Genomic DNA, 72089 nt, shown 5'->3' on the forward strand with positions numbered 1-72089 from the left:
TGTACGGTGTGTGCACGTGTGTATATATGTCTCTGTGTGTGTATGGTGTGAGTGTGCATGTACACATGTGTGTGTGCATGTGTTTGTGTGTGTAGTGTGTGTGTGCATGTGTGGGTAAGTGTGCATGTGTGCATGCACGGTGTGTGTGCATGTGTCTGCATGCACATATGTGTGTGTATGTGTGTGTATGAACGTGTGTATGCATGTGTGCATGCATGTTCATCTATATATGTGTGTTTTGACATGCATGTGTGTTAACGTGTGTGTGCATGTGTGTGTGTGAGCATGTGCATGTATGTGTGTGGGTGTAAGTGTGTGTGTGTATGTGTATGAATAGTTATGTGTGTGTGTGTATGAGTGTATGTATGTGTGTGTGTGCATACATGTGCACATATGTATGTGTGTTTGGACATGTATGTGTGTAAGCATGGCTGTGTATCGGTGTGTGTGCATGTGTGCATGTGAGTAAGTGCACGTGTGTGTATGATGTTTTGCATGTGCCTGTGTGTATGTGTGCATGTGTCTATGTTCAGAACAGTTCCACTTTTTCTTAAACATGCAAAAAATGTGGAAATTCGAGCGCATAGTCTCAGAATAAGGGGCCGCCCATTTAAAACTGAGATGAGGAGGAATTTCTTCTCTCAGAGGGTTGACAATCTATGGAATTCTCTGTCCCAGAGAGCTGTGGAGACTGGGTCATGAATATATTTCAGGCGGAGATAGATAGATTTTTGTGCAATAAGGGAATAAAGCATTATGGGGAGTGGGCAGGAAAGTGGAGCTGAGTCCATGATCAGATCAGCCATGATCTTATGAAATGGCGGAGCTGGCTCAAAGGGCCAAATGGCCTACTCCTGCTCCTGTTTCTTATGTTCTTATGTGTGTGTGTAGGTGTGAATGTGTGTATGGTGTGTGTGTGTGTGTGTGTGTGTGTGTGTGTGAACGTATGTGTGTGAATGTATGTGTGTGTGTATGTGTGCATGTATGTGTGTGTGTATGTGTGTGTATGTGCATGCATGTGCACATGTATGAGTGTGTGTGTGCATGTGACTGTGTGTATATATGCATGTGTGTATGTTTATGTGTATTGAGTGAGCATGTTTGTGGTGCTTGTGAATGTGAGCGTGTAAGGTGTGTGTGCATGTGTGTGTGTGTATGTATGTGTGTATGAGTGTGGGTGTGTGAATGTGTTTGTGTGTGTGTATGTATGTGTTTGTGAGTGTGTGTGTGCGCATGTATTGTGTGTGTGTTTGTTGTGTGTGCCTGCGTGTGTATGGCGTGTGTGCATGTGTATAATGTGTGTGCATCTGTGTGTGTGCATGTGTATGTGTGTGTATGTATGCGTGTATGTGTGTGTTCATGGTGTATGTGTGTGCGCGCATGTGTATGTGGGTGCATGTCTGTATATGCAAGGTGTGTGTGTGTGTATGTGTGTGTGTATATAAGCAGCAAATCCCAGCAACAATGATTATTCATTTGTCAAGAAAGTAAGGTTTGGGTCTATAATTCTTTACTTTATTCCCTGTCCTGTGCTATTTTCTGCTTCTATATTGCCGTCTCTCTCTGCCCTTTTTTTAGCTTTTTCATTTTCTGTTCTATCATTTATTCCTGCATTTATTCTCTTATCTGGCATCCTCCCTGCTTCCAGGAGCTTTACATCATTCTCAAGGCTGATTGCTTGTTACATTTTTTATGTACCCATCTGGTCTTTGTTTGTTTTATCTACCAACTTTGAGCCATTAGCCTGGTGTTCCTCTTGACAACTGTCCTCTTTCACGTGCTTCATATCCTTCTCACAGTTCAAGGTTCTGCACCTCATTTTTTTTTAAATTCTGTACATCACATTACTACCACCTGCTGTAGGGCAAAATTGGGTCAGATTAAATTGCAATGGGTGTAACAGTTACATTACCATCTGCAGACTCTAATATAGCTTAAAGCATTTTCTCGAAACGGTGTACAAATTGCTATTTAAAAATATTAGCATATGAACACTTAACACACTAGTGTGACATTTATCTGTGTGTTAATTTAATAGAGATAGACATAGAAACATAGAAACATAGAAAATAGGTGCAGGAGTAGGTCATTCGGCCCTTCGAGCCTGCACCACCATTCAATAAGATCATGGCTGATCATTCACCTCAGTACCCCTTTCCTGCTTTCACTCCATAACCCTTGATCCCTTTAACCATAAGGGCCATATCTAACTCGCTCTTGAATATATCCAGTGAATTGGCATCAACAACTCTCTGCGGTAGGGAATTCCACAGGTTAACAACTCTGATTGAAGAAGTTTCTCCTCATCTCAGTCCTAAATGACTTACCCCTTATCCTTAGACTATGTCTCCTGGTTGTGGACTTCTCAAACATCGGGAACATTCTTCCTGCATCTAACCTGTCCAGTCCCGTCAGAATTTCATATGTTTCTATGAGATCAGATAATTTGTTTTTGTAATATTGAGGGATAAATATTGGTCAGGACACCGATGATGACTCTCCTGCTCTTCTTCAAAATAGTGCCATGAGATCTTTGAAGTCCACCCGAGAGCAGACAGGGCTTCGGTTTAACGTCTCATCTGAAAGATGGCACCTCCGACAGTGCAACATTTGCACTGAAGTGTCAGCCTAGATCATTTGTGCTCAAGCCTCTGGACAGGGACTTGTACCCATAACCTGCTGATTTAAGAGTCAAGAGTGCTACCAACTGAGCCATGGCTGACACTGGTTGTAAATAAATCAAAGCAACACTTGCACAGGTTTTTAAGCAGGTCTCCTGCCTGATCTTTAAATACATGTTAAAAACATAGCACGGGACAAAGACAGGATGTTTACCCTACCCCAAATAGGTGATGTATGCACCAAATTAATAGGTTAAAGAGAAAGTGCCCAGTGTACATAAACATTATTAATGCTGCACAAGTTGTCAAACACTATTTAAACTAATATATATCCGTCTGTGTAGTACTGACAGCTCAGGCAATTCCTGCAATAATGCTTCACTCCCACTATTGCTGAGAAACCATTAACAGTGAAGATTTTCAACAAAGACATTTTCTGTGACCTAATTTTACATACATCCTTGTTTTGAAAGGACTACAAATCTGTGACCAGATTTAGCACCAAATTCAGTTAAGGATAGTATTAGATTAAAAGAGGCGGCTTATAATATTAATAGTAGTAAGCTTGAAGATTAGGAGAGCATTAGAAACCAGCTAAGGATAACCAAAAAATTGATAAAAACAGAGAAAATAGAGTGAGAGTAAACTAGCAAGAAATATAAAAACAGATTGTAAGAGCTTCTACAAGTATGTAAAAAGGAAGTGAGCAGCAAAAACAGGGGATATATACAGATTAAGTGGAGGGGAATAAGGTGGCAGATGGAGTATAATATGGGGAAATGTGAGGTTATTCACTTTGGTAAGAAGAATAGAAAAACAGAATTTTTTTTTTTAAATGGTGAGGAACTATTAAATGTTGATGTACAGAGGATTTAGGTATCCTCGTAGAAGAAACGAGCAGGTACAGCAAGCAATTAGGAAGACAAATGGCATGTTGGTCTTTATCGCAAGGGGGTTAGAGTACAGGATTGAGGAAGTCTTGCTACAATTGTACAGGGCTTTGGAAAGACCAACTCCTCAGATAATGATGCAGTCCATGCCCACATGCAGCAAGACCTGGACCACGTTCCGGCTTGGGCTGAAAGTGGCAAGTAACATTTGTGCCACACAAGTGCCAGGCAATGCCGATCTCCAACAATCCCATGAAAGAATTTTTAAAAACACCTGGAGTGCAATGCACAGTTTTGCTCTCCTTATCGGAGGAAGGATATACCTGCCTTAGAGGCCATGGGATGAAGGTTTACAAGATTGATTCCTGGGGCGAGAGGGTTGTCCTATGTAGAGAGATCAAGTAGATTGGGCCTATACTGTCTGGATGTTTAGAAGAATGAGGTATGATCTCATTGTAACATACAAGTTTCTGTGAGGGACTGACAGAGTAGATACGGAGAGGTTGTTTTCCCTGGCTGGAGAATCTAGAATTAAGGAGGCTAGTCTCAGGATAAGATGTTGGCCATTTAAGACTGAGTTGAGGAGCCATTTCTTCACAGTGGGTGTGAATCTTTGGAATATTCAACCCCAAAGGGCTGTGGATGCTCAGTCATTGAGTATATTCAAGGCTGAGATAGATAGATTTTTCGACTCTCGGGGAATCAAGGGCTATGGGGATCGGACGGGAAAATGGAGTTGAGGTCAAAGATCAGCCATGATCTTGTTGAATGATGAAGCAGGATCGAGGAGCCATATGGCCTTCTCCTGCTTCTAATTATTATGTTCTTAAAAAAGAGCTAGAAGAATAGCAGCTTGCATTTACATAGGACCTTTAACACAGGTAACATTCCCAGGCACATTAGACAAGCATTTGCAATATAGTCACCTACCAACTGTACCATTAGCCTCACACTGCTCAATGCACAACCCCCACCATCACTACCAAACACGAGGCACACCTCACATCCCGAGCTTCACCTCACCCCCTTGGAGACAGTGCTGGCCATTCTTGGCAGGGGCATGGCTGAGCCCGTGGCCAGCAGCAGGGCTGAAAGAATACAAGATGCTGGTATCCTCATACATTATCCTCCTTCTCACATCCCAGTACCCCTTCATCCCACAATACCTTCTGATGTACAAGCTACACATGGTGTAAGCATGCAGCTCTTGCTTTCTTGTCTTCCCTCACCACAACCTTATCTTTGTGCCCTTCTGATTTCAGACACTCAAGAAATCCAGCTGCCCAGCCAGTGATTGACCAAGAAGAGGGAGGGGAGAGGAGAGTGAAGAAGAAGAAGAAACACCGTCACTCAATTTGACACTCCCAGCCACCAGCTCCTCGAGGTTGTCATGCAAAGCAATCTGCAGTGTTCCTCACTGAAAGTCAGCAGCCTTCCACCAGCTATGCTGCAGCCATTGGGGTAGCACTGCGAGACATCACTACGATAGGCAAAGGCACACACAGCACAGTCACTAAGGGAATGCACAAGGGTGACTAGTTGCTTTCTTGATGTCATATTGGATGCAAAAATGGATAAAGTTGGATTGGAAAGTTTGTTTGTAGTGCCTTTTATTTCAGCTTTCTGGCCAAGAGAGCACCATGATGGTCAGTAACAGAGAGAAGGTAAGATGTGGGACAAATGTTGAAAGGGGAAGTGGGGTTGTTGTCACTGGGTACCGCAGGTGGATAATTCGATCCCGGATATCCCGGCCAGAAAGCAGCTGTCAGGGTTGGGTCTCCTCTCCCACGTCCTCCTCTTCCCTCTGTGAGCAGCTTGATGCCTTTTCTGCCTCTGCTTCATCTCCATGTGCCCCCCAGGACTGTGAGCAAGTGGTCTTCTCAGACAAAATACTGCGGATGTTGGAAATCTTAAATAAAAACAAATATTAACCTATTTATTATAAGTAGGATCATCGAATCTTGCAGCACAGAAGGAAGCCATTCAGCTCATTGTGCCTGTGTCGACTCTTCGACAACTCCCCCGTTCTTTCTCCGTAACATTGACCCTCTTAGTTACCTCCTCAAAAAATTCAATCAGGTTAATCAAACACGATCTTCCCTTAACAAATCCATGCTGACCATCCACGAGGCCTCCGTGGGGTCGCCGCCTGGGGACAAATGGGGTGCCCTGTGGTATATATGGACTTTAGCAAGGTTTTTGACAAGGTCCCACATGGTAGACTGATCGTGAAGGTTAAAGCCCATGAGATACAGGGCAAAGTGGCAAGTTGGATCCAAAATTGGCTTGGGGGTAGGAAGCAAAGGGTAATGATTGATGGATGTTTTTGTGACTGGAAGGATGTTTTCAGTGGGGTTCTGCAGGGCTCAGTACTGGGTCCCTTGCTTTTTGTGGTATATATCAATGATTTAGATTTGAATATAGTGAGTATGATTAAAAATTTGCAGTCAAAATTGGCTGTGTGGTTGATAATGAAGAGTAAAGTCATGGGCTGCAGGAGGATATCAGTCTCCTGGTCAGGTGGGCAGAGCAGTGGCAAATGGAATTTAATTCAGAGAAGTGTGAGGTGATGCATTTTTGGAGGGCTAATAAGGAAAGGGTATAAACATTAAGCCGTAGGCCACTTAATAGTGCAGATGAACAAAGGGACCTTGGAGTGCTTGTCCACAGATCCCTGAAAGTAGCAGACCAAGTGGACAAGGTGGTTAAGAAGGCATACAGAATGCTTGTGTTTATTGGCCAATGCATAGAATATAAGAGCAGGGAGGTTCTGCTTAAATTTTATAATACTATGGTTAGGCCACAGCTGGAGTACTGTTTGCAGTTCTGGTTGTCGTATTATCGGAAGGATGTGATTGCACTAGAGAGGGTGCAGAGGACATTTACTCGGATGCTGTCTGGAATGGAGAATCTTAGTTACGAGTACAATTGGATACGTTGTTTTTTTTCTCATTGGAACAGAGGAGGTTGAGAGGAGACCTTATTGAGGTGTACAAAATATTGAGGGGCCTGGACATAGTGGATAGTAAGGGCCTATTTCCATTGGTGGAGAGGTCTATTATGAGGGGGAGTAGTTTTAAGGTGGTTGGTGGAAGGTTTAGAGGAGATTTGAGGGGGGGCTTCTTTATGCAGAGGGTTGTGGGGATTTGGAATTTGCTGCCTGGAAGAATGCTGGATGCAGAAAACCTCATCAGTTTTAAGAGATGGTTGGATGGGCACTTAAAGTGCAGTCACCTGCAGGACCTAGAGCTGGTAATTGGGATTAGACTAGATGATCTTTTGTTGGACGGTGCAGATATAATGGTAAGTACTGCAGTGAATAGAATACAGCCAGGGTGATCAACTGGACTAGTTTAGATCGTCTGGATGGGTTGGAGAGGAGTTTTCCCAGATTTTCTCTCCCGGCTCGAGGGGCTAGATGGCCTACTCCTGTTCCTAATTCTTAAATTGGCCTGGGTTTTTATCTGGTTTTTGCCTGTCCCAGGAGATCACATGGGTCCGGTTGGAGTGGAGTGTAGAATGTTTCAGTATAAGGATTGTCGTAGTTGTGTGAGGCGGACTGGTTTGGGCTGGGAGCTCTTTGTCTTTCCGGCGTTGTTCATAGGTTTATCTGTAACCTTTAGGGCTGCTGACCAAGGGCGGTGTGGCACTTTGTCAGCTGGCGTGGACATGATGGGCCCAAATGGCTTCCTTCTGCGCTGTAAATTTCTATGTTTCTATGACGCGGCAGGTCTGGTCCACGAGCACCACATGAGAGTGGAGAGATGGTACCGTTGTGCAGGAGGACTGTAGACATTGGTGACCAGCTCATCGAAGCATTGGGGGGCATATCCTGACAACTCGCCACTATGACTGAGTATGTTCTGCGGATGGCGGAGGCCCTGGATGTGATAGCCAGGAACACACTGCTGGCACAGGCCTTCCACTGGTCCCAGAGCGCAGCACTCCACCCCTAGGTTCCGCACCACCACTGCAAACAACAGATGAGAGCAAGGACAAAGTGTTATATATGTATACCTGTATTTACTCTGTACAGCCACCAGAGGGCTCATCCCCTGGAGTCCCAAGGGATCCCTTAATCCCTTGCGGCACAGGTATTTAACGAGGATTCACAGGTTGGTGAGGCACTCTGGAGACCTGCAATAAAAGACTAATGTCACACTTTACTTTGAGCTCACAGTGTTCAGTCTGACTCTTTCTCCATACACAACAACTGGCGATGAGATACAGATAGCGAACCCAAAGATGCAGAAATCAGTGGGCATCCTGGAGAAATTCTCGGAGGGAGATGATTGGGAAACTTTTGTGAAGCGACTCGACCAATACTTCGTGGCTAACGAGCTAGATGGGGAAGAGAACGCTGCCAAATGAAGGGCGATCCTCCTCATCGTCTGTGGGGCACGAACGTATGGCCTCATGAAGAATCTGCTCACTCCAGCAAAACCCATGGAGAAATCATATGACAATTTGTGCACACTGGTCCGGGAGCATTTGAACCCGAAGGAAAGCGTTCTGATGGCGAGGTATCGGTTCTACATCTACAAAAGGTCTGAAGGCCAGGAAATGGCGAGTTATGTCGTCGAGGTAAGACACCTTGCAGGACATTGCGAATTTGAAGGACATTTGGAGCATATGCTCAGAGACTTTTTCGTACTTGGCCTTGGCCACGAAACCATACTTCGCAAACTTTTGACTGTAGAGACCCCAACCTTGAGTAAGGCCATAGCGATAGCCCAGGCATCCATTGCCACCAGTGACAATATGAAACAAATATGAAACAAATCTCTCAGCACATAAGTGCTGCTACAAGTACTGTGAACAAAGTGATATTGTTTTCGAATCGTAATGTAAAGGGCAGATCACACATACCTGCAGCTACACATCCGCAGATGTCTCAGAGTCCACCATCGAGGGTGATGAATGCAAGGCCATTAATACCTTGTTGGTGCTGTGGGGGTGGTCATCGTTTGCATTCATGCCGATATAAAGAGTATGTTTGCAAGGGCTGTGGAACAATGGGACACCTCCAACGAGTGTGCAGGTGAGCTGCAAAGCCTGTTAAACCTGTAAACCACCATGTTGCAGAGGAGACAGATCCAAGAAGGATCACGATGAACCAGAGCCTCAGATCGAGGAGGCAGAGGTACATGGGGTGCAAACATTCACCACGAATTGTCCCCCGATAATGCTGAATGTTGAACTAAATGGACTCCCGGTGTCAATGAAGCTGGACACGGCTGCAGGCCAGTCCATCATGGGCAAAAAGACTTTCAAAAGGTTGTGATGCAACAAGGCCTCAAGGCCAGTCTTAACTCCAGTTTGCACGAAACTAAGAACTTACACGAAAGAACTGATTCCTGTAATCGGCAGTGCTACCGTAAAGATCTCCTACGATGAAGAGGTGCGCAAGCTATCACTGTGAGTGGTACCGGGTGATGGTCCCACGCTGCTCGGCAGGAGCTGGCTGAGAAAGATACACAGGAACTGGGATGACGTCCAAGCGCTACCTCCTGCTGACGACACTTCGTGTGCTCAGGTCTTAAACAAATTTCCTTCACTGTTCAAACCAGGCTTCAGGAAATTCCAAGGAGCCAAAGTGCAGATCCACCTAATTCTGGGGGCACGACCCATCCATCACAAGGCGAGAGCTGTACTGAAAATGATGAGAGAAAGAGTAGAGATCGAGCTAGACCGGCTGCAAAGAGAGGGCATCATTTCCCCGATCAAGTTCAACGAGTGGGCCAGTCCTATCATCCCAGTCCTCAAGGGAGACGACACCGTCAGAATTTGTTGTGATTACAAAGTAACTATCAATCGTTTCTCCCTGCAGGACCAATACCCACTATCAAAGGCCGACGACCTCTTTGCAATGCTGGTGGGAGGAAAGATGTTCACGAAGCTGGATCTGATTTCAGCCTACATGATGCAGGAACTGGAGGAATCATCGAAGGCCCTCACCTGCATCAACATGCACAAAGGTCTTTTTGTTTATAACAGATGCCCGTTTGGAATCCGATCAGCAGCGGCGATATTCCAGAGAAACAGGGAAAGCTTATTGAAGTCGGTCCCGCACACCGTGGTCTTCCAGGACGACATCTTGGTCACAGGTCGGAACACAGTCGAGCATCTGCAGAACCTGGAGGAAGTTCTTAGTTGACTCAACCGCATGGAGCTCGGGTTAAAACGCTCGAAGTGCGGTGGTTTCTGGGACTCCTGAACTACTTTGGTAACTTCTTACCGGGTCTCAGCACACTGTTAGGGCCACTGCATGTCACACTATGAAAAGGAGATGAATGGGTTTGTGGCAAAAGCCGCGAAAATGCCTTTGTAAAAGCGAGAAAATTGTTATGCTCAAACAAATTGCTTGTGTTGTATGATTCATGTAAGCATTTGGTACTAGCATGTGAAGCGTCGTCATATGGCATCAGCTGTGTACTGCAACAAGCTAATGATTTCGGGAAACTGCATCCGGTTACTTATGCATCCAGGAGTCTGTCTAAGACTGAGAGAGCCTACAGCATGACTGAGAAAGAAGCGTTAGTGTGTGTCTATGGGGTAAAGAAAATGCATCAATACCTGTTTGGGCTAAAATTTTAATTGGAAATTGACCATAAGCCACATATATCCGCATACAACTAAGCCATCCACCACAGGCCAGGCACAGAAAACTGCACCAGTGCTCTCAGTAGGTTGCCATTGCCCACCACGGGGGTGAAAATGGCGCAGCCTGCAGATCTAACCATGGTTATGGAAGCATTTGTGAGTGAGCAATCACCCGTCACTGCCTGGCAGATCAAAACCTGGACAAGCCAGCACCCTTATTATCTCTAGTCAAAAGCTGTGTGCTTCACGAGAGCTGGTCCAGTGTCCCAGTGGAAATGCAGGAAGAGATAAAGCCGTTCCAGCGGCGCAAAGATGCATTGCCTATACTGGCAGACTGCCTTCTGTGGGGCAATCACAGTAGTGGTCACCAAGAAGGGCAGAGACACCTTCATCAATGATCTCCACAGTACCCACCCAGGCATCGTAATGATGAAAGCGATAGCCAGATCCCACGTGTGGTGGCCTGGTAACGATGTGGACTTAGAGCCCTGCGTTCACAGATTTAATACATGCTCGCAGTTAAGCAATGTACTCAGGGAGGCGCTGCTAAGTTTATGGTCTTGGCCCTCCAAACCGTGGTCTAGGGTACACATCGACTAAGCAGGCGTGTTTTTGGGTAAAATGTTCCTTGTGGTTGTAGATCGTATTCCAAGTGGATTGAATGTGGGATAATGTCGGCTAGCACGTCCGCTGCCACTACTGAAAGCCTGCGGGCCAAGTTTGCCACACACGGCCTACCTGATGTCCTGGTGAGCGACAATGGACCATGTTTTACCAGTGCTGAGTTCGAAGAATTCATGACCCGTAATGGGATCAAACATGTCACGTTTAAACTAGTGTCAAATGGTCAGGCAGAGAGAGCAGTGCAAACTATCAAGCAAGGCTTGAAGAGGGTAACTGAAGGCTCACTGCAGACTTGCCTATCCCGAGTCCTGCTTAGCTACCGCACGAGACCCCATTCACTCACCGGGATCCCATCTGCTGAACTGCTCATGAAAAGAGCACTTTAGACAAGGCTCTCGTTAGTTCACCCTGATCTACATGAACAGGTAGAGAGCAGGCAGCTTCTACAAAGTGCACACCATGACAGCGCAAATGTGTCACGCGAGATTGAAATCAATGATCCTGTATTTGTATAAAATTATGGACAAGGTCCCAAGTGGCTTCCCGGCACTGTTGAGGCCAAAGAGGGGAGCAAGTTGTTTTGGATTAAACTTTCAAATGGACTCATTCACTGGAAACACTTGGACCAAATCAAACTCAGATTCACAGACTATCCTGAGCAACCCACCTTGGACCCAACCTTTTTTGATCCCCCAACGTACACACCAGTGGCAACTGGCGCCACGGTTGACCATGAAGCAGAACCCATCATCCACAGCAGCCCTGCAGGGCCCAACACACCAGGCAGCCCAGCAAGGCCAGCTACACAGCAGCCCAGCGAGGGCACAACAAATGATTCAACAACACCAGCTTTCACACCGAGATGATCAACCAGGGCAAGAAGGGCCCCAGATCGACCCACATTGTAAATAGTTACACTATTGACTTTGCTGGGGGGGGGGGGGAAGTGTTGTTTTATATGTATACTTGTATTTACTCTGTACAGCCACCAGAAGGCTCATCCTCTGGAGTTCCAAGGAATCCCATAATCCCTTGGGAGCACAGGTATTTAAGGAGGCTTCACAGGTTGGAGAGGCACTCTGGAGACCTGCAATAAAAGACTACGGTCACACTTTACTTTGAGCTCACAGTGTTCAGTCTGACTCTTTCTCCATAAACAATACCAAGATCCTGCTTCTGCATCAGAGAATGTTGCCCCCTCAGCACCCCTCCACTCCCATACCCGTGCAAGCACCGCATCTGCCTTCATTACCCTAATGAGGCACCGCCTGAGGAGCTCCTCAGCTAGGCACCATGGAGCGAGGAGGGGACGGGGTAGAGGTGGGGAGAAGAAGGGGAGGGGGGAAGGAAAGTGAGGTGCATGTTCGCAGATGATGGCTGTGTTATATCTCCATCTGGGTGTATGCAATTTGTTGTAATGTACCAGGGGAGCCGACCACCCTCCTGCTTTGCCTTTGTATTCTGTGTTGCTGGACATGTTGAACATTTGTTTGATATCAATGGTGGAAAAAATGGGGTGTGGGCGGGGGTTGGGTGTTTTTGCCTGTGATACTTATGATTTCAGACCACTGTTGGTATAAAAATGTTTTTATGGAACATAACCTTGTTACGCATTGTCTCAGATAGCTGAACCGTTACACACTGGTGATTCCTTAACACGAAAGGGTTAAATAAAACTTAACTTCAAGCAACGTAAACTTTAACTGCCACCAAGGTGATGGGCACCATTGACATCTGAGCTGCACACACACAGCAGTGTGTCAGCATTGACACTCACAGCAACGTTCTTTCAGGGAAATCATTCAGATAACTACTCCTCACGTAAGAGTCTTGCAGCTATATAGCCACCACGGCCCTTTCCTGCCATCTGGAGGGGGTCGTGGCATGGTTGCCTAGCCAGCCTGATTTTCTGGCCCTAGGTCAGCGTCCAGCCCCTCGTTGTCCTCTTGCTCTCTGTCCTGAGGTGGAGCATCAGTCCCTTCTGGCAATTCTTTGTCCCTCCTAATATCCAGATTGTGCAGCATGGAGCACACGACCACAAATTTAGCTACTTGCTCAGGGTTGTATTGTAGCTCCCCTCCTGAGTGCTCCAACCATCTGAAGCACTGCTTAAGCACAGTTATTGTTTTGTGGACCACATTGCGTGTGTCTCTGTGGCTCTGGTTGTATCTCTTCTCGGCCTCAGTGTGGGTGTCACGCAGCGGGGTCATCAGCCAGGCAGCTAGGCCATATCGGTTATCACCAAACATCCAGCATTGACCTTGTTGCTGACTCTTAAAGATGTCAGAGACAGCGCTCTCACGCAGAATGTGAGCCTCATTGAAGGTGCCCGGACATTTTGCATTCACTGCCATTATGATCTGGTTGTGGTCGACAACCTGTTGGACCTTCAGGGAGTGAAATCCTTTTCTGTTACGAAAACGCTCCGGGTCCTTAGAAGGTGGCCGCATGGCAATGTGAGTGGACTGTATAGCTCCCTGCACCCTGGGGAACTTAGTAATGCAGTAGAATGCTCCAACCCTGTCAGTCTGAGCCTCCGTGGTCATGGGGAAGCTGATAAAGCCCATCCTTCTATCGTACAGGGCCTCCGTGACCTGTCTAATGCAGCGAAGGGTGGCATGGTGAGACAGAGGGCAAATCTCGACCGCAGAGGCCGAAAGGAACCGGATGCGTAGAAAGACAGTGCCGCGGTGACCTTGACCTCAACCGACACTGATGTCCTGATGGCAGGCTGCATATGTGGCCTGATGAGCTCGCATATTTCATTGATCACCACCTTGTGAAAGCGCAGTCTCCAAAGACAGGTGTGGTCGGACATGTCGAGGTAAGACCTCTTCTCCCTGTACGCATGGGGTGTGTATGGTCTGGACCTCCTCCTCATTCTTGCACGTCTTAAATTGAGGACATAATGATGTGCATCACACATTGAGCCATCTGCACTCAGCAGAATCTCCGTGTTAATCAATACACCGAGAGTAAACCCCCAATAGTCCAGAGTCTGAAAATATGTCTGTTGAGATGGTCACTTCACCTGAGAAGAACTCCAGAGTTAATCCAAACTCCCCTGATGTTGAAGCATCCTTTTGAATGAAGCGACCTGCGATTTAAAAAATGGCAGCCACACCACTGGCTTTAGTTCTGGGCGTTTTTTGGGGGTGAGCGATATTGTGGGCGATATGTGTGCTAGTGGGCGATCTCCTGGGCGTTAGTTTCGCCAAATTTGCTCTTTACGACAAACATTATGGGCGGGCGGTATTATTGAATCTCGGTATTAATTCCGTGCGGAAAGTAACACTGGCCGATATTATGGCCGTTGATTTCACCCATTCTGATGGTTCCGCCCAAAAAAAGTGGGCGGACGGTATTATTTTTTTCCCAGCGAAACGCACATGGGGAAAGTAATGCTCGACGATAAGTTTCCAGAAAGTGCTTGTCAGTTTCCATTTTGTGGCTAAATGGGCATCATTTCAGCAGTAAAATGGACGCTAAATCGTAAATGGGCATTAAGCATGCATAAAATGAGGAAACTCTAGCCCTTGGATCCAACACAACAGAATTCATTTGTGGGATGTGGGAGTCTCTGGCAAGGGCACCATTTATTACCCATCCTTAGTTGCCCTGGTGATGGTGGGCCTCCTTCGGTGGGCCTCCTGCCTGAGCTTTTGGATATAATTGAGTGGCTTGATAGGTCACTTGAAAGGCCAGTTAAGAGTCAACAATATAGGTGTAGGACTGGAGTCACATATGGGCCAGACCGGTTAATGATGGCATTTTTTGATCCCTAAAGCAGTGGTTCTCAAACTGGGATCTACGGACTCCTTAAGTTCGGTCGAGACTTTCAGAGGCTTCCCTACAAGAGGTAATTTCAAGCCTGCTCCTCTTTATAAAACCGACACGGATTCACTGAATCTTGTGAATTATTCCCAACGACTGGGCCCGCCTTCTCACAAAGGCCCACAGCTCTCACTCACTTTGTAATGAGCGCTCCCTGCTGGCCAAGCCGATTCCTCTCCCTGGGACCGTGACTCTGCACAATCCTCCCCCCATGCCTAGGGGTCCCTTCAAGCCCCGTGCCTGAGCGTGTTCACGCAAACATGTACAATCCCACACTGTAGCTGTAACAGAACATGCTAGTGGGACAGTATGATGGTGAGCGTGGAGGCCCCGACCTGCATGAGAACACCAGCGGCAGGTCGGGGCCATAAAAGGAGCAGAGGTGCAGCGGCCCTGGAGCAGCGTGGAGTGTTACCACTTCAGGGAGCAGTGTGAGCTGGTGCAGGAGGTGATGGCAGCAAACAGTGACGTCACCAAGATGCAGGTCAGTGATTGGAGCATGGACAGATATAGCAGGAGCGGCGTGAGACTGTGGAGGGATGCGATTGGGGCCCAGGAGAGGCGTGAGTTTGGGACCAGGGGCCCAGGGGACCAGGGGCAGCACGGGCCAGGCCACAGTGCGATATGTGTGCGCACTAGGTCCGTGCAGCAGAGCAGGTCTCCAGTCGTCTTGGATAACCCTTGCCACTGGACCAAGACCTTGCTCTGTCAAGCCCATGTGGTGGCAGGTATGCAACGGCCACCACACATTAAAAAAATCCACGCACAGGCATCTTCCAACTTTCGCGATGTAGATCAGGACCTGGAATATTAGGTCCTTCAAAGAAACAGTTGTGAACTCATCCTTTTTTGGCGTGGAAGCAAGTCATTCTCATTTCAAGGGATTGCCTATGATGATGATGAGTCATGCTTCCAGCAGCATCCCAGCATGTATATGGGAGCTCATGCCTACACTCACCTTGGACAGCCTGCTGGCGGCTTTAAAAATTCTCCAGCACTAAGTGGCTATTAGTGGCCATCTGTTGCTGAGGAGTAGACAGAATTGGTGTGAGAAATAGGCACACCCATCTCACTGATATCTGTAAGCAAATACCTGTTTCCTTAAAAGCATTATTAAAATAATCTTTACATGAGGCACATTCATATTATGAGTATTATATCGTAATATAATTTACATGAAGGGTTCGTGATTACTGATCGATTTGAAAAGGGGTCCTATAATAAAAAAGTTTGAGAACCACTGGTCTGAAGGACATTAGTGAACTAGTTGGGTTTTTACAACAATCCGACAGCTTCATTGTCACTTTTACTAATATCAGCTTTTTGCAAGATTTTTTATTAATTTGGATTATTAGTTCATTAACAAAATCACAGCACAATCGTATAAAACTTACATTTATATAGCACTTTTAATGTGGGTACAAGTTCCTCTCCAGCGCAGAGGAGATGTCCTTAATCCTGGCAGGCAGCATAGCCTTCAGGACTCACGCTCTCGGCTACAGAGAACAGTATCTATCCCCCTAACTATAATGTCCCCTACCATTACCACATCTCTTTTTACTCCCCCAACTTGAATGGCTCCCTGTACCAAGGTGCTGTGGCCAGTTTGCTCATCCTCCCTGCAGTTATTGCTCTCGTCCACACAGGGAGTAAGAGCCTCGAACCTGTTGGACAAGAGCAAGGGCTGAGGCTCTTCAATCACTTCGGGCTCAATTTTCCCCGGTCATTTGCGCCGTTTTTTTGGCGTGCAGTTTTTTCTGGCGTAATTATTTTTTCCAAGTTTCCCCCTGCGATCTGTGCCGGCGTAACTGGCTTAGTTACGATTTTTCTAGGCCAGTTATTTTTTATGTCATAGCGGGTTCCCGCATGTCTGTGCCGGTTTTTTTCAATTGTTCGCAGTTTGGCCAACATTTTTTTCTCTTAGGTCGGCGTATCTGGCCACTCCCGAAAAACCTTCTGGTGAGTTAAGTAAACCAGTGCACATTCACAAATCAGCGCTGAAAGACGCCATTGTTTTAAATCAAAGATTTTGGAGGGAGTCAAGAACACTGTCAAAATCAATAATAAAGTTGAACTTTTTTTACCTGTCAACGTAGAAATGTAAATTTGTTGAATTTCAGAAATTTTTCATTTTTTTACTCACTCACACACCACCACCAAATGTCTTGAAGTAGGGCAAGAGAGTCGTAGCTTTGGCCAGCAGAATCGGCCTCTCGACCGGACAGAGCGGCTCGGGGTTCGGCTACCAAACAAGCCGTTGGGGGGGAAGGGGGAGGAGAGAGAGAAGTCATAAGACTCAAGGGGAAGGGAGAGCGAGAAGAAGTCGCAAGACTTTTGGGTGTGGTCCATCCATACAGACCTGGAGAGATACAACTGCGAACCTGTGCTGCCTGCTTTCCTGTGATTTTGAACTTCTTTCAAAGGTTAAATTTAAGTATGGGGGCAATACTGACAATGCCATACCTTGATCGAGTCTTCTGCATCATGGTGATACGTAGGAGACAATTGATTCGACGTCATCGCATCAGGAATATCAGAGCCCTCAGGGTGTTGGACAGGAGGCCTTACCCACCTCGGGTATATCGAGACAGCCGTTCGTATCTCCACCTGAGTGATGCAGACTGTGTCAGAAGGCTACGTTTCCGCAAAGAAGTTGTAAGTGAGATCTGTGAATTGGTCAAAGCAGACCTGCAACCTCGAAGCATCAGGAGGACTGCTTTGTCAGTTCAATGCACTTTCATTCTGTGGATCATTTCAAGCTACAACTGGGGATGTGTGCGCCATCTCTCAACATGCAACACATGTCTCCATTCACCAGGTCACGGCTGCACTGTACGAATGGCTTCATGAAGTTATCGATTACCGCCTAAGCAATCCATGACGGGGCTGTGGGCTTCTCCAGGGCTGCATTGATTGTACCCACATTGCCTTGCGCGCACCTTTGAAGAATTCTGAGATGTACCGGAACAGAAAAGGCTTCCACTCTATTAATGTGCAGCTCGTGTGTGACGCCATGCATCATATCTTGTCAGTCGATGCAAGATACCCTGGGAGCACCCATGATGCGTTCATCCTATGCGACAGCGTTATATCTGCCATCTTTCAGCAGCAGCCAGAAGGGCAGAGCTGGCTACTGGGAGACAAAGGGTACGGCCTCACCGCTGGCTCATGACGTCCCTATGCATAAACCGGATGGAAGCTGACCGTCAATACAACATGTCGCAGATTGTGACGTACAGAATCATTGAGAGGAACATTAGCATATTGAAACAGCAGTTCCGAGGCCTGGACCATTCCGGAGGCTACTTGCTGTACTCCCCTGAGATTGTCGATCAGTTCACTGTTGTGTGCTGCATGCTGCATAACTTAGCCATCATGAGGCAGCAGCACCTGGTAGTGGAAGACCGACCTGCGGTGAGAGTGGCTGATGATAATGATGTGGAAGGTGCAGGTGATGAGCAGCAGGAGGAGGAGGTGGAGGACGATGAGGATGAGGAAGCCGTGCAAGTGCCTAAGGCCGGAGCACGACAGCGGAGGAGGGTGGGCCATCAGGCCCTTCTTTAACGATTACTCGAGCCTTGTGCTAGCAGCTCATCCATGAACGCTTTACTGATACCTGAGGGCTCAGCGACAACTATTTCATATGGACATTTTTACTGTTTGGAGCTGTTCTGTAATGTTGTGTTGTGTTAATGGAACATGATTCAGTTTTCATGTAAAATATATTTTATTCAAAAAGGAGAGGGGCAGGGGCATCGGAGTCAGGCGGCAGGTTGGAGAGCCCGGCTTTGGGCTCTTCGGAGGCTGGTGTGGGGATTGGAGTGGGAGTGACAGTTGATTCTGTCAATGGACGCGGGATCTGGCCGTTTTCCCTTATTGCAGCAGCTAACTGCAACATGCCGTCCCTCATGCGCCCTGACAGTGTCTCACCGACCTGCAACATTCCCTCCCTCATGGTCAGTGACATGGTTTGCACTACCTCTGACATTCCCTCCCTCATGGCCACTATTCCCTCACTGATGGTCCCAGATATCGTTTCTATTTCTCGTGTCATTGCTGTTACTTCTCCTGACAATGTCGCTAGCTCATCACTCACCCCACTGATGGCGTCCAGGAGTGATCGCGTACGGTCAAAGCTCTCCGCATTCAATGACATCATCTGAACCACATCTATTAGATCTTGCACCTCAGGAAAACGCGGATGAGCTCTCCTTCCCCTCCTCTCATGGGTGTGGCTCGCATCCCAACACTGGGACCCGTAGCCTGGGATGGTGGGGCCATGGATGTACCTCGCTGCACCACACCACTGGGACCCGCAAACTCAAAGTGTGAAACCATGGAATGTCCCACCAACACTCAAACCACGAGTCACGGAAGGGGTTGTCACTGCAATGAGCCGCACCTCCTCCAAAGTGAGCACAACAGTGGGAGCTTCATCCAACTCCATCCCCTCCCTCACCCCCATGTTCTTGGTCTGGAAGATTGGATTGGAAGATGTTTTCCTCTTCAGGCTCTTCCTCGTCTAAATCTTCTTCTGCGTTGGCAGGGTTGGCCTCAAGTTCTCCAAAAGATAACAGAACAGACAAATGGTTAGCAGCAGAGGAGAGGGCAGGTTGGGTGGCATGAGTAGGCTCACACATCGCAGGCCAGGCAGCAGGCTGATTTGAAGAACCATGATGAATTTGCAGTACTTACCCTCTTCCCTTGATTGTGGGCCCAGCTTGTGTAGTACTGATCACTTTTTTTTAGGTAGGATCCATCAAAGCAGTGACCTTCTCTTCCAAGGGTGTCAGTGGGTGAAGATTTGCCGGGGCTCCTCCTGTTCGAGTGCTTTCCCTTTTATTATGTGCCACCTTCCTCTGCAAAGATGAAAATGCAACGTTTTAGAGAGGGTGTCTTTCTGCTGGGTGGGACATATACAGCTGGTCACATTTACATTTGCAATTGCAATTCCATTGAATAAATGAAAATATTACTTACACTATCTAATTGACTAAGGTCCTGCCATTTCTTTTTACACTGGCCTCCAGATCTCTTAGTGGTCACCACTGCGCAGTAATCTTCTGCAACCTGGTTCCAGCATTTCTTCATTTCTTTGGGTGAAACTTTTATGTGACCTCTGCTGGTGTCCAGCTCCTGCCATCTGTTCTCAATCACAATAACTGGTGCCTCCACTTCATCCTGTAAGAAATTCTGGGTCCTTGCACCATGTAGCATCTTGTATTGCTGCAGCTGCAATTTTTCCAATTCTCTCACACGGCATTCCTTCTCACACACACAACTGGGTGTTTAAAAATGGAGAATGCTAAATCCGAGCTGTACTGAGCTTGCGTGTCCATTGGACCAACGTCAAAACATAACTTTCTTTTCTCATGCATGTGCAGAAGGCTTCATTTTTTTGGTGCAGGCAGCAGGCTCCACCCCTTGAGGTGATTGGACACGCTACGCGGCGCCAAATCAAATTGTACATCGGGGAAACTTTGGCACAATATTTCTGGTGCATTTCTGGACTAGAAAAACGGGCATAACTCTGGCAATATGCCAGAAAACGGGCTTGGGAAAAATTGCGCCCACAGTCCTGAGTCCCCTCACTTGTAGTCACACCCTCCTGTCCCTGACCATGGACCAAATTTGAATTATTTAACTTAAGGGGTGTGGCTCTCTGCTGGAACACAGCGTCCAGGTAACTCTCCCCCTCCGTGATGCTTCGCAGTGTTTGAAGCTCGGACTCCAGCTCACACGGAGCCGAAGTTCCTCGAGCTGCAGACACTTGCTGCAGATGTGGTCGCTGTGGACCTCAATGATGTCCACCAGCTCCCACATGCTGCAGCAGTAACACCGTTCCCTGCCATCTCTAATATATTTGATTGAATTAATTACGTTTTGAAGTTATTAATGTTTAGTTTTTAATCCCGGCTCTTAATTTAAACCAATGCCCAAGAAAAAGAGAGAAATAATGATCAACCAATCACTTCACTGCTTTCCTGTGATGTCACACTTTGATTTATTTTTATTTCTCTCCCTCACAGGTCGATTGGCGCTGTCAGCACTGGCTCCCGTTATATCCGACTGGGTCCTGCTGCTCTCACACTGTCAGCACTGGCTCCCGTTATATCCCACTAGGAGTTGGACTGTGAGGGGAAAGATCCAGTTGTCGTGGTCCACGTATATACCAATGACATAGGTAGGACAAAGGAAGAGGCTCTGCTGAGGGAATATGAGCAGCTAGGGACTAAATTAAAAAGCAGAACTACAAAGGTAATAAGCTCTGGATTACTACCTGTGCCACGAACAAATTTGCATAGGGTAAACAGGATCAGAGAAATGAATGAGTGGCTCAAAATTTGGTATGGGAGGAATGGGTTTCAATTCATGGGGACTGGCACCAGTACTGGGATAGGAGGGAGCTGTTCCGTCGGGGAGGGCTTCATTTAAACCAGGCTGGGGCCAGTGTCTTGGCGAATCGAATAACTAGGGCTGTAGATAGGGCTTTAAACTAAATAGTGGGGTGGGGGAGGGAAATGCAAAAGTGCAGGGTAATGATAGGGGTAATGATAACCAGAGTCTGACAGGAAGGGACAGAGCATATACACATAAGACAAAATTATTCATAATAAGATAGATGAATTGACGGCACAAATATAAATAAATGGGTATGATCTGATTGTCATTACAGAGACGCTGGGAACTGAATATTCAGGGGTATCTGCCATTTTGTAAGGATAGGCAGAAAGGAAAAGGAGCTGGGGTAGCTCTCTTAATAAGGGATGAGATCAGTGCAGTAGTGAGAAATGATATTGATTGAAGATCAAGAGGTAGAATCAGTTTGGGTCGAGATAAGAGCCTCAATATTGATGGCCTTACCACACACCGCCGCCTGCTGCTGCTGACTGCAGCCGAGTTTTGATGCCAGTCTCCCCTCTTTGCCATTTTCCACTTGGGCTGGAGCGAGCGGGAGGGGAGTACCGCTGGGAACTGCCCGCTTACGTCCTTTGCCGGCTAAGTAGCATAAGTGGCCTCCCGCCCGTCGAGCTGCCAGATTGGTGCAGGCGGGAGTGGACAGGAGTCGACGCCAGCAGAGGGAGGGACCGCTGTGTGGAGGCTGTTCTAACCCTGACGGTAAGTACAAAGAACGGAAAAAAAGGTTAATGAACATCTTTTTCTTAATTTTTTTACAGCGACTTACCTGAATGGGATCCCCTGAAGGTGTTGTGGTGGTTTTTCTTTTGCTATGATTTTGATTTGCAAGTCTTCCACCCTCCCTGGGCCCGACTCCATCCTCGGCAACACTTGAGCGGCAATCGCATCTGCCACCGAGATTGAGAGGTCCAGTCCGCTGCCGCCCAGATTGATGGCGTAAGCTGTTGTTTGGTTGCCGGGCGGTACTGATACCTCTTTGCAAGGAATCTTCCAGGCAAAGTACCGCCTGGTCTCTCTGCAGCCATCGGCAGTCCTTTGGGTGGCACTCAGACAGGCTTTGGCTTTGACCGAGTTCAGGCCCAAGAAATAATAAGGGAAAGAAGTCACTGGTAGGAGTGGTCTACAGGCCCCCAAACAGTAGCCACACTGTAGGATAGAGTAAAAATCAAGAAATAATGGAGGCTTGTAAGAAAGGAACGGCATTAATCATAATCTTAATCTTCATATTGATTAGACAAATCAAATTGGGAAAGGTAGCCTTGAGCAAGAGTTTATTGAGTGTATACGGGATGGTTTCTTGGAACAATACGTTGTGGAACCAACCAGGGAGCAGTCTATTCTAGATCTGGTAATGTGTAACGAGTCTGGATTATTTCATGATCTCGTAGTGAAGGATCCCCTTGAGACGAGTAGCATGGTAGAATTTCAAATTCAGTTTGAGGTGAGAAAGCTAGGACTTGAACTAGTGTCCTGAACTTAAATAAAGGTAATTACAAAGGTCTGACGGCAGAGTTGGTTAAAGTGGACTGGGAAAAAATATTAAAGGGTAAGACTGTAGAAAAGCAGTGGCAAACAGTTAAAGAGTTATTTCATAACTCTCAGCAAAGGTATATTCGAGTGAGAAAGAAAGACTAAGAGAAGGATGAACCATCTGTAGCTAACTAAGGAAGTAAAGGATGGCATCAAATTGAAAACAAAGGCATGCAACATTGCGATGAACAGTGGAAGACCAGAGGATTGCAAAATGTTTAGAAACCAGCAAAGGACGACTAAAAAAATGATAAAGGCAGAGAAGATAGCATATGAGTGTAACTAGCAAGAAATATAAAAACAGACAATAAGAGCTTCTACAGGTATATAAAAAGGAAGCAAGTAATTAAAGTAACGTTGGTCCCTTCGAGGATGAGACTGGGGAATTAATAATGGGGAACAGGGAAATGGTGGAGACTTTGAGCAAATATTTTGGATCGATCTTCACGGTAGAAGACACTAAAAACATCCCAATAACTGATAATCAAGGAGCTAGTGGGGAGGAGGGGGGACGACAAAATAATCATTATCACTAGAAATGAAGTACTAGGCAAACTAATGGGACTTACGGTGGACAAGTCCCTTGGACCTGATGGCCTGTATCCTAGGGTCTTAAAAGAAGTGGCAGCAGAGATAGTGGATGCATTGGTTGTAGTCCAGCAAAATTCCCGGTATTCTGGAGTGATCCCAGCAGACTGGAAAATCGCAAATATAACGCCCCTATTTAAGAAAGGAGGGAGACAGAAAGCAGGAAGCTATAGACCAATTAGCCAAACATCTGTCATTGTGAAAATGCTGGAGTTCATCATTAAGGAAGTAATAGCAGGACATTTAGAAAATCAAAATGCAGTCAAGCAGAGTCAACATTGTTTTATGAAGGGAAAATCATGATTGATAAATTTGCTGGAGTTCTTTGAGGATGTAATGATCAGATTGGATAAAGGGGAACCAGTCGATGTCATGTATTTGGATTTCCAGAAAACATTCGATAAGGTGTTACATAAAAGGTCACTGCACAAGATAAGAGCTCATGGATTTGGGAGTATATATTTGCCGAGATAGAGGATTGGCTAACTAACAGAAAATGGAGAGTTGGGATAAATGGGTCATTTTCAGGTAGGTAAACTGTAACTAGTGGGGTGCCACAGGGATCAGTGCTGGGTCTCAACTATTTACAATCTATATTAATGACTTGGATGAAGGGACCGAGTGTAACATAGCCAAATTTGCTGATGATACAAAGATAGGTGGGAAAGCAAGTTGTGAGGAGGCGGTAAAGAAGGGATAGGCTCAGCGAGTGGGCAAAAATTTGGCAGATGGAGTATAATGTGGGAAAATGTGAGGTAGGAAAAATAAAAAAGTAAATTACTATTTAAATGTAGAGAAATTACAAAATGCTGCAGTACAGAGGGATATGGGGGTTCTTGTACATGAAACACAAAATGTTAGTATGTATTTACAGCAAATAATCAGGAAGACAAATGGAATGTTAGCCTTTATTGCAAGGGCGGATGGAGTATAAAAGTAGGGAAGTCCTGCTCCAACTGTTGGTAAGACCACACCTGGAGTACTGTGTACAGTTTTGGTCTCCTTATTTAAGGAGGGATATATTTGCATTGGAAGCAGGTCAGAGAAGGTTCACGAAGTTGATTCCTGAGATGGAGGGATTGTCATATTACGAATGGTTGAGCAGGTTGGGCCTATACTCATTGGAGTTTAGAAGAATGAGAGATGATCTTATTGAAAAATATAAGATTCTACGGGGGTTGACAGGGTAGATATACAGAGGATGTTACCCCTCATGGGGGAATCTAGAACTAGGGGGCATAGTTTCAGAATAAGGGGTCGCCCATTTAAGACAGAAATGAGGAGGAATTTCTTCTCCCCGAGGGTCGTGAATCTTTGGAATTCTCTACCCCAAGGAGCTGTGGAGGCTGGGTCATTGAATGTATTTAAGGTGGAGATAGACAGATATTAAATGATGAGGGAGTCAAGGGTTATGGGGAGCGTGCAGGGAGCTGGAGTTGAATCCATGATCAGATCAGCCATGATCTTATTGACTGGCGGAGCAGACTCAAGAGGCCAAATGGCTTACACCTGCTCCTATTTCTTATGTTCTTATGCTCTTATGTAAACGTCCTAAGGTGCATCGTAAGGGCATAATAAGACAGGAATGGATGCCGAGACGAACAAGGCGATATTAAAAGGGAGGATCAAAAGGCTCATCAAAGAGGAGTGTCTTAAAGGAGGTGTGGGAGGTGGAGGGTATCAGGGAGAGAATTTGAGAGTGCAGGACCTAAATGGCTGAAGCCACATCTAATAATAATGAGGTGAAGGGAGGGGGATGCACAAGACAACATGTGTCCGTCGTGTGGGAATGTGTCCATTTAACATCAAAATATTACACTTGTAAAATATTCATGAGCCCAAAAAACATCCAGATGGGCTCAAAGCAGCGCTTTCATGAAAAAGCAACACATGATGGTTAACTGAAAGATAGCCACTCATAATTTCCATGGGGTTCTCCTGATTTCTCACCAGTCCTTTGGCAGGAAACCAGAAGAAAAGCCACAAACGACCATTTATGTTTTTTCTATGGCCGGAATTTTTTGGTGGGTCATGGGCAGGATCAATGTGGGGTAGATGCGAAAGTGTTTTTTTTACAGTGGGTTAGGAGCCCACTGTCAACCCACCAACACGCCCCTTTCCCAATGTCAGGTCTGTCAGTGGCAGGAAACCCAATTAATCTCATTAATATCTAGTTGACAGATACTTAACAGGCTTTTTTAACTTTAACTTTATGGCCACAGGACCACAGCTGTCAACCTGAGGCGGGAGTTGTGTGGCCATTGCTTCAGCTGATTACTTGACAGCTTCAAATGTACAGTAAAAGCTTCCACCTAACAGATCATCTCTTTCTTCAGCCACAAGCTGTTTCTCAGTCCATTTCCAGCACAGATTCTGCAGGCTATCCACTTTCCACTCTCCATCCAGTATCACCTCATTGGAAGAACTCGCTCACCATTGAAAGATATCTACTTTACCTGCCCTCTAGTCCATCAACAAGGGTGCCCTTTATACTATCTCAGCTTGGTCCTCAGAATCCAACCACAATCAGCCTCAACACCAGCAGCACCAGGAACACCAGCAGCACCAACAACAACACCAACCTTCTCAACAATCACCTGATGCTGCAAAGGACAAGAGGTACCCGAGCACATTGCTGCCTGGACTGCCAGGGATGGCCTCACCATGGCCAGATTTACTTCACTTTATGCCGTACAGCCTGGCTGCCACATGATGTGGCAGGTTGGCACCACCCCACACCAACACCATAAAGCATTCCTGCAATGTATAAGCCATTTCTTTCACACTCACCACCATTGTGGAGGGCGCTGTTATGTCACACCATTCTCTGCAACTCGCTAAGCCACTTCCAAAGGTGCACACAATTCTGTCCAAGAATGGAAAGCGTTGAAAATAAAGGTTTCAATGTTTGACAGCACATTAACAAAAACTTTACATGAACATTGGATAAACCACCCAAGTGGCGACACTTTGTGTTGTTATTTGGTATGGTTGCACTCGGATGAGGGTGAGTGTGAGGGGTGGCTGGTGAGATGAGGATGTGATAATGTAAGAGAAAGAGGGATGGATGGAGGTGCAAGGTAAGTTGGTGTGAGTAAGGATGTGCAGGGATAGGGTAGGGAAGGCAGAGTGATGGGGATGTGATGAGAGGCACAGCACGATGAAGGTGAGTGTGGCTTTGTACTAACATTTCGTGATCTACTGAGATCATTGAAACGTTTGTGCCACTACATCCAGGTCCTCCTGATGACATTTCTGCTCATGACCTCCTCTGCAATGTGCAACCAGGCTGTGTTGGTGTCCTGGGGAGGTCTCTTCCACCCATCAGAAGGGAAAAGAACCTCCCTACATTCTCTGACTCTGGAGAACCTGAGTGCAGCCCTGCACCTCTGTGCAGTCATTGTCAATGTTTGCAGCATTTCAATGCTGTAGAATTCTGACAGCACAAATGTCAAAAGAATATTGGCCATGGTCCCTTTAAGGAAACCAGCTTGAATGCACTTCCTCTAATTGGACCGGGAAATGCGCTGGGCTAGCTCAACAAGCCCCATCAATGAAAAATAATTTTAGTCAGCGGGTTGGAGCCAGCAGCGGGGTCAGGAACTGCCATCAATGTCGTCCACCCTGGACCCGCTGAGGTAAGTAAAATCCCAACCTATGGGTTTTCTCTTGTCCTTTTTCCAACATTAACGTGGATGATAAAGACATTTTAATTGAAATTCTACCCCACTGACTCCCTCAGATGAGACAAGGAAAGTGGAAAACTTCCAATAAATAATTGCCAATCAAAAAATACTTTTGTCAGTGGCAATGTAAGTTAATGAGCCACTGAGATCTACACCTAAACAATACATTTATTCTATAATAAATATATAAACAATTAAAGAATTCTCAAAAAAAATCATGAAACATAGCCCTTTCCAAAGCAGTGCCAGTTATTTTATATTATAACTGCAACAACCTTCTTCTGCGCAGGCCTGACCTCTTCCCTGGAGCCTGAAACTTGAGTTTTACTCCATCTGTATAGTTTACATTGTCTAGCTGTGCTTTCCTGCTGATATTTGCCAGGCTCTGAAAATCCTTGACCTCATTTCATGCCCGGTAAGATTGTTTCAGTCTCAAAGGAAGAAAATGGCAGTGAGAAGTTTGCCTGACTTTTCTTTGTTTTGCCAGTGGAGATTTCAGAAGTAAATATAGACAGAAGATTGTACAGACTTTATGGGGATAATTTTAACGACTAGAAAGAGGTAGGTTTGTGTCGGGTAGAAAGTTAAAATGTTAAAAATCTGAAACAGGAAACCAAACAATGTCAAACCCACTCACTTCCAGTTTTAATGGGCATAGTCTCAGAATAAGGGGCCGCCCATTTAAAACTGAGATGAGGAGGAATTTCTTCTCTCAGAGAGTTGTAAATCTGTGGAATTCTCTGCCCCAGAGAGCTGTGGAGGCTGGGTCATTGAATATATTTAAGGCGGAGATAGACAGATTTTTGAGCGGTAAGGGAATAAAGTTATGGGGAGCGGGCAGGGAAATGGAGCTGAGTCCATGATCAGATCAGCCATGATCTTATGAAATGGCGGAGCAGGCTCGAAGGGCCAAATGGCCTACTCCTGCTCCTATTTCTTATATTCTTATGTTCTTATGGGACAAGGGCCGTGTCATGTATTTCACCATCTTGCAATGACAATAGTTATGTAACTGTAACTCATGCATACTGTACCTGTACCCTTGATATGTACACCCTGACCACAGGGGGTGAGCTTGCGGGAGACACTTCTCACTCTTTGGTCCTGGGAATAAAGTGAAGGTCGCAGAGTGACCGTGTCTGATCTATACATGCCTCGTGTGAGTTTGTAACAAGGTGCAGAGACACTACATCTGGCGACGAGAAACGGGAATCAATGAACTACAAGGATGGCCACCAGTGGCACAGAGGAACGTTATTGTGTGGGTGAGGACTGGGACAACTTTGTGGAAAAACTCCAGCAGAGCTTTGTCACAAAGGACTGGCTGGAAGAGACAGCGGCTGACAAGCAGAGGGCGCATCTACTGACCAGCTGTGGTCCACAGATGTATGCGCTGATGAAAGACCTGCTCGCACCCCAAAAGCCAGCGGACAAGTCTTTCGAAGTGCTCAGCCAGCTGATCAGTGAGCATCTCAAGCCGGCAAGTAGCGTAAACATGGCCCGGTTCTACTCTCACCGGCGTCGGGAGGGTCAAAACGTCGCGGACTTCATGGCGGATCTGCGGCATTTAGCCAGTCTCTGTAAGTTCTTCGATGCCTGCGATGCCTGCAGGGGGGAGATGTTAAGGGACTTTTTCATCGAGGGCATAAATCATGCCTGCATTTTCAGGAAGCTTATAAAGACCAAGGACTTGACTTTAGAAGGGGCAGCTTTGAGAGCTCAGACCTTTATGGCAGGGGAAGAGGAGACCAAGCTAATTTACGCACGCAGCCATGGTTTTAACGTTGCGATGAACCAGGGAGTTAATGTTGTAAAAGTGATACAGAACCCAAAACTCAGAACCGCAGGCAGGCAAGGGCAATTCGACACCGCCCAGGCAGGTAAGCAAGGGCAATTCGACACCGCCCAGGCAGCAACAAGCTCCAGGATGGGCCCGCAACAGTGACAATGGAAAGGGGATCGGCAATTCATGCCATCACGAGGAACAATGCATCCCGTGATGGGACCTTTCAGAGTGCTTAGAAACAGCCAAACAGCCCATCAGAGAGGAATGCCTGGGAATAGTCCTTTTGTTAACAGCAACCTCAGCTCATGCTGGAGGTGTGGGGGTAAACACACTGCCAAAAGCTGCAGGTTCCAGCTTTACACCTGTAGGATTTGTAATGTCAGTGGACACTTGGCCAGGATGTGCAAAAAGGCAGTAGCTAGGCTAGACAGAGGAACCAGATGAGGGGTCTGCAATGCAGGATGAGGCCTGGGGAGCAACCATGGATGCGGAAGTTCAGAGAGTTCATGTGGCTGACGTCCACAGCTCATACACTAAAGCGCCACCCATGATGATGAAAGTCTTACTGAATGGCATCCCAGTGCACATGGAACTGGATACGGGAGCTAGCCAGTCTCTCATGAGTGCCCAACAGGTTGAGAGACTATGGCCACACAGAGCTAGCAGGCCCAAACTGGAACGCATTGAGACGCAGCTACGTACGTACACCAAAGAGGTCATCCCAGTGCTGGGCAGTGCAAACTTGGTGGTAACGCATAATGGAATACAGAACCGGCTGCCACTCTGGATTGTTCCGGGAAATGGCCCCGCACTTTGGGGAGGAGTTGGCTAGCTGAGATGAATTGGAAATGGGGGGGATGTGCACGCCATTTTATCCATGGAGCGAAGTTCATGCTCGCAGGTCTTGCAAAAATTTGAGTCTCTGTTTCAACCCGGTATCAGTACATTCAAGGGCACTAAAATAGTGATACGCATCACTCCGGATGCCAGACCAGTGCACCACAAAGCCAGAGCGGTGCCTTACGTGATGCGTGAGAAAATTGAAAGTGAATTGGACAGGCTGCTCAGAGAGGGCATAATTTCGGCCGTTGAATTCAGCGACTGGGCAAGTCCCATCGTTCCCGTCCTCAAAGCAGATGGCTCGGTTAGGATTTGTGGCGACCACAAAGCCACCATCAATCCAAGTATCGCTGCAACACCAATACCCGCTTCCGAGAGCGGAGGACCTCTTTGCCGCACTGGCAGGTGAAAGCTGTTCACGAAGCTGAACCTCACTTCGGCCTACATGACTCAGGAACTGGCGGAAGATTCCAAGCTTCTGACCACCATCACAATGCACAAAGAATTATTTGTCTACAACAGGTGCCTGTTTGGCATTCGTTCGGCAGCGGCTATCTTTCAGCAAAACATGGAAAGCTTGCTCAAGTCCATCCCTGGAACAGTCGTATTCCAAGATGACATCCTTATAACGGGTCGAGACATCGAGGAACACCTCCGCAACCTGGAGGAGGTGCTACGCCGATTGGATCGGGTAGGCTTGCGGCTGAAAAAGGTCAAGTGTGTGTTTTTGGCCCCAGAGGTCGAGTTCCTGGGCAGGAGGGCTGCCGCAGACGGGATCCGGCCCACTGAATCAAAATCTGAGGCGATCCGCCGGGCGCCCAGGCTTGGCAACACATCAGAGTTGCGATCATTCCTGAGACTTTTGAACTATTTTGGGAACTTTCTGCCGAACTTAAGCACATTGTTGGCGCCATTTCACATGCTCCTCCATAAAGGTTGTGAATGGTTTTGGGGGGATTGTCAAGAACGGGCTTTCAATGAGGCGAGGAACCTGCTGTGTTCCAACAAACTGTTGACTTTGTATGACCCCTGTAAAAAACTGGTTTTAACATGCGATGCGTCATCCTACGGGGTTTGGTGTGTACTGCAGCAGGGTAACGATGACGGCTGACTCCAACCAGTGGCTTACACCTCCAGGTCACTCTCCCAGGCAGAGCGTCGATACGGCATGGTCGAGAAGGAGGCACTCGCGTGTGTGTGCGGTGTGAAAAAGATGCACCAGTACCTTTTCGGCAGACAGTTCGAACTAGAGACGGACTACAAGCCGTGAACGTCCCTGTTGTCCGACAGCAAGGCTGTCAATGCTAACGTGTCAGCTCGCATACAGCGATGGACCCTCACGCTGGCGGCGTATGACGACACCATACGGCACCGGCCAGGCACCGAAAATTGCGCTGACGCACTCAGCAGGCTCCCACTGGCCACCACCGAGGGGGCGTCGGAGCAGAGCGCTGAGATGGTCATGGCCGTTGAGGCTTTTGACACTGCGGGCTCCCCCATCACAGCCCGCCAGATCAAACTCTGGACCAACAGGGACCCCCTCCTATCCATGATAAAGAAATATGTCCTGACTGGGAATTGGGCGCCCGCGCACAGGGCGTGCCCCGAGGAAGTCAGGCCTTTTCAGAGGCGGATGGACGAACTCTCCATCCAAGCCAACTGCCTGTTATGGGGCAGCCGGGTAGTCACGCCCCAGAAAGGAAGAGAAGCGTTCATCAGCGAACTCCACAGCGAGCATCCTGGCATCGTGTTAATGAAGGCTATTGTCCGGTCACATGTATAGTGGCCGGGGATTGACTCAGACCTGGAACACTGGGTTCGCAGGTGCACGACGTGTGCCCAGCTGGGCAATGCCCCCAGGGAGGCTCCACTCAGCCCGTGGCCTTGGCCCACTAGATCATGGTCACGTACTCACGTAGACTATGCGGGCCCGTTCATGGGGAAAATGTTCCTGATCATAGTCGATGCATACTCGAAGTGGATTGAGTGCATCATATTGAACTCGTGCACAACATCCATCACAGTGGAGAGTTTGCGTACGGTTTTCGCGACCCACGGCTTGCCGGACATCCTGGTCAGCGACAATGGCTCGTGTTTTACCAGCCATGAATTCCAGGAGTTTATGTCGGGCAATGGGATCAAGCATGTCCGGACAGTGACGTTCAAGCCGCCTTCCAATGGCCAGGTGGAACGGGCGTTCTAAGACATAAAGCAGGGCATGCTACACATCCAAGGACCCTCCCTTCAGGACCACCTATCGTGCCTCCTGCTGGCCTACAGGTCCCGGCCACACTCGCTCATGGGAGTCCCGCCAGCGGAACTCCTCATGAAACGCGCGCTCATGACGCGGCTGTCCCTCATTCACCCAGACCTGGCAGATATTGTTGAGGGCAAGCGCCAGTCCCAAACCGAGCTCCATGATTGAGGCTCAAGGGGGAGGTGTATCGAAATAGATGACCCGGTATTTGTTCTTAACCATGCTTTGGGACCCAAATGGCTTGAGGGCACCATAATTGGCAAAGAAGGAAACAGGGTCATGATGGTCAGACTAAACAATGGGCAGATATGCCGCAAACACTTGGACCAAGTAAAGACAAGGTTCAGTGCAGACACGGAGGAACCAGAAGAAGAGCATGATGAGATAGTACCCACACCACTGCCAGCGAATAAGCAACAAAGACAGCCCTCAGCATGCACAGTCCCTGCGGCCAGCCCGGACAGGCCGGAATCACCTCAAGTGAAAGAGACGCGTGCTGAGGCTCAGCCACCAGAGCCACAACTGCGGCGCTCCATGAGAGAGCGTCGACCACCCGATAGACTTAACCTCTGAAACTAAAAAGACTCAAGGGGGGAGATGATGTCATGTATTTCGCCATCTTGCAATGACAATAGTTATGTAACTGTAACTCATGCACACTGTACCTGTACCCTTGAAATGCACACCCTGACCACAGGGGGTGAGCTTGCGGGGGACACTCCTCACCTGGGTTTCCAGGTATAAAAGGGGAGGTCCCACCCAGGGTCAGCACTCTTTGGTCCTGGGAATAAAGTGAAGGTCACAGAGTGACCGTGTCTGATATATACATGCCTCGTGTGAGTTTGTAACAAGGTGCAGAGACACTACAGGCCGGGCGACCAACCTGCTCCCAGGAGATGGGTTGGTAATTGCAACCTTTTAAGGAGGGTGCGTGCTTCTACTTTTACAGTGTTTATATTTTTATCCCATGTTGGCCGGGTTTCCGGGCCTCAATAAACCCAGCAGGTGAAAATAGGCAAGAAAGGCTGCATCCATCAGGTATGTGCTTTTACAGCACTGTTTTTGGGCCAGGAGGAGCAGGAACTTGGATGCAGGAGGAGCCTGTTACGTTCAAGCCCAACAAGTTTACCCCCTACCTCCACAATCACCCCGACACACACCTCCATCGCCGACTACCTGTGATCACCCAATCACTGACCCCCTCCAATTTCTCCCCAACCCAACCCATCTCCGACCGCACTCTAATTCCCCCTGACCCCCTGCAATCTCACCCAAACCACTAGAATACATAGGAGGGACCTGTTTTATTCACAGTGGGCTCCAGCCTGAATAGCCAGCAGAGAAACTAGCCCCTCGCTGCTATCTTGCTGTGTACTGTGAGTTTCAACAGGAGGTAAAACATCAAATTTGACATCAGTAAAGGTCCAACAGTAACTTGTATTTATATAGCAACTTACAATGCTTTAACTTTGTCCTTAAGATCAACTTCAATTGTATCTATAGAGGTCTGTATGCCAACATCTTGGCTGATAAAGAGAAAGACAGAAGGGATCCCATTAACATAAGCATCAACATGACCACTAAAATTATATATTCCATCACTGAAGCCCCATTATATTCCAAAACATTTTGCAGACTACTTTATTCTCATGGACTTATGGTTAAAGCCACAATGCATTGTCTATAAGTGCATCTGACCTTTAATAAATAAAAATCAAAAAACTCTCAATGTTGGAAATCTGAAACAAAAGCAGAAAATGTTGGGAACATTCATCATGTCAGGCAGCACGTGTGAAGACAACAGACAAGTTAATGATTCAGATCTTCGCCTGGCAAAAGGTCACATCTGAAACATTGGGGCCAAGTTTCGGCCTGAGTTGCTCCTGTTTTTTTGAAGCAACTGATTTAGAATGGAGTATCTTAGAAATTGCAATTCTCAGCATTTAGTTTGCTCCAGTTCTAGTCAGTTAGAACAGTTTCAGTTTGGAACAGATTTTTTTTTTCAAAAGTGGGCGTGTCCGGCCACTTACGCCCGTTTTGAAAGTTTAGGCAGTGAAAACATACTCCAAACTAACTTAGAATGGAGCAGGTGTAGATTTTTGTACGCTCAGATAAACCTTGTCTGCACTTAGAAAATCAGGTGTAGGTTACAAATCAGGCGTCGGGAATGGGGGGGGGGGGTTTAAAGGGAAGTTTACAAACATTAAACACTTCAGTTTTACAAATAAAGAGCCATCATCAATAATAAATGATAAATACATCAATAAATCAACCAATAAATCAATCCAAAAAAAATTAAAAAAAATTAAAAAATCAATAAATAAAACATTTTCTACTTACCGACTGCAGCACCGGGAGTCCTCCAACAGCGTGCTGGGACGGCCCTCCCAGTGTGTCTCTGTCAGTGTCTCTATCTCTCTGTCTGTCTGTGTGTGTGTCTGCCACTCTCTGTCTGTCAGTGTCTGTGTTTCTGACAGCGAGGGGAGGGGGAGAAGTGGGGTGGGGGTGAGGGGGAAGGGTTGGGGGGGAGAGGGGGAGGAGGGAGGTAGAGGGGGGTGGGGATTAGGGGAGTGGAGGGGGGGAGGAGGAGGAGGAGGGGAGAAGGAGGGGGGAGAAGGGGGGAAGGAGAGAGAAGGGAGGGAGGGAGGGAAGGAGAGGAGAATGAACGGCCAGGCCCAAGACTTCGGGCTGGATTTACAGGTAGGTGGCGTCGGGTCTTGGGTCCCGGGTCCGGGGGTGGGGTTGCGGAGATCGGGGGGAGGGGGGGGGTCGCGGAGTTCGGTGGGGGGGGGAGAGAGAGTCGCGGAGGTCGGGTCGCCGGTGGGGGGGGGGAGCGGAGGTCGGGTCGGGTGGGGGGGGAGTGGAGGTCGGGTCGGGTCGCCGGGGGGGGCGGGGGGGAAGCGAAGGTCGGGTCGCCGGGGGGGGGGGGGCATTGGGGGGAGTTGGGGGAGCAGAGGTCGGGTCGCTGGTGTGGGGAGAGCGGGGGTCCAGTCGGGTGGGAGGTGAGCCGTATCCACGCAGCCCCAGTGAGGCCATTCGGCCAGGGCTAGGGGATGCGTGCTTCGGGACCCTCCCACAGTTTTGGGCGCCTGGAGCTACTGCACATGCACGCCCACTGTAGCGCATGTGCAGAGGTCCCGGCACTGTTTTCAGCGTAGGGACCTGGCTCCGCCCCCCCACAGCTCATGCTGCGCTGCGCCCAGCTCCAGAGGACCTGCAGGGAGCTGGAGAATAGGTGAGTTTTATTTAGGCGCACTTTGTGGCGCGAAAAACGGGCGTCCAGGTCGGCGCCGCCCGAAACTTGGGCCCATTAACTTTCCCATTATCTCCACAGATGCTGATGGACATGTGAGTGTTTCTGACCTTTCAATAAATGGAGCTCAGTTCTCTATCCTGCATGCATTGAAGTGTTGGAGGGAAAATAAAAGGACAGTAGCTGTATGTTCTAGTTGATGCCCTGTGGAAGATGCCTCCGTACAAGAGATTACTTCTTCTCACCGTCTATACTTTCAAGCATCTGCCACCTAAAGGGACTTCATTGTTTGTCGTAGTTCCCTTGCTTTTCTCAGCTGCACCAAATTCCTAACGCTGTTATGAATTCTTCTTACTCCTCTTACATCACAAGGATAAGCTCTTTTCCAGACCAATGACAAAGATTAAGACAAAACACCTATGGAAGTAAGGAATGGAGTTTTGTGGTTTCATTCATAAAGAAACTGAAGGACCACATAGAACAATAAAAGTCTGAAAAAAATTAAACAAAGACTTGAGGGAAAAAAACAATTTACTGACCAAGAAAATGTAGCAGGCCAAAGGACTTGTAATACACATTATTGCAAAATATTATACAATATTTCATGATAATGATTGAGATTGTTAACTGTGCAATAACAGGCGTATTCATTAAATAATGAACAACTCAGCCAGAATTAGCAGACACAGCTGATGAGTCAGATGTTCGACCAGCTAGTATATTTTACATCTGAGACTTGCAGAGGGAGTTTTTTTTGTTAAAAACAGAGAAAAATCCCCCAATACTCCCAGTCAATCCGGCCCCATGTTATTATACCAGTGGTAACCATTCATGGCTCTTTGTTTTAAAAGTGCATTCTCTGAAAGCAGAGTATTTGTAGAACTGAATAATTATTAAACACTAAAAATTAAGACCTATCAGACAGGTAAACAAAAGTGGGCAGGGTAGCACAGTGGTTTAGTGCACTATGCTTCCACATGGGATTGAATGTACCTGAGGCGGATGGGATAAAATGCTCTTCTCCATGGGTTGTAATGATCTTACATCAAGCGCAAATTAGAGGACCTCCTCATCCGTCTGCTCCTGGGCTCGGCTGATGCCCCCAACCAAAGGCCCAAGATTTGTAGGATCCGCTGAGATGGTTCTCCAATTGCTTGTTGCTCTTTTAAGAGCTTGTGCACACCAGGTGAACTTAGAAAAAGATCACATGTGTTCACTGGTACAATCGAGGTTTTATGCATCCCATGGGCACCATTGTTGAAGGAAATCAGCTCACAACAACATCTTACATCTATATAGCACCTTAACATAATAAAACATCCCAAGGTGCTTCACAGGAATGTAAGCAGTCAAAAATTGTCACTGAGCCAAAAAAGGGGATACTAGAACAGGTAAAAGATAGCGTTAAAGGAGCAACTTAAAGGAGGAGCAAGAGATGGACAGTGAGGTTTAGGGAATTAATTCCAGAGATTAGGGCCAAGAGATATAGGAGTAGAAGCAGACTGGAGGCCAGAATTGGAGGAACACAGTTCTTGTAGGGCTGTCGGGCTAGAGGAAGTGTCAGAAATAGGGAGGGGCGAGGCCAGAGAGAGATGATTTGAAATTAAAAAAAATGTTTTAATTGATGTATTGATCAATTGGGAGCCAATGAAGGTCAGCGAGCACAGGCATGATGGGTGAATGGGACGGTGCAAATTAGGATATGGACAGCAGAGTTTTGGATATATTTAAGTTTAATTGAAGTGGAAATTTATATTTAAGTGGAAGATGGAAGGCCGGCCAGGAGAGCATTGGAATAGTCGAGTCTGGAAGTAACAAATGCATGGATGAGGGTTTCAGCAGCAAGTGAGATGAGATGGACGATATTAGGGAAGTGAAAGCTAGCAGTCTTTGTGATCGAGAGGATATGAGGTCCAAAACTCAACTCAGAATGCATAGGTTGCAAGTAGTCTGTCTCAGCCTGAGGTAGTGGTAAGGGCGGGGGGTGGAATCAGTGGCTAGGGAATAGAGTTTTTGGACCATTGTATTAATGATGCCCTCCTCTGACGGAGGGCACATGCACTGATATCATACCTTAGTGGCATTAGGCATACCCTAGTGCCATTTTGTTGGTCCAATTCAAAATAGTGATGCACTCAGTTTAAGCAGTCTCCATCCAATTTCTTGTGGCATGAGACCATCTTTTGGCAAAATCTCTCAAGTTAGATTATAACTATGGTCAGTGTGAAACTGTAAAAGATGCTATCGTGAGTTGTGGCTGAAAAACATCGTTGAGACACAAGGCTAGATCATTACCTTGCAAGCATGTGTGGACTTGAAAATTTGCCCTACAATTTATTCTATATCTAGTAGGTAAGTGGTAAATTTGCAATGCTCCTCTGTCAGCTGAGAGCCATGCTAGCAGCTAGTGCATCTCAGAGGATCAAGGTGGATGTAGCTCTAGCTCTGCCTCACACTCGCCACTAACGAGGCTCCATGCTGTCAGCAGAAGCTCACAAAATTATTCCTGTTATACTTGAACCGGGAGCACATCATACTTACAAAAAGTTAAAAAAATTGTCCCATTCCTTGTATTGACAACCCACACCTCAATGAGCACTAAAATAAAGTTAAAAATGCAATGGCAAGAAATTTTCTTGAAAAGTCACTGTGCTACTCCTACCCTAGACCTACCATGGACCTAAAGCATGTCAGCCTTGACTCAGTCTCTCTCGTCTGACTTAGAAGGTTGTGTGTTCCAATCCCACTTCAAAGACTTGAGCACATAATCTAGGCTGACATATCAGTGCAGTGCAGCGCTGAGGAAATGCTGCACTGTCGGAGTTGCCATCTTTTGGATTGGATGTTAAACTGTCTGCCCTTGCAGGTGGATGTAAAAGATCGCATGGCACTATTTCAAAGCAAAGCAGGGGAGTTCTGTTCCAATTTTAAAGTTAAAATGGTTTCTATCTGGACCACAAATTGTTAGATATTTGGCAATTTTGCTATTTTGGTTTGTCATCTGTTAGTAATTTTTGATTTCTTGAAATAAATTGCTACGTATAAAAAAATTAAATTGTTTGTACACAGATGGCACTTTTTAGTTCAAACATTGCACCTAAAGTACAGGGTTTTCTCCGAATGTATCATTACGGTGCGTAGAATATTATTAATTGACACTAATGAAGCATCTCCAAGTAAGAGACATCATAGATTGCTCCAAAGGAAGTTGCTTTGCCAAGTACTCAGTACATTACTGTTATCGATCTCCCCATTATTTCATGTACTTCTGAAATGCAAGCTCTGGTTTAAATACACAAACTGAGAAAGCCTCAAGAATAGGATCCTGTCTCCAGCAATAACTGACAGCCAGATTTATGGAGTCATTGGAATCAGAATTTCAGGTACCTCTTAGACTTCACTGGTGGAATTTCTCTTTCAGGTTGCACATCTATTGGAGTACTTGTTCAGCTGTATTCTTAGCAATGAAAGAAAAATGAATTAAAAGTATGTCACCAGCAAACCCAACCATCACGCAATAAATCTTTCTATTGTGCTGATTGCTGAACCTTATTTCTTCCATACTTTCAGATGCTGTTGTCCTGAGCTCTTTAAACTGGTCAAGTTTCATCAGTTGCTCCCGATAGCACTGTGTGAATGAGTCAGTTGATGTGACACTGATCACCGAACAATGTTATAAAGATGAACTTTGTCGAATGAATGCACTTTGTCCTTGATATTTTGCCAAAGTTTTCACACACTGCATATTTCCGGGCAATATTGGCATTTGCTAATCGGTAGATCTATAAAAGCTAAGGCTCCACAATTACTGCAAGTGACCATTGCTGACTTTTGCCTTTAGATCACAAACCTACTGCTCAATAAAAAACACTTCAAAGAATCTAATGTTGCACTGTTTATGCCCGCAGATCACTAAAAATTCATAGTGTAGCTGTATTTTGCATGTAAATGCTGCACAGTCGCCAAACTTGCGAAAAATTAGTTATCAATAAAAGTATCATTAAGAATATTAGCTTTGCATGCAGTGAAGTAAATTATACATTCTCAGCATACCACCTAAATTTAACATTAAGATTGTTAGAAAGATGTGGTAGAGTGCTGGTGAACAGGCCATGCCACAGAACTAACCAAGACTTTAATAGACCACTGTATGGAAAGAGTATGGAAGAGCAAGGTTTTACTTTCTACAAAAAGGTGATCTTGTTTCTAATGAAACTTTGCAACTGATAAAGCCTGAGTGCAATGCAAAAGGGCACATAAAACAAAATTCATTATATGCGTTTAATTTAAAACTGCTGCCCAGAGCACATCACAGACTACAAGCGGAGGAATTTTTGAGATTAAACCCCAACACCAGCCTAAAAAAAAGCATCTTGAAACATCACACCATCATCCCTGTAAACCTTTAAGCATTTCTGACACAATGTTTCTAATAGTGATAAACACCTAGATTTGACAGTGAAACAATAATAGCAAACAAATCTCAAGCACTATGAAAGATAAGAAGCACAAAGAACAGACCACTCACTGTCCCGTGGATGTTGCTGGATAAAACTCCTTAGGGATGAAGGAAACAGTAACCCATGAATCTTTGTTGAATTTTCAGCAATTTCTGGCAACACCATCTTCAGAACTTTCCTTAATTGACAAGTATACCTGTTTGTTTACAGTTGTTTAACACTTTTGTTGCATATATGAAATAAATTGGATTTCTCAAAGGATGTAACAAAAGTCTAAAATAAGTTTAAACCTAGTTTAAGATTGGCAGAAATCTGATTTGTGGCAATGTTATGCCACAGTGTAACTTGTCACAATGTCACTGGGCTTTCAGCTGAAGTCCCTAAAAGTGAAAGACTGACTAAAGTATGCTGCTATCTGCTACATTGATAGATACAGGGCTAAAAATTTGATTCCACAGCACCCATTGTTTGGGCGCTACGGGTTCTGTTTTGGGTCGAAAATGGCATCGGCGCCGCCACACTTCAGGTGCGGGCCGCACCAGATGTCATCTTGATGAGGGCAATAGTACCACTGCTGGGAACATGCACCAGAAGTATCCAAAATAAACAGACCATGGTATTCAATGCTGATTTAACAACAAAGCTGCCATTTTCGCCCTCAATACTGGAGCTAACGCCCTGTTTTCAGCAGCTGCAAGGACGCCTACCAGCAATATTTAAAGGGATCATCAACCACTCTTAGGTGAGTTACTGATTAATTTCCACTAGCTCTCTGTATGGTTGTGGAAGTGTTTGGAGCTTTCCAGAGTTGTTTAAAGTTGGTGAGGTGACAGGGAGTAGTGCTGCAAGTGGAGAAGGACTTGCTTCTGGCTTCAAGGGTTCTGGTCAGACCACTTGCTCCCAGTGATGGGTGCTCTAGTTGTCATCCTCTTGGCCTGCAGTATTACAGGGAGATGGAGCAGAGGCAGCTAAGAAGAGGACAAGCTGCTGGCAGAAGGATGAGGAAGAGAGGGAGGAGGGCTCTCCGCAGCAGGCCTTACTCACCTAGGGTCCGCCAAGAGCAATTCTCTTCTCTTACCTCAACCTGAGCCAGGAGCAGGAGCCAGGAGACGCCTGTGATTTACAAAGGAGTTGCTCACAGAACTCTGCCACCATTTGCAACCAGACCTGCAGCCTCACTCCAGGGCACGGACAGTGCTGCCATTGGCTGTGAAGGTAACCGTGGCCCTGAAATTCTTCCCGTCATGATCCTTCCAGGCTGGAGCAGGCAACATCTGTAACATCTCACAGTTCGAGGTCCACAGCTGCATAGGAGAAGATACAGAATATCTTTATGCCAGAAAAGAGGACTTGATGGTCTTCTCTCTAATGAGAAAGAGGCAGGTGGATTGTGCACGTGGCTGTGCCAGGTTAGTGGGCTTCCCCATGATACAGGGCGGCATCGACTGCATTCACATGGCTTTGTGGGCACCACATCTAAATGCACCGCAGCCACAAAGGTTATCAGTCACTCAATGTGCATTGGGTGTGTGATCATGCTCAGCACACCATGATGGGGAATGCCGAGTATCCTGGTAGCAGTCATGATGCTCTTATTCTGTACCAGTCGACTGTTCCCTCAGTCATTGATCCACAAAGACAGGCCAGAGGGTGGCTTCTAGGCAACAAGACAATCCACTAACCACCTGGCTCAGGACTCTGCTCTACAAGCCAGCTACATGTGGGCAACATGAGTACAGTGAGAGCCACATGGAATCTGATAAAGTAGCCCATTGGCATTTTAACAATGTTTCTGCTGCCTGGACCGCTCTGAGGGAGCCCAGCAGTACTCACCAGAAATAGTTTCAAGTTTTATTGTGGTCTGTTGCATGCTCCACAACCTCGCCATCATGAGGGCACAGCCCTTGCCACCAGGCATACAGAGAAGGAGGAGGAAGGGAAGGAAGAGGAAGCTGAAGAAGAGGATGAGGAAATGGAAGAGGAAGAAGTGGATTGGAGAAGCCAACCCAAACAGTTCCTTTCTTCCTAAGCTGTCCGTGATCGACTCATCCAACTGCGGTCCCAGTGACCACAATCACAAATCCCCTTTCAACAACAGTCCTACACCTTACCTTCCCTCTGTCACTGACCATCACAGTATCCTCGGCCACTATGTTGAAATAAAAGCCACCACAAAAGGAACTTTATTCATCAATCCATCCAATAAAACATAACTTAGTGAACTAATCACCCTTGTGCCCACCATTAGCGCCTGTCTTCAGTGTGTCTTTAGCTGTTCTCGTGCTCCTACAAAGTGCTACCCCAGCATGCAGCATGGCTGGTGGAAGGCTGCTGACATTCAGTTGGGGAAACTGCAGATTGAACACAAAGTGATCAAAATAAAGGTTTGTCATGTATCTCACATTACTGTACATAACTGTATCTTACCATACTATACATGACTGTAACTAATTATGACCTGCAACCACAAGCATACATTACCACCAGGGGTGCACTTGCAGGATACACTGCATACCTGTTCCACACAGGTATATAAAGACAGGTCTCAGACAAGTGTGGCATTCGAGAGCTGTGAAATAAAGGTGCAGGTCCTGAGTGACCTTGACTTCAGCATGTGCCTCGTGTGAGTCTGTACTGCAGGGACAGGACTTTACAGTTGCGATGAGTTACAGGATCACAGAATCCACAGAATGGCGACCAACGGCTCAGATGAAAAATACAATGCTGGAGATAATTGGGAGGACTTCATAGAAAGGCTCCAGCAAAGCTTTGTAACCATAGACTGGTTAGGCGACGATAAGGCAGACAAGAGAAGAGCCCATCTCTTGACCAGCTGTGGCTCGAAAACATACGCCTTCGTGAAGGACTTGCTGGCACCCGAGAAACTTGCAAGCAAGTCATTTGAAGAGTTGAGCACACTGGTAAGAGACCACCTGAAGCCAGCGAGCAGCCTACACATGGCCAGACACAGGTTCTAAAACTACAGACGCTGTGTGGGCCAGAGCATACCTGACTTTGTGGCAGAACTTCAGAGGCTGGCTAGTTTATGTGAGTTCTCCGATGAACTAAGGAGAGAAGTAGTGAGAGACTTTTTTATTGAAGGAATAGGCCATGCAGGCATATTCAGAAAGCTCATAGAGACCAAGAACTTGACCCTAGAGGCAGCAGCACTGGTTACACAGACATTCTTGGCAGGAGAGGAAGAAACGAGGTTGATCTACACTGCGGGTATGACAACTAACAAAACATCGGAACAAGGGGTTCACAGCGTGAAACAAGCCGCTACCCCCACACACAGACAAATGCAGGAGAGCAGGCCCTCAAGTGCAGGCAGTGGCACCAGAAGCCATCAGTGGCACATGAATGGCTGTTCACACCTCATCAACCCACAATGCAAGCAATCAACTACAAACTGAGAGAAGCTCAAGAGAGATCAGCCAGACGCAGCTCATCCTTCGGAAACAATGGAAGCGGTCTGTGCTGGAGATGTGGGGGAAGGCACTCGTCAAGGGGGTGTCGATTTCAGCATGCTGTTTGCAGAAACTGCATCTATACAGGGCATCTGGCCTGCATGTGCAGAAAAACAGCAACTCGGCTGGTATACGAATCGGAAGGGCCGGAAAGCAGACCAGAAGACAGTGGGGACAGTGCCCGGGACACCAAGGAACAGCGGGTCAACACGATCAATGTCCACTGTTCTTACAACAAGACGCCTCCAATAATGATGAGGGTCCGACTCAACGGGATACCTGTCAACATGGAACTGGATATGGGAGCGAGTCAATCTCTCATGAGCACACAACAATTTGAACAGAGGTGGCCGCACAAAAGCAACAGACCAAAACTCACAAGGGTCGACACCAAACTAAGGACCTATACGAAATAAATCATTCCAGTCCTTGGCAGCGCCATGCTCTCAGTCACACACAAAGGGACAGTGAACCGACTTCCCCTGTGGATTGTCCCCGGAGATCTCCTAGCACTGCTGGGGAGAAGCTGACTGGCGAAACTAAATTGGAAATGGGATGATGTTCACGCCATGTCATCTGCTCAACAGTTCTAAGTCGATTTGAACATCTCTTTCAGCCAGGGTGGGCACCTTCAAAGGGGCCAAAGTCAAAATCTACATCACACAGGATGCTAGACCAGTCCATCGCAAGGCTAAAGCTGTGCCCTATGTGATGAGGGAAAAGATTGAACATGAACTGGACAGGCTTCTGCGGGAAGGCATTATCTCACCTGTGGAACTTAGCGACTGGGCAAGTCCCATCGTCCCAGTCATGAAGCCTCATGGATCCGTACGAATCTGTGGGGATTACAAATCAACCATAAACAGAGTCTCCCTACAGGACCAATACCCGCTGCCCAGAGCGAAGGATATATTTGCCACATTGGCTGGAGGAAAACTTTTCTCGAAACTAGACCTCACATCTGCGTACATGATGCAAGAACAGACCAAAGAGTTTAAGCTACTCACCACCATCAACACACATCGAGGCCTTTTCATGTACAATCGATGCCCATTCGGCATCAGGTCGGCAGCTGCTTTATTCCAGCGCAACATGGAGAGTCTGCTCAAGTCCATCCCGGGGACGGTTGTGTTTCAAGACGACATACTTATCACGGGCAGGGACACCGACTCCCATCTCCGCAATTTGGAGGAAGTACTAAAGCGGTTGGATCGGGTAGGCCTAAGAGTTAAGAAATCCAAGTGTCTCTTTCTCGCGCCAGAGGTTGAATTTTTGGGCAGAAGGATTGTCGCTGATGGAATCCGCCCAACAGAATCCAAAACCGAAGCAATTCATCTGGCACCCAGGCCACAGAATGTCTCAGAACTGCGCGCCTTTCTCGGACTACTCAATTACTTTGAGAACTTTATGCAGAACTTGAGCATGCTGCTGGAGCCTCTCCACGTGCTACTCAGAAAGGGGTGCGATTGGTTTTGGGGGGACGCCCAGGAACGCGCCTTCAATAAGGCACACAACCTTCTATGTTCCAACAGTGTTTTGGCTTTTTTTGATCCAGGTAAAAAACTAGTTCTTACATGTGATGCGTCAGCATACGGGGTCGGGTGCGTTTTACAGCATGTCAATGGTGCGGGTAAATTACAACCCATAGCTTATGCCTCCAGGTCACTTTCGCGGGCGGAGCGCAGGTACGATATGGTGGAGAAAGAGGTGCTCGTGTATGTGTACGGTGTCAAAAAGATGCACCAATACCTTTTCGGGGCCAAGTTCGCGTTAGAAACCGACCACAAGCCCCTCACGTCCCTGCTACCTGAGAGCAAGGCATTAAACGCCAACGCCTCAGCGCGCATTCAATGGTGGGCACTCATGCTGGCACCTTATATCTACACAATAAGGCACAGACCAGGCACAGACAACTGTGCCGACGTGCTTAGCAGGCTACCCTTGGCGATCACGGAAGGGTCTGACAAACAGGACTGTGAGATAGCCATGGCAATCAATGCCTTTGAATCCACAGGTTCGCCCATGACGGCTCGCCAAATCAGAGCCTGGACGACCAGCGACCCCACGTTATCCTTAGTCAAACGATGTGTCTTAACTGGTGACTGGGCAGAGGCTCGTGATGCCTGCCCCGAGGAGATCAAACCTTTCCATAGGCGCATGCATGAACTATCACTACAGATAGACTGCCTGATGTGGGGCAGCCGAGTAGTTATCCCTCTGCGAGGCAGAGAGGTATTTGTCCGGGAGCTCCACCGCGAGCACCCGGGGATCGTTCTCATGAAGCCAGATCCCACGTCTGGTGGCCTGGTATTGACGTGGACTTGGAGCTCTGCATCTGTCAGTGCACCATTTGTGCCCAACTCAGCAATGCCCCCAGGGAGGCCCCCCTGAGCCCCTGGCCCTTGCCCACCAAACTGTGGTCGCGGGTGCATGTAGACTATGCGGGCCCATTCATGGGCAAAATGTTCCTCATAGTCGTCGATGCATTTTCAAAGTGGATCGAATGCACCATTTTAAGCTCGAGCACCACCTCCACCACTGTGGAGAGCCTTGGAACCATGTTTTCAACGCACGGAATTTCTGATATATTGGTCAGTGATAATGGTCCGTACTTCACCAGCGCTGAATTCCAAGATGTTATAGTTGACCACGGCATAAATCACATTAAGACGGCACCGTTCAAGCCGGCCTCCAAAATGGCAGGCGGGGTGAGCAGTGCAAATCATTAAACAAGGCATGCTTAAAATCCAAGGTCCCACGCTGCAGGGCCACCTGTCGCGACTGCTGCTGGCATACAGATCTCGTCCACATTCATTGACTGGGGTTCCCCCCAAGCAACTATTGATGAAACGGACCTTAAAGACAAGGTTCTCGTTTATCCTCCAAGACATGCATGAAATTGTTGAGGCAAAGCACCGTAAGCTAACTGAGTACCATGACCGAAATTCGAGGGGGAGGTGGAATGAGATAGGGGACAAAGTCTTTTTGCTAAACTATGGCAGAGGTCCCAAATGGCTTGCAGGGACAGTAACAGGCAAGGAAAGAAACAGGCTACTCGTGGTGCAAATGGACAATGGCCAAACCTGCCGGAGGCATGTAGACCAAGTAAAAAGTAGATTCACCAACAACACTGCAGAACCAGAGGCAGACTATAATGTGGAATTCGCACCACACCTAGTGGACAGACAGAGGGAACAACCTGAGGAAAGGGCAATCCCAACAGACAGCCCAGGCGAGATACCAACAATCATACTGAACGAAATATCAGTCCAGGCGAGACACCAACAATCACACCGAAAGAAAAACTGGCACCAAGGCAAACAACTGAACCACAACTAAGACGCTCCACGCGAGAGCGTAGACCACCTGAGAGACTGAATCTATAAAGACAATAAGATCTTGGGGGAGGATGATGTCATGTATCTCACATTACTGGACATAACTGTATCTTACCATACTATACATGACTGTAACTAATTATGACCTGTAACCACAAGCATACCTTACCACCAGGGGTGCACTTGCAGGAGACACTGCATACCTGTTCGACACAGATATATAAAGACAGGTCTCAGGCAAGTGTGGCATTCAAGAGTTGTGAAATAAAGGTGCAGGTCCTGAGTGACCTTGACTTCAGCATGTGCCTTGTGTGAGCCTGTACTACAGGGACAGGACTTTACAGGTTTCAATGTTTGACAACACATTAGCAGAAACTTTACATGAACATTGCATAAAACACCCAAGTGCCTACCCTTGTGTGCTGTTAGTTCATATGCTTGCACTAAGATGAGGGTGACTGTGAGGTGTGACTAGTGAGATGGGGTTGTGATAATGTAGATAGAAACAGAGGGATGGCTGGAGGTGCAAGGTAAGTTGATGTGAGTAAGGATGTTCAGGAGTAGGGTAGGGAAGGCAGAGTGCTGGGGATGTTGTTGAGTGGCACAGCAGGATGAGGTTGCGTTTGATTTTGCATGATCGAGTGAGATCATTGAAAGATTTGTGCTCCTGCAACCAGGACCGCCTGATGACATCCCTGGTCATGTCCTCCTGGAATGTGGAAGCAGGCTGCAATAGTGTCCTGGAGAGGGCTCTTCCGCCCATTGGAAGGGAAGAGGACCTCCTTGCATGCTGTGACTCCCTACATAGGCATATGGAGAGAGTTAAGGGAGGGCCTGGATGCAGACGTGTACCTTTGTGCAGTGCTTGTCAGTGTTTGCAGAAGGACTATCAAAACCATTGTGGACATGGTCCCTTTATGGAAACCGGCTGATGACGCATCATCAAATGATGCCATCTGACCCGGTTCCTTTTAATTGACCGGGAAACTCATTGGTTGGCTTATCAAGCCCAATCATCATAAAATCACGTAGAGAGCGGATGCAACCGGCAGGGGGCTTGGACCTCGCTGCAGACCCCGCCATAGTGAACCCGCCTTGGTAGGTGAATTCAGGCCTCAGTGTTCTTTATTCTTTGGGGTGGATTTTCTGGTCTTGTGTACTCGGTATTTTTTTTTACCCCAGAGGGGCGGCAATAGCATTGGTGAGGTCTTCTGGGTGGGCGGTCAGCATGCAATGTCCCACGAGGGATTTCGGGGCAGGTTTTGTAGCGGCGCGGAGCAATACTGTCTGGAAGAGCTTCACCGGTGTACAAAGTCCCTGGTTGCGACACCGGCGCGCTTTTTGAGTCTCACCTGCCCGTACGCCCCACTGCGTGCCCTGCTGTGACCGCCTGAGAAAAAGGGTGGTCCAACCAATACTGACTGCAGAGAGGTAATGCCATCCTAAGGTAACTGTGATTATTTTTTCTTTTAATTTCTTTTGCGATTTATGTTGTGGTGGCGTTGGCTATATATTGGGAATATTTTTGGAGGGTTTTTTCAGGGTTTTTTTCTCTCCAGGCGTCACTCGGAGCGCTCCCAGGCTGCCTCTTTTACCCGGGATTTTCGCATGCTAACGTCTTGAGAGGATTACCATGCCTCCCTTAGCGCTGCGCCCCAGACTCAGGGCCCAACTGCCCAATTTTGATGACTGAGACGCAAACTGTTCCCGGGCGCAAACTTTGCCATTACCACCCCGAAATCATCAAAACCGAAAATCCAGCCATTTATCTTTTAGCATGGATCATTAATGAATGTAACAAACCTTTCACTCTCATACAATATTTAACAAGAGTTATTGCAGGAAAAGAAATGACATGAGTTCAAACTTTTGAACTATAATAAAAAACATCTTTTAGATTCATTCTGATTACGAAAACACAATCAGGAAAAATAAATAATTAATAGGTATCTTAATACTATTTATAAATATTTTTAAACTGGTTCGCTTAAATAAACCTGGAGGAATATTAACATTTTACCATGTCAACATGGACAGTTGACAAGGTTTGTATTATATTACCATCCTGACAAGTATAAGCTGTTCATTACATATTTAGCCAAGTTAAGAAAGAACTGGGCTGATTCCCGATTGGGGAAAGTCAGTTCTACAGAGCATGATTTTTCATCCACATATCTGGGTCTGTGAGAATAATCTGCCAGGGGACGCACCTGATGCTGGTATTAGACTCTTTGACCATGCAAATAAGGGGCCTATCACTAGTTTGGACCTCTATATAAAATTTGTTGGCCACTGACCACAGTGTTGACAGCACAGTTTTCTCAGGCGCACATGGCCAACCCAACGGGTCCTTCAAGGAACTGTCAGAGGCTGTCACCCAAAAGGTAAGTTTAAAGTTCTATAACATGGGGCTGAGCAGAGCATGAGTTGGCAGAGCAACTTGCAACGGTCCCACTACCGACCACATTAGGCATGTGCAACATGCGTTGCGGCAAGGCCACAAACCAATTTCTAGGCTGATCTTTATTGAAGAAAATGATAAATAGTGCTGGCTGAATAATGCAGCGATACCATTAAAGAGCTATCTTCCACACTTCAAAAAGCAAGAAGTTACTATTGGTGATATTAGCAGATGAATATTTCTTGGGGTAGAAATCATATATGTCACACCCATTTTTCAAGCATAACATAGATGCAAAGTGTACTAATTTAGTAGTAATTTGTCTCACTGGTAAACAGGACAGATGCCTAAAACAGATTCTAGGCTCCTTAAATTTGAAAATTAGGGGCCTAATGCCTATTGGAGGACCCCATCACGAAATTAGTCAGTGATGAGTGGAGCAGGCATCAGGCCTATCCCACTCAAAATTCTTCATTTCTTGCTCTGCTATTTTAACAGTAGCACAAACCTAATTATTTGTAATGGATTTATAGCTATGTTGAAAAAAATAGACAGAAGAATGTCATCTTTATCAGATCGAAAGAATATGGGGCATCATGATGGTGAATGCCCATGGAGTATAATGTAGGGAAATGTGAGGCTTTCTGTGTTTTTTGCATGAGGACACCCAAATCTCTCTGAACACAAACATTTAAAAGTTTCTCACCATTTAAAAAATATTCAGTTTTACTATTCTTCCTACCAAAGTGAATAACCTCACATTTTCCTACATTATACTCCAGCTGCCACCTTACTGCCCATCAGTCTATCTATATTCTTTTGCAAGGGCTGTATTTTCGTTATGTTGCCACTTTTGTTCACGTCCCAGAGGAATGGTAATGGAGACGGCAATGGTTTCTGGGTGGCCAACCAGTTCCCAGCACCCCGTTGGGAAATTATTTTTCAGTTTTGCGGGGGCGCAGAGCAGCAGTGCCGCCAGTTTCGAGTGCGCTTTGAAATTTGTTGTGTGCTGAATCTATAGCACTCAGTAGTGTCCTGTGCTGGGATCGCAAGGCAAACCATGCGGTCAGAGCTGTCCTGGCAGCGGTGAGTGATGGAATTGGTGAATGAGGTAAGTTTGATTGTTTTGTTTAGTTTCATTTTTTGTGATGTAAGTTATTGCAGGGTGTTTAAGGCATTGGGAATGTTTGTTATATTTTTAGATGCAATGTTTTTTTTGCCACGGAATCCTCTCTTAGGGTACTCGGAGGCAGGCTCTTTAGCAATGGATTTTCAGTTGCTCAGGCGGCCTTGTGCCCTAAAAGAGGACACCTCCCTTAATGCTCCACCCCACACTCATGGCCCAGCTGATGCATTTTGCTGACTGAGGCGCAAACTGTTCCCAGGCACAAACTTTACCGCCCAGTCGCCAGTACTGACCCGAAATGAGCAGAACCGAAATCCAGCCCTTTGTGTTCTCCTACAGTTTACTGTCCCACCGAGCTTTGTATCATCAGCAAACTTGGATACATTACACTCGGCACCTTTATCTAGGTTAATAATATAGATTGTAAATAGCTGAGGCCCCAGCACTGATCCTTGTGGCACCCTACTAGTTACAGCCTGCCAACCTGAAAAAGACCCGTTTTCTGTACGTTAGCCATCCTCTATCCATGCTAATTCATTACCCCCAATCCCATGAGCCCTTATCTTGTGGAATAACCTTTTTTGTGGCATATTATCAAATGACTTTTGGAAATCCAAATATACTATATCCAAATATATCCACTGGTTCCCCTTTATCTAACCTGCTAGTTACATCCTTGAAAAACCCTAATAAATTTGACAAACATGATTTCCCTTCATACCATGGGACCTTTTGTATTCGGGTCCCAATCAAACTCCAGGCCCTTCCACAACATCACAGTCGGAGTTGCATCAGGAGTGTCCTAGAAGGACCAAGCAATCTTGGCCCCTGTGTACTTGAAAAGGTACAGAGATATTTAGCCCAGATTTTGCGGTAAGCGGCGAACGAATGACGCCCATTGTTCATTACACTTACAGCTTTGTGTGCTATTGCACAGCAACTTATAGTAATTAGAAATCCTTTTCATTGCCCTCTACAGGGGATATGTGGCATGTGTGAGCAGGTAAAGCAACAACCAATCAGATTGAAGAATCCTTACTGATGCATGCAGAGCCTAAACCAGGAAGTGTAAGTTAGAATATTTAATTCAATATAAAATCATGTACAGAAAGAAAAATAAAGAGAGGGAAAGAAAGATGGGGTTAAGCAAGAGAGAGATAAAAGAGATCGGAAGAAAAAGTTAACATTTTTTTTAAATTTAAATGTTTTTTAAATCTTCAGTAATTAAAATCTGAAGGAATAAGACTCCACACTTGTAAAAGTTAATTTTCAGTACCGGAGAGGTTTTTTGGCAGCAATTAAGACTTTTCATGCCATTAAAAATTAATGGATTGGACAAGCCCTAACTTTTTCTGGCATGTTTAGTGGATATCGAATGGATAAGTACCCCACAACTTCATACCTTCATGTGTTTTAATGCCAAGTCCTTCGGCGATGTACCGTTGTAGTGAAGCTATGGATGGAGCAGGGCAACTTATACAGGATCTTCCTGATTTCTGCATTTAACTACGCATGTGCGGACGCCAGAAGTTGCTGTGCAATTTACTCCTTTTTAACACCGATAGCATGACCGTTATTCCGAATGCAAAATCCGGGCCAATAGGGTTCATTACGTGGTTGGGCACAGCAGAAAGGATTGGGACTTATGGAGAGAGCAGGTCGAGGAAATGATAGCCCATGATTTTCCATCCGATGAAATGTAGTTCAGCCACTCACGTATTCCGAGACTGTGCACTTTACTGGTGTAAATGTGGCTTGTCAATAGCAGAGAAGCAGCAAGCTGTTGAAAAAGAGAATGATGTACTGATACCAGAATTTACTGCCACAGGATATGGAAGAGAGCGTTAGTCACTGAAATCACCTCAAATACAACCTTGAATAATCATTGGAAAAATGTCAGTCCATATAAGGACTTAGACATGTCACAACTCAAAAGAACACAAATTCCATTTTTTCAATGAAGAGCAGACCCTGAAGCAACCAGAAGCTTGTGCAATACCCAAAGCTGGATGTCCACCCTACTCCAAAAAAAATGGATCAACAGTGATAATTCTGGGCTGATGTTTTTCAATCCTACCAATGCTTTCAGCCCAAGGCAGGATAATGTATTAAAAGTTATTTACTGCATGGCATATAGCACTTCTTTTGAACTCGGCTAAATTCACTTTTCACTCACCGTAAACTGTTATTTGAACTTTAGCCAGGGGAAATAAATTACGATAAAATAAAAGGAATAGGTTACACCATTTGAGCAGACAAGGAGCTACCTAATGGGCTGGAGAAGGTTTGCAACAGGGCACATAAGAAAAGCTGCAGAAGGTAAAGGGCAACAGAAACAATGAAGGATTGGAGCTGGTAAAAGAACACACAACTTGGAGACTTATGAGTAGGAAACCTCCAAACAGAGTCCATTAATAATAGAGGGCATAGTTGAGTTGATGATTTTTGTTAATTTACTGAAGGACTGATTTTGCAAATATGTGTTTGTTGTCATTCCAGAGTCTTGCCCAACCCGATCATATATCAATAAATTGCAAGCACACAATTTAATCTGATGGAAACTCATTGGATGTCCTCCTGTGATTTCCCAGTATGCGCTGGCTGGATTGGGCTTTTCAAAGTTTGCCCTATCGTGTGCTGACTCTCCCCCTTTAAAATGGCACTGATCCTTTCGGAGAGGATCAGACATAACAAGAATGATTCCAGAACTTGACATTCTAAATGAAGAAGAGAGACTTTGGGTTAGATATTACAAATTCACAGTCTCAACGAGGGACTTCACCCACCGGGAGTATATATCAAAAAATAAGGAAAAAGGGGCAATGGATCCATTGATTAGACTTGATGGACTGAGTTACACTTCCACGGTTGAATTACCGATGTACACTACTAATGCATGAAGCCTCAAAATATGCCCTTGACTGAACTAAACTGGTTGTTATTAGAGAACAAGAAGAATGAGGATAAATGATTCAAGCTTTTAAAATCTGTAGATAATGTAAATGCAAACAGGTTATTTAACCCAGATTGTTAGCACTGAAAAATGGAGGTGAGTATACAACAAAACAGACTCAAGTCTAAAGATGGGGGAGGAGGGGAGCAGAATTTGATCATCTCATCACAGTGATGACAAAGCCACAACTTCTTGAGTGCAGTGTACGGTACTAGCTCACTGACCTGACCTCACTCTAGTTTGCAAGGTCAGGTTGGTGAAGGGTTGAATGGCACAAGGAAATAAATTTCTTGTGACAGATGTGGAGGATCCTGGTAAATCTCGCCCATGCACTCTCATTCTTGTGGTTTCTGTGGCGAAAAAAAGAATCATTAAGAACTTGAACTGTAAAAGGTTATTGCCCCCATTTTCTTTCCTGCTATGTTAGGGGCCTCTACACAATAATAGCTGCAGATATGATACACATGCGTTTTCTTGATGTTCCATGGCATTAAGATGGTTTGAACAACCACACTATGGCTGCAGGACCTTCTAATTCTCCTACTTCTTGAAAAGAGTTGGTGCCCAGTATTCCCATTGCCTCTTTCTCCTGATGTGTTGCTTGGCATTTCCTTGAATTATAAATTATAATTACCAGCTATTGAAAGGAAATATTAATGGCTATATGCGAGCTTTGACATGAGAGCTAAGACTTCACAAGACAGGCAATGCATGGATACATGTGACAAAAAGTGATTTTGGAAGGATCCAGACGACAGAGCACCAGCATCTGAGAATTCCCTGCACATTGTGACACCCCACTGGGTAGTGCAGGAATGCTGATGGCATGTATTTCACACTGGTCTATGGTCCAGTGGTATGAATTCGACTTGGTACATAGCTTTGCTGCCGTTGTTGGCTAATTGACCTTTTCCCTATATTGCCGGTGTTTCTTGGGAGTCACAGAGGTTCCACTTATGGCTGGTCTCACCCACTTCCAGGTTGTTGAGCAGCACCGTTTGCAGTCTTTTTGTTGCCTGCTCTAAAAGTGCCTCGCTCCTTTCCCTTACCTCAGAGAGTAGAAGCTCATACTAACTGGGGTTGATTTTGAATATTCCAGCGATGAAGAGAGACCCTGGTTCGAAGTTGACCCATATTGGTGACCACTTAAAATTAAGGGCTAAACTTTCCTTTCATTTTCAGCAGGTTCTCGGCAATTTTCTCAGTGGTACAGCTATTTTTCCGCCCGGCGAAAGTTTCTCCTTTTGTTTTTCAATGGTATCGCCCAAATCTGAAAATGCCTGCCGAGACCAAACCGCCAACATGCACCGCCGAGAAAATCGCCAGGGCATAAGTTTTGTCTCAACGGAAGCCCATCCAGATTGCCGAGGGAACCGCCCTGTGAAAGCTGCTTAAACAGGGCAGTAGGGGAGTACTCTGCAAAGAAAGGTAAGTTAAAGGTTCTTTATTTTTTTATTATTGTAAAACGTCGATTAGGTGTAAAAGTGTCTTGGGAATATTTTAAACTTGTTTTTAGTGAAAAATGTTTTTTTAAGTTTCCCCCCTCCCTAGGCCCAACCGCAGCGTCGGACTACATTTTTTTTAAAACGCCCGTTTTACTTAGTTTCCCCTTAACCGCTGAGAAAACTGCTGAGAATAATGATGCAAGATCCATTTTCTCACCAGGTGATTAGTTTTAACTTAAAAGTGGACATTTTCGCCAGCGTTACTTACCAAACGGTAGCGGTTTTTCTGGGCAGGCATTCGGGTGTTGAGAGGCTCTCGGGAAAGAAACTTAAATTTAATAATGTCCAATATATACATTTTATTCAGCAGTTGCCGTGTGGCGAATTTAAAAAAAAAGTCATCATCAGAAAGGGTTAACTCCTTTGCAGGTATATAAGAAGGCAGAATAAATATAATCAGATGCATGCAATTGCGTCACTTCACATACATTTTCTTAAAAAACCTTTTCCAATCAAAAAAGAAACAAACACCAATTTACTTTGTCCAAATCTTTGGGCCCAAATTTCCCCACAAAGGTAAAGCGGCGTACCTCCGAGCCCCCCGCCGACATTGTAGAGCAAAAGCATCGCCAAAAAAAGACTTGCAATTATGGCTGATTCTCGGGTCGTCTGTCGAGGTGGCGTGATGCAGAACACAGAGAGGGGGTGGAGCTAGGTCCGTGCTGGCCACGTAGAGCCGGCAAGGGGACAGGGCCTTATCGGAGTGCCTGTGAGAGTGCCGGCAGAGTTCAGCCTTCTCCCTCCCTCCCACCACCAACCCCCTCCCCGCACCAGCCTGCCACATTCTCCGTTGATACTCCTGTCCCCATGCCCCCACCAGCCTGCCGCGTTGTCCGTTGATACTCCTCCCTCCTGCAGTCCCGGTATACTGCGTTCTCCCGATTCTTGCCCTGGCTGAAGGGCTTGCCGGTGTCCCGCACTTTGCCCTGGCCAAATGGACTCCCGCACGGCCAGCCGCTGCATAGTTCAGTTTAAGGTAGGATTTGGTGCAGTACTTTTATTTGTTAATTTAATTCTTTATTTCACTTCTTTATTTTTTATTGAATGGTTATTACTGCTTGTGCTTTGTTTGGTGTTTGGTGGTGCTTGAAATGTTGTTCCTTGCGTCGATTCCTTAACTGTAAGTAAGATCTTTCTGTGCGGACAAAAGTGGACACATATGTTGCCCTAGGTTAGATTAGTACATCTTTTTTCTGGCCAAATTGGCATAAATGGTGTAAGTGGCTGAGAACGCCCCCTTTTGAAAAAAAACTGACCTAACAAAAAACCTAACTCACTTTCACTAGTGCAAATTAAATGGCCATATTTGCAACTAAAAAGATACACCAGAAAAATCAAGTTACACCAAAAACAACGGTGCAACTCATGGGGAAATTTGGGCCTTTTGTGCCGACAAAACTTCCTTAGGAATTAAAAATCCATTAAAACAGCAGAAATTATTCGTAACATCATTATTAACTTTAAATAAAACATTTTCATCAGGGAAGATATCATTTTACAATAAACTGCAATTGTTTAAAATTTTTAGCATTTTTGAAGAGTTTTCTATTCCCAAGATTCTCAAATACAACCAAAATGTTTAACAAGCAGAATCTCCTCAAATAGCCCTAAATTCCAATTCAAATCCTTAAACATTGAAGAAATTCAAAACTGCCAATGTAAAAGTCTCACGTCTGAAACTAGAAACCTTCACATAATTTCAAAATAATAACCGAACTACCAAAGGCAGGTGTTGGAACAAATACAGTTCCATTATTAATCCTGCTACGAAAACCTATAAAAGTTCACTGTTCTATTTAGATCAGATATCCTATTTAATTATACGGTTAAAAATAATCATTCCCAGCCTGTCAAAATACAATGCAGCATTTTTTCAGAATCAAATTCATGGTAAAAAGAGGTGACTAACTAGAAGAAGATACCTTCAGAGAAAATGATAAGGAAGACATTTATTCAGAGCCCACTCTAGTCTCTGTAGTTATTACCAGAATCTATACATTGACTCACAGACACAGGTGGTCCATGAGTTCGAGAGACCAGATACAAATTACTCAATCAAAAGTACTTGTAGGATCAATAGGGTTTGTTTTTTTCCCCATGCTGGATTTAATGCTAGAATAATACCAAAACTGTACTTCCGCCTGTCAGTGTGACTCCATCCAGAACCAAATGAATTTTCCTCTATGCATCTTTATTACATATTCATGTCAGACCCCTGGAGTGATTTGTGCCTTCTAATATGTAGTTCACCACTGTGGGGAGGGAGGAACATCCAGCATTTCCTCAGCAGCTGAAAAGGCCATGGGAGGCTATTTTGTATCTGGAACAATGTAGTTGAGTGTAGTGGCTGGTGCTTCTTTAGGGCACCAAGGCCACTAATTTAAAGACTTCAGTTGCGTTATTGCTGTGTAGCCTGCTTTTGACTCCAAGGAAAGGAGAGTAATGAAGAGCATGAACCAGGTACATAGACAGGAGTTGATCCTGACACAAAATACCATCTTTAGGAACCCTGCATGAGTGCTCAACAGTGGGACAAATTCACTGACCTCTGCAGGACAGCAAAGATAACAAGAGGCAGTCATACCTTATAACAGTGCACTATAATAAGCAGGTTACCCTGTTGCAGCCACCTGGCTCTCAGTGTGTACAACACCACTTGCAACTTACCAACTACATGCAGGAGGTTCCACAACATCCTTCACATCCACTTCCTTCTTGTACAAGTTTTCCTTTACTCAGAGCTGAACACATAGGGAAGCAATGAAAGACACACGTGATCTGTATTTCATTGCCACCACCTGTTCTTAACTTCATTAAGAAATGCCTTCTGCAACTAGGATTAAATTGCATATTATGGCATGCAGATGCCTTCACTCGCTCTACTTTCTTCTTAAAGGGGAAATGGCCAACAACCAAAGAGAAGGAGGTACCACTTGAACCCCCAAGGCTCCTGCTAAAATCATCAGCCAACCAGTACAGAACATGCTGCCACTATAGGGGAATTAGGAAGCTAGGATTGCAGAGGCTAAGGGGAGTTATGGGCCTAGAAATTTGAGTAGGCTGGAAACCTGCCAATAACAGCACCAGCCAAGGCTAAACGGTCGCCCACAAAGCGAGTGCAGGCAGCACCGGTATTTTGGTGCTAACTGCTAATTTACATCAGTGGTGATGAGAATCTGTGGTGTAACACCCTCTTTCCAGTGCTAAGCTAAGCAGGAGGCCATACGTAAGAACATAAGAATTAGGAGCAGGAGTAGACCACACGGCCCCTTGACCTGCTCCACCATTCAATAGGATCATGGCTGATCTTCAACCTCAACATTTTCTCGCCTGAGCCCCATACCCCTTGATTTCCCTAGAGTCCAAAAGTCTATCAATCTCAGCCTTGAATATACTCAATGACTCAGCATCCACAGCCCATTGGCGTAGAGAAGTCCAAAGAGTCACAATCCTCTGAGTGAAGAAATTCCTCCTCATTTTAGTCCTAAATGGCCGATCCCTTATCCTGAGTATGAGTAGTAGTTCTAGACTCTCCAGCCAGGGGAAACAACCTCTCGGCATCTACCTTGTCAATGCGCCTCAAAATCTTATGTTTCAAAGAGATCAGCTTTCATTTTTCTAAATTCCAGAGAGTACAGGCCAATCTACACAATCTCTCATCATAGGACAATCCTTTTATCCCAGGGATCAATCTCGTGAACCTTCGTTGCACAGCCGCTAAGGTAAGTATGTCCTTCCTCAGATAAGGAGACCAAAACTATAGTTGTAGTAAGACATCCTTACTCTTGTACTCCAACCCACTTGCAAGAGTAAGGAATTCTTACTACAATTTTACAAAGGTTGTTTTTGTTACTACTTGCAGTTAAGGAGAATGAGGAAGAAACATGTCAACCTGCAGCCCATATACGGAACAGTTGCCGTATTTATTTCACCAATTCACCTGTCACCTATTCACCAGTCAACATTACAGTATTACATTCAGCTTTTATAGAGAAAGCTTAAAGCGCATCTAGGTGACACCAGCAAAGCTCCGGAACCTATCTATAGGTAGTAAGAGGAAAAAGTCACTGGTGGGCGTAGTTTATAGGCCCCCAAATAATAACTTCACGGTGGGGCGGACAATAATCAAGGGAATAATGGAGGCATGTGAAAAAGGAACGGCAGTAATCATGGGGGATTTTAACCTACATATCGATTGGTCAAATCGCACGGGGTAGCCTTGAGGAGGAATTCATAGAATGCATACAAGATTGTTTCTTAGAACAGTATGTTACAGAACCTACAAGGGAGCAAGCTATCTTAGATCTGGTCCTGTTTTATGAGACAGGAATAATAAACGATCTCCGAGTAAAATATCCTCTCGGAATGAGTAATCACAGTATGGTTAAATTTGTAATACAGATTGAGGGTGAGGAAGTAGTGTCTCAAACGAGCGTACTATGCTTAAACAAAGGGGACTACAGTGGGATGAGGGCAGAGTTGGCTAAAGTAGACTGGGACACAAACTAAACGGTGGCACAATTGAGGAACAGTGGAGGACTTTTAAGTAGTTTGTTCATAGTGCTCAACAAAAATATATTCCAGTGAAAAAGAAGGGCGGTAAGAGAATGGATAACCAGCCGTGGATAACCAAGGAAATAAAGGAGAGTATCAAATTAAAAACCAATGCGTATAAGGTGGCCAAGGTTAGTGAGAAACTAGAAGATTGGGAAAATTTTAAACGACAGCAAAGAATGACTACGAAAGCAATAAAGAAAGGAAAGATAGATTACGAAAGTAAACTTGCACAAAACATAAAAACAGATAGTTAAAGCTTTTACCGATATATAAAACGGGAAAGAGTGACTAAAGTAAATGTTGGTCCCTTAGAAGATGAGAAGGGGGATTTAATAATGGGAAATGTGGAAATGGCTGAGAGCGTAAACAATTATTTTGCTTCGGTCTTCACAGTGGAAGACACAAAAACCATGCCAGAAATTGCTGGTCACGGGAATGTGGGAAGGGAGGACCTTGAGATAATCATTATCACTGGGGGGGTAGTGCTGGACATGCTAATGGGACTCAAGGTAGACAAGTCCCCTGGTCCTGATGAAATGCATCCCAGGGTATTAAAAGAGATGGCGGAAGTTATAGCAGATGCATTCGTTATAATCTACCAAAATTCTGTGGACTCTGGGGAAGTACCATCGGATTGGAAAGCAGCTAATGTAACACCACTGTTTAAAAAAGGGGGCAGACAAAAGGCAGGTAACTACAGGCCGGTTAGTTTAACATTTGTAGTGGGGAAAATGCTTGAAGCTATCATTAAGGAAGAAATATCGGGACATCTAGATTGGAATAGTGCAGTCAAGTAGACGCAACATGGATTCATGAAGGGGAAATCATGTTTAACTAATTTACTGGAATTCTTTGAGGATATAAAGAGCATGGTGGATAGAAGTGTACCGATGGATGTGGTGTATTTAGATTTCCAAAAGGCATTCGATAAGGTGCCACACAAAAGGTTACTGCAGAAGATAAAGATACGCGGAGTCAGAGGAAATGTATTAGCATGGATAGAGAATTGGCTGGCTAACAGAAAGCAGAGAGTCGGGATAAATGGGTCCTTTTCGGGTTGGAAATCGGTGGTTAGTGGTGTGCCACAGGGATCGGTGCTGGGACCACAACTGTTTACAATATACATAGATGACCTGGAAGAGGGGACACGTGTAGTGTAACAAAATTTGCAGATGACACAAAGATTAGTGGGAAAGCGGGTTGTGTAGAAGACACAGAGAGGCTGCAAAGAGATTTAGATAGGTTAAGCAAATGGGCTAAGGTTTGGCAGATGGAATACAATGTCGGAAAATGTGAGGTCATCCACCTTGGAAAAAAAAACATTCAAAGGGAATATTATTTGAAAGGGGAGAAATTACAACATGCTGCGGTGCAGAGGGACCTGGGGGTCCTTGTGCATGAATCCCAAAAAGTTTGTTTGCAGGTGCAGCAGGTAATCTGGAAGGCAAATGGAATGTTGGTCTTCATTGCGAGAGGGATGGAATACAAAAGCAGGGAGGTCCTGCTGCAACTATACAGGGTATTTGTGAGGCCGCACCTGGAGTATTGTGTGCAGTCTTGGTCATCTTACTTAAGGAAGGATATACTAGCTTTGGAGGGGGTACAGAGACGATTCACTAGGCTGATTCCAGAGATGAGGGGGTTACCTTATGATGATAGATTGAGTAGACTGGGTCTTTACTCGTTGGAGTTCAGAAGGATGAGGGGTGGGTGATCTTATAGAAACATTTAAAATAATGAAAGGGATAGACAAGATAGAGGCAGAGAGGTTGTTTCCACTGGTCGGGGAGACTCGAACTAGGGGGCACAGCCTCAAAATATGGGGGAGCCAATTTAAAACCGAGTTGAGAAGGAATTTCTGCTCCCAGAGAGTTGTGAATCTGTGGAATTCTCTTCCCAAAGAAGCAGTTGAGGCTAACTCATTGAATGTATTCAAATCACAGATAGATAGATTTTTAACCAATAAGGGAATTAAGGGTTACGGGGAGCGGGTGGATAAGTGGAGCTGAGTCCACGGCCAGATCAGCCGTGATCTTATTGAGTGGCGGAGCAGGCTCGAGGGGCTAGATGGCCTACTTCTGTTCCTAATTCTTATGTTCTTATGTATATCACTGTGGATGCAATGAAAGTTGGGTTTCACAATTTAATAGGTTAGTTAACTTCAATAATTCCAATTTAATTCAGGTCACTATTTTATTAATTAAACACAAGAAAGAACAGATAAAATAAAACAAAATAGCGCACGCTTACAAAATGGTAAATTACGTCATTTGTTTTTTTCATCAGGCGCCTTTGCAAATGATTGTAAAAATACTGAATATAACTGGAGAAAAATTAGTTTTCACATTTAAACAAATCAAATCAAAGTGCTTTGGAAAGTTTAAATTAAGTACCAGGCACCATAGCAACTGCAATTCCAGGCTAAATCTTATCTTATTTTTTAAACAAACTGCTCTGCCTTTAACGTTTTACAAGCTGCCCCAGTCAAAATAAATCTACACCAGTGTCTTTAATTTAAAATGTAAATCACAAACTTTCCCCACATCTAGGTGCACAATCTTAAATTGAAATGAACATAAACAACCACATTCATGCAACTTAGAAATATTAACCCTGTGATGGGCTATGTACTCCAAAAGCCAAAACTTATATGATATTATCAGGTCAAGAGCATGTTCACACAGTTTAAATCAGTTCAAAATCCAAAAACATGGCTCAATTATCTCACAAATAATACACATGCATCAATTAACAAACTTAAAAGAACACATGTCTGTAGGAAAATCAATAATTAAAAAGTTTACTCCGTCCAACATGAAAGACAAGACTGCAAAGAGTTAAATAGTTTTTAGCTCTATGTACAGGACAGTGGGTGGAGCTAAAACAAACATAACAGGTTGTGCAAACCATGCTAGTCCTAGTATCTTACTTATACCAAATAGTTTATCAAAGAATCAAATGTCAATCAAACTCCTGGCTGGCTCGCCAATTTGTAAGATCCCAGAGGGACCCTAATTCTGAATGGTTCAAAGTTGACCCATATTGGTGACAGTGATTAAACCTTATTCAGCACAAGTAAGACTTAATACATTACAGTACTCAAGCAGCAGTTTACAGAGTATAATTGAAACTCATATTACCTTGTTATACTCTGGGTAGATGTTGCAACTATAAGTTGGCTGCACCCTGTGAATCATGTCTCTTGTCTTTCATCTCTCTTTGTCACTCGAGTGTTTGCTGGATTCTTCCTGCAGTCTTTTATTCTCTCTGAAATCTTCTCCACTTTGTTGCTGTTGAAACCACCTTATTATACCCTCTCATTCAAAACCTACACCCAATTCCCCAAAATCCAATTATGATGTCACATCCACAGCACCTTTGCTTACACAGGTTTGCATCTTATGACCCCCTTACATCATCTGTTTTTGACCATCAAAATTTATATCTAGGCTAGTTATGGCAACACAAAAAACATTTCTCCATAGTGTAGAGATATGGCTAGCTGACCTTGGTTCCCACAGCTAGCTCCACTCTATGCCTCATCCTTACTGTTGGCTGATATCCAACTTTTGTTAACTCACCCAACAGCTTCCCTATTCAACTATAGCCATTACCTTTCTCACCCCAGATTGTCTGGGTTACAGCTTACTCACAGATTTTATATAGAAGTAAAGGGTTATGTCTTATATAATTTAGGTTTTATTGCATACAGCTGATGGTTACAGACTTTTAGATTTAATTCTTAAACAAAATTATAAATCCATTACTGGTGATTATATCACTAAAGATTGGAAAACAAGTATTAAAAAAACCACAACTAATCCATGATAATCTTACAAGGCCCCCAGGATGTTGCGGCCCATGCTTCAATTTAAATTTGACAGGCCAGCTCTGGGCTACCAAACAGGCACCCCGCTGCAGCTCACCAGATTGTGGTCTTAAAATTCAGCCGGGGTGGGAGTGGGAGAGCGGCAGGGGGAGGGGTGGGCTTTGATTGCAGAGGATGGAGGCTCCAGGGTGGTGTTGGCCCCGATTACTTTTGTGGGCCCCAGAGGAGCATTCCTGTTCCTCCAGCGCTAACAAAAATAATTCAAGATTTACCTTTGCTGGGCTTCTTCAGTTCCATTGCCCATGGTGTGCATGGTGCAGACCCCATCCAGTTCTGATGAAAAATAGCAATCAGGGTTCTATTTACCCTAATTTCCATATTTAAAGGGGCCTATCACCTGAAACAGGCTGATGCTTTGGACACGTAACAGTAGGCACCTTTCAAAATGGAACCAGCCTTATCGCTGCTGTTAAAGGGGCAGTAACCCCATTTTGAGGCCATTACCAAACCGTTAACGACAGACAAAGGCAGTGAAAATCAACTCTACTTTTTGTAAAACTTTGCAGCTCTTCTTTTCCTCTTATTTAATGGTGTTATCTCTACTTCCTGTTTACTGACCTTGTCCCTTTAATTGCAGGCTTCCTTTACAGGACTACGCACACTGCTTTCTTCTATCGCCGCATTCAGCAATATTATAATGAGCTAAAGCCCAGGATTCCCATCTATCCATATTTTCGATGGTGGATTATGGGACTCGGAATTTTGTACCATCTCTCTTTGCAATAAAGAGCAAGGAGCCTCTGTCCCAGACCTTGCATATACCTGTAGTGTAACATGGTCAAAGAAAGCCTGAAGATTGTAGGAGGAAGGAAAGGTGGAGTTCCCTTGTGTTGAGGTACTAGGAGAGAATGAGGCAAAATTACAAGACGGTGTGACGAGTCTGGATTACAGCACAGTGAGGATGTAGAGTGGTAGAAGAATGTATGCAAAGCTTAGGAGGATCAAGATAGGAATGTTCAAGGGAGTAATGACCATAACATTGAGAGAGACAAGAAAGTTTGGACTGGAGAAAAATGAGGTCAAAGATTAGAAGTGGTTCATCACCACCTATCAGCTTTTTCTTGTATCTGTCCAAGCATATGAGAGAGGTGTTAAACAAGAGCCTCCGACATATGAGACTGGTATACAAATCTAGGGCAGACTTTGGCTTTCTGTAGTGCTGATGCGGGGAAAAGAATTGTTTGACACATTAAAGAGGAATTCAAGCTTCTTGGAGGTACATTCAAATGGAAAGTTCTGTTATTTACCATTGTAGCAACTTTTAAAGAAGCCCATAATTAATTAATTATCTATGTTTTCTCAGAAATCGTTTTTGCTCAGCATCTGTTGGGATAATAAATGTTATAGGATATGAATTTCAAATATATTCTGTAATGGAAGCATTGCATGTAGAACAGGGCAATGGAATTTCAATATATGAAAGATTTATACAGGCTTCGTTATGTGATTCAGTTAACCATTTTCCTCAACCTGTACATAAAATTATGATGCGGAAAGTAAAAGGGCTCCGTGGAAATTGTAATCAAGATTTAACTGATAATAGGAGTACCTGGAGCACTGTGCAAATGCTGTGATGTTGTGCAAGCAGACTTTCATTTATGTTTACTGACAATAACACTCTCTATATTAAAGCCATGAACAATGACTCTCACAAAATTCAACATAAGAAATATTAATGAACTCATCGAATTAATTGCATGTTCGAACTGTAAGTTTTCTCCGCAGGGAAAGTTCCTGAGTCCTTGCACACGGAAAGATATCTCTCACGGTGGAGCTATGAACAAGGACTCCAAAAATCTGCCCTTACAGTTGGTGTTTTTAAGCTTTTCTTAGCTGCACCAACTACCTGTCATAACAAATTTGTTTTAGAAACATAACACTTAAAGTAAGACAGGATCTATCAGAGCACATTTACACGCAACATTATTTTTCTTGCACTGCAATTGCATTAAGTGCTTGCGGCTGATAGTGAGTCTTGATTGCTCCTCATCAATAAATCCATTTCACCTCTGTCAGCTTGTGGGTGTACCAGTCAAACTTATTTCAACAGAGCTTTCTACATATTGTCAGCGTAATGACCCTAGAAATACCCTCATGTATTATTACATCTCCATGTTTAAACCACCAATGTCACACTCAGTAACAGAAGCACTTGCCTACTGCTAGCCAGTTATATTCTAATGCTGCATTAGAAACATCCAGTGTATCAGCCTTATCCCTAGTAATACTACCATGGAACTGGCTGCACAATCAGTTCTATAAGCTGAAAACACACTAAGACCTGATGGTCCAAAAATGGCATTGAACGTGCCTGCAATACAAGCTTGCCGACATTGGCAGTTCAGAATCCGACCATACAGAATTCTCCATCAGGAATCCTCCACCAGGAATCCTCCCTCCTAATTTTAATAGGCTATAGTTGCACAAAATACTTGGCCTGTGTTTTGCTCGGCTGGGGAGTGTAAGGTATGGTGAGGCAGCTGCACTTAAAGGACTACAACTCACCATTAAAGGGGAAGTAGTGGCGATGGCAGAAAAGTAGAGTAATTGTTTGCAATGGCACAGCGGAAACATTTGAACAACACTGTGCTCTTTGATGTTGAACAGTTGGAAGTTCTGCTGGGCTAAAGGAAGGTTGACCCCTTATTTAGAAATGAAGACCATTCTCCAGTAAAGGTTTTGTGGTAAGGCATGAACTGAGTCAATACAGTAACACAGATACCTTGCTGTAAATTAGGAACTTTTCTGACGTCAGGAGGATGGTGAATATAATAGTACTTCTCATAATTTTATAAACCTATCTTGCGAGGCCCATTAAGCATGGCACAATTCATTTAGGAGATTCTATGTCAAGTATTGTGCACAACTATTGCCATTTTGCTCATTTACTTACATTGTACCAAACCTGGATGTCACACTTTTCTTGCAAGTAGAGATGCCAACTGAGGAACAACAAACAGATGATCATCCTTTCAACCCAAGGCATTTCTCTGCTCTTAAGGGGTTTCTTAGTGGGGTCAGCAACCAAAGGCTAGAGGTTAGTCCTGGTCTTTTAAGTACCAACCTGTGATTCCTCTCTTTCAATAAATGGAGGTATGGTATTACCTCTGCATAATCATCGGGCAGAATGTCAGCTGAACATTAATTAAGTGCAAACTCATTATGCTCATGTAATCCATAGGTTGCAATAAGAAGATTCTAGGAATTGCTGGATAATAAAAGACCATCTAGTTCACATTCAACCATCCTGGTAGTCACACAATGCAATGATAATGGAGATGTTGAATAATTGTAACAATTAATCTCTATCTATTAGTCTATAACAGACTGGACATGAGGCGAGGAAAAACACTAATGATGGAGACTTTTTGGAGCCATAGGTCCAAATTCCCACTTGAGTGCCACCCTTGCTAATTTTCACTCAAGACAAACTTAGAATCATAGAATCATAGAAATTTACGGCACAGAAGGAGGCCATTCAGCCTATCAGCCAGAATCTTCCCAGCCCTGCGAATGCGGGTTTGGAGGTGGGCCTGCTGTCAAAATGGCAGAGATTAACAGCGGGTTGGGATCCCGCTCCAATCCTGCCTCCGTGTACGTTTCTCAGCTGTCAGGACTGCGTTCAGATCATAAACCTGACAGCAAGCGGTGGGACAGGTAATTTACATCATTAAAAGATACTTATATGCTAGTTAAGATGGTTAAAAGTGGGCACTTCCAATTTTACCAACCTTTTGACGGGTTAGCTGTGCTTCAGGTTTCACGCCAGGTAACTGGGGTCAGATTCTCAGTGACTCTCCATCACTTTGGCTAGTTGATAGCTGCAGAAGTGGTATAAAAGCTACCATTTCACATCTGTTCACTTTCCAATGTCAGAAGCTCAAGCCCTCATGTTTTGGAAAAGACTTTTGAGTGGTATGCAGGTAGGAAGTGTTTGCAGTGAACTCTCTATTCACTATCACCTCCTTGGAGCAACCTCTCTCACCATTGACAGAGTGCATCTGTCATCTCAACCTCACCTGCCATCTATTCCAGCAGCATCGGTGCCATTGAAAAAATCTCACGTTGGGACTTAGAATCCTACCACGATCAACCCCAACACCAACATCACTAAATACACCAGCATCACCAACAGCAAACTTCTCCACAATCACCTGATGCTGCACAGGACACAGGGCATCAGTACCTGACCACAGTGCTGCCTGGGAGGCCAGGGATGGCCTCACCATGGCCACATTTACTTCAATTCACACTGTGCACCCTGACTGCCACATGATGCGCCAGGTTGGCACCACCCCACACCAGGTCTATAAAGCATCCCTGCAATGTCCAACCCATTCCTTTCACACTCATCAGCACTGTGGGGGGTAGCCTTATGTCTCATCATTCACGATAACTCACTAAAACACCAATCAGTCCAAGAACGCAAAGTACTGAAAATAAAGATTTAAATGTTTGACAACACATCAACATTAACAATACATGAACATTGGCTAAAGGACCCAAGTGCCGACTCTTGTGTGTTGTTAGTTGGTATGATTGAACAAGGATGAGGGTGAGTGTGAGGGATCGCTCGTGAAATGGGGAACTGATAATGTAGCTCGAGAGAGAGGGATGGCTGGAGGTGCAAGGTAAATTGGTGTGAGAAAGGATGTGCAGGGGTAGAGTAGGGGATGCAAAGTGTTCATAGAATTATAGGAATTTACAGCACAGAAGGAGGCCATTTCAGCCCATGTCCGTGCCGGCCAACAAAGAGCTATCCAGCCTAATCTCACTTTCCAGCTCTTGGTCCATGGCCCTGTAGGTTACGACACTTCATGTGCACATCCAAATACTTTTAAAATGTGGTGAGGGTTTCTGCCTGAACCACCCTTTCAGGCAGTGAGTTCCAGATCCCCACCACTCTCTGGGTGAAGAAATTTCCCCTCAAATTTCCTCTAAACCTCCGACCAATTACGTTAAATCTATGCCCCCTGGTTGCTGACCCCTCTGCTAAGGGAAATAGGTCCTTCCTATCCACTCTATCTAGGCCCCTCATTATTTTATACACCTCAATTAGGTCTCCCCTCGGCCTTCTCTATTCCAAAGAAAACAAACCCAGCCTATCCAATCTTTCCTCATAGCTAAAATTCTCCAGTCCAGGCAACATCCTCATAAATCTCCTCTTACCCTCTTGAGTGCAATCACATCTTTCCTGTAATGTGGTGACCAGACCTGCACGCAGTATTCTAGCTGGGCCTAACTAGTGTTTTATACAGTTCAAGCATAACCTCCCAGCTCTTGCACTCTATGCCTTGGCTAATAAAGGCAAGTATTCCATATGCCTTCTTAACCACCTTATCTACCTGGCCTGCTACCTTCAGGGATCTATGGACATGCACTTCAAGGTCCCTTTGTTCCTCTACACTTCTCACTGTCCTACTATTTAATATGTATTCCCTTGCCTTGTTAGCCCTCCCCTAAAGCATTACCTCACATCTCTCAGGATTGAATTCCATTTGCCTCTTTTCTGTCCACCTGATCAGTCCATTGATATCTTGTTGCAATCTACAGCTTTCTTCTTCATTATTAACCACACAGCCGATTTTAGTATCATCAGCAACCTTCTTAATCATGCCCCATCCATTGAAGTCTAAATCATTGATATATATCACAAAAAGCAAGTGACCTATTCTAAATGATGATTTATATCATCCCTCAGAATTGACCCCAGTATCTCAGTGTCCATCCACCTGCATTTGTTGTCTCCTAAACCATGTTAGGGGTAGCACTTTCGCCTCTGAGCCAGCGGGTAGTGGGTTCAAGCCCCACTTCAGAGACTTGAGCAAATAATCCAGGCCGACACTTCATTGCTGGACTCCCTCAGTATTGCAGTCAGCGGTGCCTTCTTTGAGATGAGATGTTAAAATGAGGCCCTGTTTGCTCTCTCAGGTGGACGTAAAAGCATTTGACTAGTTCAAAGAAGAGCAAGGCTTCTCCCCAATAGCGTAGCCAATATCTATCAATCAACACTTAAAACAGATGATCTGCATTAGCTATCTCATTGCTGCTGTGTGCAATTAGGTTTCTTTCTTATATTACAGCAGTGTCGACACTTCGAAAAGTAGTTAATGGGATGTAAAGCATTTTGGGATGTTCTGAGGTCATGAAAGGCGCTATATAAGTCTTTGAGTCTTTTTCGTGATCTAGTTCTGCTCATCTAAATTATACAGTTGTATGAAAACCGCCAAAGGAATTCCTATCCTCACTACTGTGATTGATTCTATTAATTATTGATTCAACTAAGAATAATGAAGGAAAGTATAGGGAGAACAAAACTTGCATAACTACACAGCAAAACCAATGATTACAGTAAAATTAAATTACGCACACAAAAATAAATATTTCTAACAGCAGCTTAAACAACAGGCTCCTTTGTTGCGCATTGGCTCAGATAGCTGCACCATTACACGTTAGTGATTCCTTAATATCAAAGGCTATAATGACACTTCACTACAATCAACTTAAATTTAACTGTTACCAAGGTGATGACCACCACTGATGTACCATCTACACACCCAGCAATGTGTCAGCCTTGTAAATAACACCAACGTTCTTTCAGGCAAAGCGATCATTGATGAGCTCCTGACGTAAGGCTCTTGCAGCTATCATGCCACCACAGGCCCTTTCATGCAGTCTACAGGGGGTGGGGGCATGGCTTCAGTGTCAGCCTGATTGTCTGGGCCAATGTCGGCATCCGGGTCCTCGTCCTCTTCTTCCTCTCTCTGGTGAGGTGTACTCTCAGACTCATCCGGCAATTCTTGTCCCCTCCTGATAGCCAAGTTGTGCAGCATGGAGCACACCACCACAAATTGAGCTACCTGCTCAGGGTGGTATTGGAGGTCGCCTCCTGAGCACTCCAGGCATCTAAAGCACTGCTTAAGTACTCCAATGGTTTTCTCTATGATATTGCAAGTGGCTCTGTGGCTCTCATTGTATCGCCTCTCGGCTTCAGTGTGGGTGTCACACAGGGGGGTCATCAGCCAGGTGGCAAGGCCATATCCTTTGTCACCAAGCATCCAGCATTGACCTTGTTGTCGATTGTTAAACAAGTCAGATACAGCGCTCTCACGCAGGATTTGAGCATCATGAATGTTGTCCGGAAATTGACCATTCACTGCCGGTATAATTTGCTGGTGGTCGACAACGAGTTGGACATTCAGGGAATGGAATCCCTTGCGGTTCTTGAAAACCTCTGCATCCTGAAAAGTTGCCTGCACCGTGATGTGCATACAGTCTAATGCTCCCTGCACCTTGGGGAAGTTTGCAATTCTGGAGAATCCTAGAGCCCTCTCACTCTGTGCCTCCCTGGTCATAGGGAAGCTGATCAAGTCCCTCCTGCGTGTGTACAGGGCTTCAGTGACTTGTCTAATGCAGCAATGTGTGGCATTCTGAGAAAGTCCGCAAATGTCGCCAGCTGTGGCCTGAAAAGAACCCGAGGCATAGAATGACAGTGCCGTGGTGACTTTGATCTCTACAGACAGTGCAGTACTGATGGTATTGGCAGGCTGCAGATCTCTCCTTATCGGCTGGCATACCTCAGTGATAACCTCTTTGTGGAAGCGGTATTGTTTTTTCCCAGCATTAAGCACATGGGGAAAGTAATGCTCGCCGATAAGTTTCCGAGAAATGCCCGTCAGTTTCCATTTTGTGGCTAAATGGGCGATATCTGGGCGTTATACGTCATTTCAGCAGAAAACGACATTAATTGGGCGTTAAGCATGCATAAAACGTGGAGGTTCTAGCCCATTATCGGGTTATTTTCTCATTGCTGTTTGTGAAACCATGCTGTTTGCATTTTTGCTGCCATTTTCCCTACATTACAACAGTGAGCACACTTCAAAATGTCCTTGGTTAGCTGTGAAGCACTTTTGGGATATCCTGAAGTAGTGAAAAGAGCTATATAAATGAAAATTTGTTCTTTATTTTATACAGGTGAAGTGCATGTTGTAGGCAGAGCCTCGCACGAAGGTGAGAGAATTATCATGGTATCAAATTAAAATGAATATCCTGCACTGAGAACACTCATATCAAGCAGTCCCTGGAATCGTGCAGTGCAAAATGTGGCATGTTATGAATCAGCCCATGAGGTTGGGGCTTGCTGCACTTGCCACCAGCGAGTTTCTATGCTGCTGAAGGATAGAGTGTTTTCCTTGTCCACTGGCCCACGCCCATTCCTTTCTTTACACTGGTATAGGTGTGAACACTGACACTGAGGGTCAGTCAAGTGCAGAGGAGATTTAGTAGAATTTTACCAGTGATGAGGGACTTAATTTATGTGAAGAAACTAGAGAAGCTGCGATTGTTCTCCTTTGAGCAGAGAAGGTCATCGGGAGGTTTTACAGAGGTGTTCAAAATTATGAGCGGCTTTGATAGAATAAATAAGGATAAAGCTGTTTCCGCTGGCAAGTGGGTCGGTAACCAAGGTCACAGATTTAAAATAACTGCCAATTAAACCAGAGGGGAGATCATGATAATTTTTTTATGCAGTGAGTTGTTATGATCTTGAATGCACTGCCTGAAAGGGTGGTGGAAGCAGATTCAATTGTAACTTTCAAAAGTGAATTGGTAAGGAAAGACTTGCAGGGCTATGGGCCAAGAGCAGGGAAATGGAACTAATTGGACAGCTCTTTCAAAGAGCCGACACAGGCACAACGGGCAGAATGGCCTCCTTCTGTACTGTATAGTTCTATGATTCCAGTGCATTTAGCAGTGGGAGTATCATAATGGACCCCACACCTGTCCATACAAGCGCACTTTACAGCACATGGCCATCAGATACAGGAAACCTGCTGAGCAAATTGGGGAATCCCTCAAATTGTCATATTGATTAAAAAAAAATAGTTATAGAATAGGTTGTACCTGTGTCACGATTTCACTGTGCAGTAAAAAGCTTCAGAGATCCACTCTAATACTTTGACAGAACAGTGACTCATTCAACTTTTTGGATGTAACATCAACCCTCTCAAGCAAATAAAGAAAAAAAGAAAGACTTGCATTTATATAGTGCCTTTCATAACCTCAGAAAGTCCCAAAGCACTTTACAACTAATGAAGTATTTTTGAAGTGTAGCCACTGTTGTAATATAGGAAACACAGCAGCCAATTTTCACACAGCAAGCTCCTACAAACAGCAATGTGTTAATGACCAGATTATCTGTTTTCAGTGATGTTTATGGTGGGATCAATATTGCCAAGGACACGAGGGATAACGCCACACAGCTCTTATTTGAAATAGTGCCATAGAATCATTTACATCCACCTGAGAGAGCAGACAGGGCTTCAGTTTAACATCTTATCTGTCATGTATTCAACCAGCATTGTAACCCATGGAGAAACTGACCTCAGTTGTCCACCGTGAGAACACTGACCACTAGGTGGGAGACACTCCTAACCTGGACCTTCAGGTATCAAAGGGGA

The 72089-nt window shown here is 45.3% G+C and overlaps 1 long non-coding RNA gene across 1 annotated transcript; it reads right to left on the minus strand.

The window, feature by feature from the left end:
* Positions 1–4055: 4055 nt before the first annotated feature.
* Positions 4056–38393, minus strand: LOC139275017 (uncharacterized). The gene is made up of 3 exons (XR_011595655.1): positions 38320–38393; positions 35178–35349; positions 4056–5420 (listed from the first exon to the last, which is right to left on the minus strand). It is a non-coding gene; the product is annotated as an uncharacterized lncRNA (long non-coding RNA).
* Between the last annotated feature and the right edge of the window lie 33696 nt (positions 38394–72089).

The sequence above is a fragment of the Pristiophorus japonicus genome, chromosome 10 (genome assembly GCF_044704955.1).
Source record: "Pristiophorus japonicus isolate sPriJap1 chromosome 10, sPriJap1.hap1, whole genome shotgun sequence".
Taxonomy (NCBI): Eukaryota; Metazoa; Chordata; class Chondrichthyes; family Pristiophoridae; genus Pristiophorus; species Pristiophorus japonicus.